We start from the raw sequence: 71,679 nt of genomic DNA, 5'->3' as shown, positions 1-71,679 counted from the left end.
TCCAAGCAACCGAGATTAGCTTTTTAGAGTTGAATATCATCGGACCACAAGAAATTCCGCATCGCCTGATTAGTTTTCTTAAGAAGAGAACGAGGCCAACGATAAACAACAAAAGAGTGAAACAAGGAGCTGCTAATTATCGAATTAATAAGAACAAGCCTGCCACCCATGGAGAGAGATTTACCTTTCCAGTTCCCAAAACGAGAAATAACTTTGTCTGCAGTAGGTTGTAACCAACACTTTTTAGGTGCACCTAGAAAAAAAGGGACCCCCAAATAATTGAATGGAAAGCTTCCTTGAGACATCCCCATCAGATTCCGGAGCTCAAGAACCCGAGAGGAGGAGAGAGTGTTCCCCACAAAGAAAGTGGAGTTATTCACATTAATGTTCTGGCCGGAAAGCGTGGAATAGATTTGAAAAATATCCGTCATTGCTCTAACATTGCGTTTAGTGGCCCTCAGGAACAAAATGACATCATCTGCATATAAAAGGTGGCTAGGAAAAACTTACATTCCTAGAGTACAAACACAGCTGAATTGCCCCACTATTCACTCTCAGTGTGATAAGCCTACTTAGAAAGTCTTCTGCGATGCAGAAAAGCAGAGGAGAGAGAGGGTCCCCCTGTCGAACACCATGAGTGCACGAGAAATAACCCTTGGCAGCCCCATTAATTAGGATAGAGATTCTAGAGGAATTAAAAATGTTCCGCACCCAATTTCTGAATTTATCACTGAAGCCATAAGAACCCAGAACCTCCATCAAGAAATCCCAATCAATCGTATCAAACGATTTTCTGATGTGTGGGTTTATTTAAAAGGTTTACCCCTTCAGAGGCTCCAGAGATACAATCAGTAATAGAGTGGCCTCTAATAAACCCGAATTGTTGTGGAGACACAATAGATTCAGCGATGATAGTAAGTCTAGCAGCAAGGATTTTAGTCACAATTTTAAAATAGAAATTGCTCAGGACAATGGGACGGAACTGGTCAATTGAAATTGCATATGACACTTTAGGTAAGAGCACCATGAGATTAGAATTCCAGCCTGTAGACATCCAACCATTACAGAAAAAACTATGAACTGCAGCAGAAACATCAGCACCGACAATATCCCAATAAGACTTAAAGAAAGCCCCAGTGAAGCCATCAGGACCAGGTGCACTCTGATCATCCATTTGAAAAACAATAGCTTTAACTTCATCGGGATTAGGAACAGCTGTCAACATATCGTTATCAGCGGCAGACACCAAATTAGGTATAATGTCCCTAACAATAGTAAAATCATGATTCCCCATATCAGGGGCAGCAAACAGATCCGAGTAGTACCCCAGGATATGTTGTTCGATTATACTACTATTAGAACAAAGCACATCATTGATCCTCAGATGCCGAATCCCCATCTTGGATTTGCACCGAGCCACTTTCTGATGAAAAAAATTTGTGTTACGGTCTCCTTCCTTAAGCCATTTGGTTCGGCTTTGTTCCTTATAGAAAATTTCCTGTTGTAAAAGGGACGCTTCATAGTTAGCATGAGCGTGCAGCTCCTGCTGATGGAGTAGATCAGAAAAACCTTCTTTAGTAATTCGCTCCTGAACCTCAGAGAGAGCCCTAGCAGCAGAGTCAATTTTTATGTGCAAATTTTCCAAAGTTGTTTTTGTTCCAATCCTGAATAATCGGTCTAAGTCGTCGAAGGTTGTAGCTCAAACGCTGCATGGGATGCAAAGGAGGGGTGGGTTCGACCCAACTGGGAACAAGAATATCTTGTAAAGATGAGTCGGTGATCCACATTTGAAGAAACCGAAACCGAGGAATGATATTAGTGTTGACCGCACAATCTAGGAGCAAAGGTGTGTGATCAGAACAGTGTCGGGGGAGTGCAACACAATGCACATAAGTCCAGATATTGAAAAAATTAAATTCCCAACCACCCTATCAAGCTTACATTCAACACGTTGGTCCCTTCTTCTACCATTAGACCAAGTATAAAAAGCACCTCTAGTAACAATATCAAACATATACACTGAGCAATGCAATTATTATAATCATCGCAAGCAGACCGGTTAGGGGGCAGCCCTAATTTCTCATGGGAACCACGCACCACATTAAAGTCACCAATCATTACCTAAGGGCCAGAACGAACTTGAGCAACAGAAGTCAAACTATCCCAAAGATCACATCGACCAATAGGGCAATTAGCAGCATAAACAACGGATAGAGAAACTTCCATATCATCGACCGTAACTTTAAAAGTAATATATTGTCCATGTCTAACAATTAAAGAAACATGAGTATCACATGTGACAAAGATCCACAAAGAGTTCTGTGGATTTGTAAAAACTAAATCCATATTCAAATTCATCCATAAGGTAGGGGGGAGAGAACTGAAACTAACCATTGGCTCCGTAAGACGCAGAACATCCGGCTTGTGAGCAAAACAAATATTTCACAGTCGTCGCTGAGTGGAGGAATTAGCAATGCCCCTGCAGTTCCAGAATAGAGAAATCATCGGAGACGGAGAGGTAACTGGGTAGTTCTACCTGAAGTCCGCAGAGGAACCAGCTGCTGCTGCTGCTGCTGTTTCTTATTCTTGTTGCGTTTCTTCTTTTTCGAAGTAACCGGGGTCCATTCGCTATCTTCTTTCTCAGATTTGGTTGACTCCTCTTCAGAATCACATTCATTTGCCCAGTTGGATTTTGCAGTCGCGTTCACCTCCTGAAGTGGAAGTTCATCAGTGGTATGAATTGATTGTAAAGGCATTGGATGCTCAGTGGCTTTCGGAGGCTTGAAAATAACCAACTGCCCCTCATTACCGATGGCCGTATCCGTTACTCCGTCATACGCTGCTTCCGTCTCATGGCAATCCAATGAGTCATTTTCAATTGACTGCTGCTGAATATGGTCAACTCCAAGAGGCTTGTGTGGGTCAACTAGAGGAGAGGATAGTTCACCCTCCTTTGAGAGAGAAAGCGGCGGTATCGGATGCTCCTGCAAGGTTTGCGGTTCCGCATTATCCAAGGTATGATTTTTGGAACCCTCGACCCTTTATATACGTTGCCAAATATGGCGTCTAGGTGGCTCCTTCCTTGGTTCATATCTTGCTATTGCTTTGCCTTTCTCAATAGGTGCTTTGCTATCCGGCTTCCCTTTGTCCTTCACTCTTCTGCAATTGGTCATCACATGTCCCACATAATTGCATTCCGAGCAAAAACCCAGCAAGTTTTCATAAAATACTTGTGCCCAAACCATTAGATTATCAGTGTCAACTCTAATCTCCTTCTGCAAAGGCTTGGAAAGATCAATATCAATCAGGATCCTTGCAAAGTGGTCGAACTCCCCATCAATTATGTTCCTGTCAAAACGAAGCGGCACTCCAATTACTCTTGCAATGTCAGCGATAATTTGTTTATCCTAGAATTCCCATGGGAGATTGTAAAGCCGAATCCAAATTTGCACGCTCGTTGTTCTGTGATTTACAGGATCGAATCCTGGTTGCCACGAAGATAGACGTAGAATTCCCGGCTTCAAAGCCAAAGCACCTTTGCTCCAAACAATATTTAAGTCATCTGCGTTATTGAGAATTATATGGAAAAATCCTTTTCCCGGAGAGATCAATTTCCACTTCATATTCAACCCCCATATAACATTAAGTTTCAGTTTAAGGTCAGGATGTTTCCAAGGTAAATCGCCTTTAGCCAAGGTAATTCTGCCGATAACCGAATGTTTATAGGCTTCCACACGATTATCATAAAGCTACTGTGAGATTTTGATTACTTTAAACCCTCCAAGGTCTTGAATAACAGGTGCGGAAGGGTGAACCGTTTCTGTAGTATTCGAGCCGGATTTCAAAACATTAACAAAAGAGGTTGTGCTGTCAGGTTTTGGTGTCGTTTTGCGAGGGACAGCAAAGGAAAAAAGAGCCGCGCGACCGACGGGCTCATCCATGGCTCTAAGTTTTCCTCCGTAAAACTTTCCCAATTGGAACTTTTTCATAAACATTGTTTAGCATAGAAAATTAATTCGATACCCATTAGGAAACCCTAGGACTACAAGATCATCGAAATCAGCTTTCCGGTGAGCAAGATTCAACTAAACAAACAAACCCACCAAGCTTCCATTAGCACAAACACTATCTACATTCTTTGCTCCCTCATTGTCCAGCCAAAATAAACTCAGAAGACGCACATGGACATCGAACTAAAAAGAAAGCTCTTGATGCCTTATTCCACGCTAGCACTACGAACTGGATGGTGACACAGCAGCGAGCTACTACGACGGTGCGGAAGAGCAGACGGCGGCAGAAGTAGACAGCACGGAGGCAGCAGGCGCACACACGGCGGCTGTAACTGGGGAGAATGGTGGACGGTGCAGCGGCCGGTGATGGACGAACGGGCAGTCTAGAAGAGCGAAGCGAAGGGATAGCCGGAATTCCTTCGAATCTTCCCTTCAGTCAACCACCTGTTCACAGGTATAACGGGGTCAGCAACACTTTTGATTGCCGGATGGAGCAGCGGCAGGCGGTGGAAGAATAGTCGAGAAGATGGTGGTGTCGAGAGGAGTGGCGGTGAACTTCTCGAAGCTTATCTTCTGCCGCCTCCTAAATACTGAATTTTAAGTACTTAATATTATAAATATTAAATAATATAACTATTTGGTAAATACTAAAATATGTACTTAAAAAATATTAATTCAATTTAAAATTTAGATTAAATATTTTGACTTGTTAGAATAAGGGTCCATTTAGTTTACTTGTTTTTTACTGTTGCAGTTACGGTTTACTGTTTGTAACCAAACAACTCTTAAGTGATTTGTTTGACTTATCTAAAAATTTTAAATGGAATAAGGTACTAAAATAGGTCTATAATTTTTTTTGGAAGTATCAATTTTAAATGGATAAGGTACTAATATAGGCTTACCGTTTAAAAAATGGTACCAATTTAGGCATTAATAACGGATTGGACATACCATTCCTATTATTCTGTTAATTTTTTATTTCTCCCTCCACGTACAATTGACATACTTAACGGAGTAATATCAATTATGTGTCTATCGAGGCATAAATTGGTACCTTTTTTAAAATGTTAAGCCTATATTGGTTTTTTTTATTCACGTGGAGTCTAAATTGACACTTCCCTAAAAATCATAGACACCTTATCCCTTTTTAAATACTATTGGAGTAATAGACCCGTCTATCAAAAGCAAGTCTCATACCCTTAACAAAAGATGATTGATGTTAAAAAATAAAAGTATATAACATCAATTAATTAATTGGGTGTATTGTTCCAGAAGTATTATCTAATTTCTCCACAAATAGAGAAAAATAATACATCTTAGTAGATAAAGGGAGCTTAGGTGATGAAAATATTTTTCAAAAACAATGTTATCTTTAGCTAGAAATACAATTGCAAAAGTATGAAGCTGTTATGACAGGTAAAATTCTAATGTCAACGAAGGTTGGTCCGAGTGGTAAGGTGGTATTATTCAGATTCATGGGTAAATCACATTTTCATGTCATAAAAGCCCTACAATCCATCCACCTTTTTAATCCTAAACTAAATGCAGACATGAAAATTAGGAATGGCAATGGATAGAGTAACCGCGGGTAATGTCAATCCCAAACCTTTATTTTTTTATTTTTTTATTACCCATGTCCATTCCATTGGATATATTTTTTATATCGCATACCCGTCCTATTTAATTCGCAGATACCCACATGTACCCTTAGCCGTTAAGAATCAATAAATAAAATAAAAAACATTACAAATTTAACAAAGTATAAATTTAATAAATCACCTATTGAACAGAACCTTAATTAATAAGAATAAATTAGCTTGGTGGTATCATTCAATGGTTAAAAAAAATAAAAGGTTGGAGTTCAAATCTCACGTCTTACGGCTAAAAGAGAATGATATTTATTAATATATAAAACATTTATGACAGGTAAGAGGTATCCTAGGATATTCTCATACCCGTCTTATACCTTTTATACAGGGTACAAATAGTCTCCTTAGAGTCGGATAGTGGCGGGTAATTAAAAAATAAAAAGTAGTCTATTTCCTGGTTTAATCAAATATTCTTTGCCAAGAACAATAAAGATCCTCAGGACGCATGTCCAAACAGACTCCAACAATACAGTCAAACTAGAATGGTGAAAGAAAGAAATGTAGTGTTCATGGATTTCACACTAGCAAATTCAGCATCAATTAACAAGATTGAGAGAACAAAAAAACTAGGATGGTCACTTTATGACACGACAGTACGATTTATAAAGACGACCCATTCGACACGATTATCATTTTCATTGCATTATCATATATAATCGTGTCTAATCGTGTCGAATATATAGATCACACAATATGATTTACGAAGACAACTCGCTTGACACAACCCATTCGATACAATAATCACGTTTATTGCATTTACATCATATACAATCATGCACAATGGCGAATACAGGATTACTCAGTTGGGGGGCCAATTTTACACGTATGTTCGCAAAAAAAAAAAAAAAAAAAAAAATTTGTTAAATCGAACTTGCTCAAATTTTTTGTATAGATGTGTGTCATAATTTGAGTGGTTAAGGACCAATTATTAAGTATTAATGTACAATTTCTCAAAATTAAGCTAGATTTTGTTTAAGATTCCTAACAACAACAACAAAGTCCCGAAATGATTCGGGGTCGGCTAACATGAACCATCATATAAAACCGTGAAAATCAAGTCGTGTCAGCGACACAGATTCGCTCCCTCCACTCCGTCCTATCCACTACCATATTTTCCTCAATTCCCAGTAAACTCATATCACTCTCGATCATCCTCCTCCAAGTTTGCTTAGGTCTTCCCCTACCCCTCACCACTACATCCCTTTGCCACTCTTCGGTTCTCCTAACCATCAAGCGCTCTACGTCTCACATGGCCAAACCACCTTAGTCGGTTTTCTCTCATTTTATTCTCAATAGATGTGACCCCTACTTTTGTCCTAATTATTTCATTACGCACCCGGTCCTTTCTCGTATGACCACACATCCATCTCAACATACGCATCTCCGCCACCGACATCTAAAAAAAATTGGATTTAGGGTAAAAAAAATTAAAAATTTTGATTTGAGATGGTCTATCAGACCACAATAATAATAATTTGGATTTAAGGAGGGTCTAACACGCAAAAAAAAAATTACAAATTTGAATTTAGGAAGGCCTAGCAAGCAAAAAAAAAATAGAAATTTGGATTTAGCGAATGCCTAATACGTCCAAAATATTAAAATTTTGAATTTTGGACAACCCTAACACCTAATGGGCCATCTTGGGAGACTAATTCAACACCCCAATAATTTTTTTTTTTTGAGACAAGGAACTGAAATTACCCGGGGTTAAGGTGGTTCTGATGGTCGGAGGGGGCCGCCCCCAAGCTCCCTGTCTACGCATCTAATCATGTATAATATATAGATCACATAACTCAATTATAACGAGACAACGACAACCCCTAACAAAAACACTACAATCAAGCATCACTCTCATGTCTGTGACTTTGATCACTGATGGTTTTCTGGTCTGCACTCAATTACAATATATCACTTATATAAACTAAAAGAAACTCTTCATGACATGCGTTTTCCGTTTCCTGCAGATGTGAGAAACGGAAACTCTCGGAAACTGATACAAAACGTTTCCGGACATGTTTCTGTAATTACCGAAAATATGAAATGCGTCTCTCAATTTTTAAACCGTTTTCCACACCTATTTCGACTAAAATTCTAGAAATTCAAACTGTTTATCTTGTAATTCCTAATATTAGGAAAATTGAAACTTCTGATAATTCCTTATATCCTTCAATTTCAATTTAAAGAACTTATACATATTTCTTTCTTATAATCTCTGTCTCTTGAGCTTGAACTTTCTTCCTTTTATTCTTGAATCTCGTGCTTTTTAATGTATTATTATATTTTTAATATTTATAAATATACCCTTATATTTTTAATACTTACACGTTTCCCCCACGTTTCCATTTCCTATGTTTTTCAGAGATTACGTTCCCCAGTATCTATTTCCGTGCAACATAAATACTAACTTGTGCACCTTCTTTTAGGCACAAGACACAGCTAGCTAGTCTCGAACTCAAGTTGGTAGCACACCACAACACGAACGGGATGAGAAGGCATTCCCCATATTTGCCCCCGACCTCCTGCTTCACTAACAGGACAAATTATTAGAAGCACTTGATTTTCCATGTCAAAGGAACGACTTTTTTTTCCATCCCATTCTACTCCTTTTCCCCGTGAACCTCTATCTTCAACTATAACAAGTTAGCATGACAATAAAGAAGCACTAGTTTCTCGTTTTGAAACTGCCAAGACTTTCCAGACGTGCAAAATTCTGGAGTTATTTTCATTATGGCTCCTAAAGTTTGAATTAAAAGACTCCTAAAGTTTGGGATTAGTTTATGTTCAACAATGAATGTTAAAACTTAAAAGCACTTATACTCCTTATTTAGGAAGACAGAAGACTGAAAATATTTTTGGGTAAAACAACCTATTAACGTTATTACTCTGGAGGGGTAATTACTAATCTAGTCCATGTGAAGGGGTCCATTAACATATTTGATCCTTTTTGTTTTCATCTCATTAAATTAAACACTTTCAGTCACTTTGGACGAGAATACCCTTATTTCAATTCACCTTCTTCCTCATACTCTCAACGTCTTCCTCGTCATCCCAAACCGACGAAAACGACATTACCGCCAAGTCTTGAGAGAGAAAAGTGATGCGCACGCGGGCCTAGTAGTATAAAATGTGGATGGTATATGGGTGAAATAAGTAAGATGTTGTGTGTGTGCTTTTGAACTCTACTAGACGCGGCTACTTAGGGGCAAGTGTACCCCGTCGTATCAAGTAATAATCCGGTTAAGACCGGGTATCAAATCCACGGGATTTATAACCACAAGTATTAAACTACTCGGTTCTATTTGTTATCTAGACGGTGAATACTTTAGGTTGGTTTAGGTGACAAGTACAAACTACTCATAAACTATGGTGAGACAAACTTGTATAACGGATTGTGATAAGTTATAATTATAATAAGCAAACACTCCAAACATATACGATTGATACTTTACTCTTGCAAAGACGACTACGTGTAGACAGACCGACCCGTGAAGTACTTAGACGACGTGGTTCCTAGTCAAGGCGTGTCTAATGCTGGGGATCAGAAATTAGGGCCCGTAAGTTCTGTGACTTGTCAATTCCTATGGTTTCTGATGTGTTACCTCCGGTAGGGCAGGACCTATTTGGTTCCCTAAAGATAACTCGTCCCTACGGGCGCCGGGTATCGTGTCACCCTACACAATAATCAATTACAAATATCAAAACAAGTAGTAAACATCAACACATATGGAGAAACGGGAATTGCAAATCATATATTATAAATATGGAATGAAAGGAATATGAATACAACCAAGCCTAGTACATAGGAAGAGTGCAAGCTAATTAGCAAGTAGAAAGGGAAGAATCGTCTCTTGGAATTAGCTAAACGGACTCAAGGCCGTCTTTTAGGTTTTGGAGGTGTAACTTCTCGAGCTTGGTGGAAGAGGACGGGGCGGAACTTCGACGGAGTGACGGAACAAGCGAACAAGCTCTCAAAGTGGTAGAGTTTAGTTATACAAAATCTGAATGAATGAAATGAGTGCTAGTCACTCTTATTTATACACATCAAGCTTGAGGGTAGAATTATAATTACACAAGTTTCAAGTAAGAATTCACACTATTTTTGCAGGTTTCACAAGGCACACCCTGCGTGGAGGGTATTACGCCCCGCGCCTGTGCCATTTTTAGCCTATTCCGTTGATAATTTCTTTCGCGTGGGCATTTTCAGACTTGTTGAATCAACCACACCCCGTGTAGACTGGGATACGCCCCGCGTGGTTGAGCTCCTGGAACTTTTCATACTTGATTGTGCCTTGGACGCTCCGCGTATGCCTTGGGACGCCTCGCGTGGTTGAGCTCCTGGAACTTTTGTCTTCAATTCATATTGTAGACGCCCCGCGTAATGTGTCGTACGCTCCATGTGGTAGGTGTTGACCATGTGGGAACGCGCAGTTGACTGCCGTGCGTTGAGGGGCATTGTGCTACGCCCCGCGTGCCAGCTTCCGCGCCCGCATGTCCTGTGAATTGCTGCTTGATTATTTTCTAACTTGTACCTGCAAAATACGATCCTCGAGAACCGTATTAGCTTGACGTTTATTTTCCTGAAATTAATCAAAAACTAAGGAAATTAACTGAAAACATAAAATTTATTTTTATTTTGTAATTTATTCGAAAACATACTTTTTTTTTTGTAATTAAACTCACTTATTAAGCTCGAAATTATACCGTAAATCACGCTAAAAGATAGGGACAAAATGTCCCTATCAAAAAGACTGTGGTTTATAGAGAAAGAAAGAAGAGATTATGTTTGTAGAGAGAAAAGATGATGGTTTACAGAAGAGAAAGAAGAGATTATGTTTGTAGAGATCTCAAAGAAAGAAAGAAGAGAGTATGTTAATAGAGAAGCATCTGCGACAGCTATCACATTTGTGACGAATTCGTCACAAATGCGGCAACAGTTGTCTCGTATTTGCGACAAGAGTTATCGCATTTACGATAAAACTATTCCTATTGCAGTTGCGATAGCGCAGATGCGACAAATGTTGTCGCATTTGTGACAAAATGCAACAAAATTCGTCACAAATGCAATACAAATGGAAAAGAATGAAATGATACTGTTACAGATGAAGAAAGGTGCAAGACCAGCGAGAAAAGCAGTCGTATAAACTAAAAAGATATCATTTTTAGTAGAAAGCTTCATTTGTTTTGTGTTTCGTTTCCAAAATTTAGAATGCTTCAATAATTTCAAAAATCGCTAACGATTGGTATCAAAAATTGAAAAAGATGAACAAAAGAAGTGGGAGCGGGAGCAGAAGTCGAATGGAGCTAGGGTATATTTGTCCAATAGGGATGAAAATGTCTAATTTGATGAGATGGAAGCAAAGTGAATCAAATATGTTAATGGACCTCTTCAATTGGATTAGATTTGTAATTTACTCTATATATCTATCTAATAATGATACTAAACAAAAAAAAAACAAAGTCACCGGGTTACACGCTAACACTTGCACTTATCTATACTATATATAATTACGGAAGCAGAGAGAAATAAGAAGAAGTGTTTTAGAGGTCTTTTTGATGAGTTGTCAACATAGAAAACAATCAGACTAAAAATATTTAATTAATTAAAAATAAATATTTAATTAATTAAAAGTAACAAATTTATATTTATAATATATTAAATAATTATTAGCCTATTAATTAAAATAATAAAAGAAAGCAAGTGTTACGGGAAGATGAAAAACACAAAGCAAAGGAAATCCAAAAGTCACAAATAAACTTCTATATAAAGCATGATAGATAGTATTCCACCATTATATTCATTGGTCACGATAGATAGTATTATATTTCTGAAGGTAAATATTCGATTTTTTTCATATGTTGTAGTTATTTTGTTCTCAATTATGTTATTGTTTTATTTTTATTAAATAATAGTTATTATAGTTGCATCATTCAAATTCATTTCTGTTGTTACCAAGGTTCTATACCTCTCGTTATCTTATCCATGTTTTATTTTTTATTTATCTTTTTTTTTTCAAACTGATAGCTTCAATTGAAGAAATCCGACAGAAATAGAAGATGCATGAACAACTAAAACCGGAAAACACAAAAGTGTCAAAAATTACAAGAAATTCTTATGTTTCTTAAGGTAATTATTCGATTTTTTTTTCATATGTTGTAGTTATTTTTGTTCTCAATTGTGTTGTTGTTTTCTTTTTATTAAACAATAGTTGTTATAGTTTCATTTTTCAGAGCTGAAATTTCATTTCTGTCGTTACCTAGGTTCCATACCTCTCGCTACCTTATCCATGTTTTCTTTTTTATTTATCTTTTTTTTTCAAAATGACTAAAATAAAGATTTTGTAAATTTGTATTATTTTTTAGTATACGTTGCTAGGTATTATCGTTTCGATTGCTAACTCTTGGCTAAAATTTAGATTTTCGGCTTTATATGAACTCAATTTTTGGTTTTCTCAATTGTGTTGTTGTTTTATTTTTATTAAACAATTGTTGTTATAATTTCATTTTTCAGAGATGAAATTCCATTTCTGTCGTTATCCAGATTCCACACATCTCGCTACCTTATCCATGTTTTTTTTTATTTATTTATTTTTCAAAATGACTAAAATAAAGATTTTGTACATTTGCATTCTTTTTTAGTATATGTTCCTAGGTGTTATCTTTTTTATTGTTAACTCTAACTAAAATTTAGATTTTCGGCTTTTTATGAACTCAATTTTTAGTTTTAATTGAAATTAGATTAATTTTTCTAATTCGAAACATGTTGAAATCCACTCATTTTTTTAGTTTGAGTTTAGCTAATTGATATGGATTGTGTTTTTTTATTTTTATGCATTTTGGTACAAATAGATATAAAGTTTCACACGAGAGAGTTTTTTTTTTACAACCAAAGAAGCATATATTAAAAATCAAGAAGAAGTATATTACAAATAAAATCAGGGGGTACAGAAAACCACTCACCCCGATGAAAAGGTAAAATACTACTTCTAGCTAACAAATGAGCAACCGAGTTTGCAGAACGGCAGACAAAACGAATAGAGCAATTAAAAAACTCGTTCAATGAAAAATGACAATCATTAGCTAAGGCGTTAAAAGGAGATGAACCCTCTAACGGGCGGACCATAGACTGAACCACGATCAAAGAATCTGATTCAATGATTACATCATTCCATCCGCGGTCTTTGATCCAACTAAGAGCTTCACGGACCGATAGCGCTTCAATGAACGATGCATCTTGATAATTCTGCAAGGTTCCATTTTTAGCTGCAACAAAACGGCCTAGCTCATCCCGGACAATACACCCAAACCCAGCCACATTCTCATCCGCAAATGACGCCCCATCCACATTCAATTTTAGGAAGCCTGTTGGAGGACGCTGCCACACCGTCGGGCTTGGCACAGCCGGACTGCCATAAGGAGAAACCGACGCATGCGCTTTCTTCCAGGCCTGTAGAAAGGAATCGGCTGAATGGTACAGGATCGAGGCTTGTGAATCCTTCCGATTCCATACAACGTCATTTCTATAACACCAAATAATCCACCATAAAACCGCTACAAGCTCAACAAGCTCCACCGATTTAGAAAAGATCCAACCCCAATAATAAAAAATGTTATGAAATTGGGTTCCCACATCCCCAATAGGCGAAATAGTCCAAATAGCTCGAGCCATAGTACATCTGAGAAAAATATGATAAGAATCTTCTACCGTCCCATGACAGAGCTCGCATAAATCTGAGATAGGAACCCTTCGGGCTTTCAGTGCGACTTTAGATAGGAAACAGTTAGAAAGAACTCGCCAAAGAAGGTTCTTAACTTTAGGGGGCACTTTAAGATTCCAAACTTTATTCCAAAGTGGAGACTCAATGAACCAATTTGTTCCAAATCCAGACATAAGCTTTCGGTACCCACTTTTAACTGTATAGTTGCCCCATCGGTCATCCTTCCAATACCACACATCATGATCAATCCGATTAGATAAGGGGATACGGAGAATAAGATTTGCATCCCGAGGAGCAAAAATGCCCGAAATTAACCCAACATCCCAAGACCGCCGACCTTCCTCCATAAGATCAGCCGCCACTTCCACCCCTAACCCATCTAATTTTTCACTTTCAATATATGGAAAATGATTGTCAGGGAGCCACGGGTCATCCCAAATTCGGACCTCACCTCCCGCCCCTACAAATCTACGAATACCTGACTTTAACAATTCTTGAGCACCCATAATACTACGCCAGATGAAGCTAGGCCCATCAGATAAAGATGCATCAAGAAAAGAGCAATTCAGATAATAAAGTGCCTTAAAAACTCGAGCCACAAGAGATTTAGGATTTGAGCTGAGACGCCAACCTTGTTTAGCCAATAAAGCTAAGTTGAAATTATGCAATTTTCTGAACCCCATTCCACCAGCTTTTTTAGGGCAACACAGCTTATCCCACGATTTCCAATGTAAACTACCTTTACCCGAACCATCTGATCCCCACCAAAAAGAGTTCATCAACTTCTCAAGGTCATCACAGATATTCATATGAAAGAGGAAGAGACTCATAGCATAAGTAGGAAGCGCCTGCACTACTGAATTGATCATAATCTCCTTTCCTCAGCAAAGCCAAAAACTTATGACCTATTCCTTCCCACCACCGAAGGTAGACCCAGGTACTTATCCGGGAGGGCTACAGTGGAAACCCCCAAGATATTACTAGTTTCAGCACACCCACCATCTGGGAAATTTTGACTAAAAGATATAGAGGATTTTGATAAATTTATTTTCTGTCCAGAAGCACACTCATAGTCATTTAGAGCTTGTTTAATTGCTGAAGCTTCTGATCGATTGGCTCCGAAAAAGAAGTAACTATCATCAGCGAAGAACAGATGAGAGATTAGTGGCGCTTGGTCCGCAACAACACAACCTCGAATCCGACCCTCTGACTCCAGCCGAGATAAATAGAGAGAAAGACCCTCCGCACAGATAATAAAGAGATATGGTGACAACGGATCCCCTTGACGGAGCCCCCTCTACGGAACAATAGGGTCCACAACATGCTTCCCATGGACAACCCTATATTTAACCTTTGTAACGCACTACATTAAAAGGTTAACAAAGCTCGAAGGGAAACCAAGTTTCACTAACATCTCCTGAAGAAAACTCCATTCCATCCTGTCATATGCTTTAGACATATCAAGCTTAACAGCAGCTATACCACTTGAAACCCTTCTAGTCCTCTGATGGAGATAGTGATTCACCTCAAATGCGAGCATAACATTATCAGTGATTAGTCTGTCAGGGATAAAGGCACTCTGGGACGGAGATATAAGAACATGAAGGACTTTCTTTAACCGATTAGCTAAGACTTTAGACACAATTTTGTAAATCACATTACAAAGAGCTATCGGTCTCAAGTCAGACACCATCTCAGGCTTCGATTTCTTAGGGATTAATACAATATTAGTTTCATGAATCTCATCAGGCAACATTCCAGAATTTAACCATAACAAACAGGCTTCAGTAACATGACCTCCTACTACATCCCAAAATTTCTGATAAAAACCGGGGTTAAACCATCAGGTCCAGGGTGCATTGAAAACAAGGCTTCTTTAATTTCCACAGTATTAAAATCTCCACAGAGCATATCACAATTTTCCACAGACAACTTCGGCACCACATTTTCAATAATAGGCCCCAAAACACAACCATTCGAGGTAAAAAGCTGAGTAAAGTAAGAGAGAATAACAGAATCCAAACCTGCACCCCAGCTGCGCCATTCGCCAATTTCATCACGAAGCCTCACAAAGCTATTCTTTTTCCTTCTATTATTAGTAGCTGCATGAAATTTTTTTGAATTCATATCACCGTCAGCCAGCCACAATTTTTTTGCTCTTTGCTTCCAATACAATTCCTGTTGATACATGATATTTTCCAGTTTTTCCCGAGCTTTTAAAAGTAACGATTGACCAGCCTCGTCGACTCGATTCTGCAACCTTTTAATCTCAGCTCGACAATCCACAAGTTTGGAAGAAAACCGACTGTGTAACTCAGCTCCCCACTGATCCAGCGCTTGCCCGCACTGCTCCTGCCGAACCAAAATGTCAGTCGAGGCATTTGCATTCCAGGAGCTTACAATCCGTTCACGACAATCAGGTTCTTGAGTCCAGGCAGCTTCGAATCGGAACCGATGAACAAACACCCCTTCGCTAGGGGATGGACACAGCACAAGAGCTGAATGATCAGAGGCCGAAGCTTCCTCATTAATAACTTTGGCCAACGAAAACAATTGAAGCCAGCTGGATGACGCTAATCCCCGATCTAACTTCTCTTTAACAAAATTATGATAGCCTCTGCTCTTTTCCCAAGTAAACGCATGTCCAATCATAGGGACCTCGAACAGATTACATTGCTCAATCACATCAGAAAAACCATTAATTAAATAAGGTGGATGTCTACGACCACCACTCTTCTCACTATGTAAAGCCATGTCATTAAAATCTCCAATGATTACCCAAGGCAAGGAATGATTATTACACAGATCCCGGATCATCTCCCAAGAATCTGACCTTCTAGAACGCTCAGGAAAACCATAAAAACCGGTTAATCGATACTCCGGCAAACCTAGTAAATAGACTTTGACATCAATAAAATTCCTAGAAGCCCGTAACAAACTGACTGAACCATTAATTTTCCAAAGTAAAGCCAAACCTCCACCTTGGTTAATGGGATCAATGAAAAAGAGACCAGAATAAGAAAGACTACGCTTTATTACCTCAACTTTCTCACGGTTACATTTCACCTCCATCAGAAAAATAAAGTCGGGCTTGAACCTAGCAACTAAGTTCTTCAACATACAAAATGTTCGAGGGTTGCCCATACCTCGACAGTTCCAGCTTAACGTACTCATTCTTCTCGGCGGGTCTGGTCTCCAGAGCCCGCCTGCTGAAAGTTTTTTGAACCAGTCACTAATGGTATTATATCCACTACCATATCAGAGGTTTTATTCTCAATTACCTCCTCCTTTCTTCTCCTCTTTGGCTCTACTACAACAAGGCTATCCTTCTTGTCTCCTTGCTTTGAGGTCATCCCCTTATTATTTTCAAACAAGGAAACAGTATTCATCACTGTCTTTGCTCCAACTCCTTGTTTCATAATACCTCCAATGGAACTTTCCGGGGCCGCAATTTTTTCCAACGGATGAGCCGTTTCAGGCGGCTTGGACAAGAGCCACTTCGACTGAGGTGGGGGCCGCAACCTGCGGGGCAGAGCACGTAATTCCACCGAGAATGGCCGTATGACAGTAGCCGGATCAGGCACATCAAGCAATTTCAGACAAAATCTCTCAGCATGGCCTAAACAACCACAGAAGAAACAAAATATAGGCAGGCGTTCATATTTGAACGTAATGGTTTGTGGAGTCTCACCCGCTCTGCTGATAGGCATAGAAGCACACAAGCTTTTCCGAACATTAAGAGAAACCCTAACCCTCATATATGTTTTGCCGACGCCATTGAAGTTGTTTGGATCCGATTCAACAAAAACCCCTAGAGTATTGCCAATCAATACAGCCACCCTCTCTGACATAAAACCACTTGGCAAATTATGAACTTGAACCCACATCTCCGTATACAACAGTTCTTCATCACCACGAACAACATCTCCTTCAAGTTTCTGCATGATTAAAAGATGTTGGTCATAAGTCCAAAGGCCTCCTTCTAAGATCCGTTCACGCTCCCATGGATGATATAGATCAAACCGAAACAGATTAGGACCTAACGGTTCTACCGTCAAACCTTTTGCCGGCTGCCAGATATCAGCCAAAACGCTCGGCATTTTTTGGGTTCTTATAATCCTCTCCGTCAAAAAACGCCCAAGAAAGCTCCAGCGTTGAATCGGCACTGTTTGATCCACATCATCTGCTTCAAGCACATGCCCCAATTGCAGACTTCTCTCCACCCCATCAATCATATTATGATTATTAGAAGATGCCATTGAATTGAATACAAAGCCTAGATCAGAAAACAGAAATAAATTATGATAAAAATTTTCGGAAGAAACTCAAATCCTAAACTCTAAAACTCCTCATACGGGAGAGATTCTTAATTCATATTGTTGAAACCACAATTGTTTAATAACCAATTAACCAATGAAAGAAATCTCTTTTTATCACTTTACTTTAAACCAATAGGCTTATTATTATTTTAATACTTTTACTTATTCAATCCTTAAACTCAAAATTGTTCAATGGAAAAGAACCGCCATTCTGCAATTACGAAATTGGACCGGCGCTGGAGCAGAACCACGAGCGGCGAAGATAACGATGGCAGGGAACATCCTCAGAAAACAAAGAGTACAACAACAGGAACAAAATGGTGATGAAAAACCCTTCGCAAATTCAAACCGGAAACAACTCCGGAACAGATCTACGAATCAAGAGAGGAATCGGCGGCGGCGAAAGGCACGACGGCGGACGGGAGATCAGAACCACAACTCTAACCAAGGAAACTACGACAAGGAGGGAGCGGCGGTGAAGAAAAACAAGGCGGCGGACAGGAGAAACAGAGGAGACAACGACGAGAAGGGAGCGGCGGTTGCGAATTCCAAAACCCTAACAGAGCCATATTAACCACCTTCAGCAACGACGGTGATGCGAGACGACGACAGTGCAAGATGGTGGTGCGAGATCTGATCGGCGGCTGTACGGTGGCATCAACTAGCGATTAGGTTTTAGCGAGAGTCATCTGATTCTCCTTTTTCCTATGCGCTGTAGTTTTTCCTATAGTTTCACACGAGAGTTGTTCATTGAAGTTTGAGACATATTAAATAAAATATTAAAGAGATATTAGAATATTATACTTACAATGAAGTTTATTTCAATATAAATTATGTTATATTATTATTATTGTTATTGTTATCAAGAAGTTATTTTTTCTCAATTTTCTAGACAATGAGATTGTAAGCGTCTAATACGCTTGATAAGAAGTTTATTCTTGAAGAATGTGGATTATGCTAGATACGAATTCAAAATCAAGGTAAATAAAAATAAATTTTGATACTCAAAATCCTAAAAATGTGCATTAATTATAGATATTGAGATAATTGCTTTTGCAACATTGGCTTATATAATTTTTAACTATTATATTATGGTTCGTACAAAATTTTTAGTATTTCAAAAGTTTTTAACAGATGAAAATGAAATATGATCATAGGACAAATTAGTGAAAAATATTAATTAAGAAAATATTATTATTTTGAATCTCTTCAAATTCTGAAATGTTGAGCATAATGATTCTAATTAATATAATTAATTTTTTCACATATTAATTATAAAACGTTTTTTTTTGTACTGAGTGGTAACAATTGCGATTTAATTCTATTTAACTAACATTAATTCATGGACTTAATACTTCATTAAGAAAAAATAAAATGTTCAATTAATGGGCAAAAAATATTTTCACTCTCCTCTTTATACGCTTATGTCTCGACATTCTCTCTTATTTTCAAAAAAAAAAAAAACCCCGAGATGAAGATGGTTCTCTCCTAATTATCTTTTTCGTCCCTTCATTTTTATTTTCAATTCTTTTGTTTGTTTTTCTTACTTACAAAATTCAAGAATATATAATTATTAGAAAATATTAATGAAGTCAAATAAGTGGTATCTGCGAGTATGGCTGATATTTTATATAGTTAAAGAATGAAGAACAAATTGATCGAATGTTTTGATGAGATATTACGAGATGAAAATAGGAGAAATCGTCATCTTAAACTGATTCAATTAGATATATTGAGTTATTGTAGCAGAATAAATAACTGAATTCGAATACTTGGTGATCATGAAACTCCATCAACCAAAATAATTATCATCAAGATGAATTTGTGATTAATTCTTACGAATTTTATTTTTTTATATGTAACATATTGAATTGATAAAGTTTCTTCTTATGCAACATTAGAAAAGTATTGATTGTAACAATTTATAGAATAATATATTGATGTTGCTTCCATTTTAACATAGATTGTAATTCTTTTGTATCGTAGATATAATATTTAATTTTAATTGTAGTTTAATTCAATTTTTGTTTAACCTATATTGTAATTCTTTTGTATCGTAAATATAATATTTAATTTTAATTATAGTTTAATTAATTTTTTGGTTTTTTTATTATATTCTAATATATTTCTTAATTAATCTGCTATTTTATTATTATTGTTTCACAGAATATTTAGAATATGAAAATGTATTAAAATTCTTAAAAAGTACAAATCATTGAATTTTGTAAAAATAAATAAATCATTCATCTTTAGTTAAAATTCTATAAAAAAAAAAGTAGTCAATTATTTTTAAAATTAATTTAATTTAAATTATCATTAAAACATATATATTAATTTCAAATATACATAATATAATTTTTTTTCATAGCATGATATAAAATTATTTAAAAGTAAATATATCAATTTATTTATTTATTTAAATTATATAAAAGTTTCATACCACGGGTTTTCGACTAGTATAAGTTAAAACAGAAAAAATTAGGACATTGGCTTGTTGCACCTACATTATTTTTGTTTTAAATTAAGATTATTTCGGACTTAATTTGTTTGATACCTTGGTTCCTTTCTTAGTTTGACCTTAGAGTTGTATTTCTATTTTCTAATAATACTTTAGCCTATTTGCGCTTTGTGTTGCTCTAAGACCCCCTTGCATCTTTGCTTGACATGATATCGAAACCTCTAAAAATCAAACAGTCCAAGGTTCAAATCCAAATCCTGACAATCCAGTTTATTAATGGAATTTCGGCCCACGATAGACTGGATTTGTATTTTACACGTTTCAAATACCACAAGCATTTGCACGACAAGCTATTTTTGAGTCTTGCCTATCAGCTTAAACTTTTAGGACAGTTGGTTCCTTGACATTATGAATCCGTCCCTACACCTCTTGTTTATTCTTCCTTTGCCTAGAATATTAGCTAGAAATTACTGCATGAGCATAAGTCATCTCTACTCTTAAAATGGAGCCAAAATATTCAGGGCATTTCAGGTTCATCAAAACTGAAGACCTGCAATTTTCTCTCTTAGCAATAACATTCCAATCGAAGCTAAAAAGACATTGAACCTTACTAAGATTTAAACATTTGACAATCCTTTAGAATATTTTATAAAGCATTCGACTCTCTACCGAGCTACCTTTAGTATCCAGGGATTAGAAAAGCAACTACCGACTGACAGGGAGAAATCCTTATACAATCGCAAAAGCTTATGGAAGAGAGAAAAAACTGTTGAAACACAATTTTTAAGAGTTTTTTATTATGACAAAAATAAATTAATTAAGAAAAATTAGATCCCAAAACATATTCAAATCAAAGAAATTAAATTAAATTTGATTTAAGCTAATTGTGTTTGTTCAATATGTTAATAAATAAGCTTTAGATCAATTAAAAACGAAAAAGATCCGACAATAAACAAAGGCCTATAGGCTGATTTTCTGGAGGAAGCCCAACAGAATGAGAAACCCATAAGCAATGGCAACAGACAGCTAGCGTTGACTCTGCCACAATCACGCTGATTCTCCAGAAATGGCAAAAAAGACAAGCTACAACAGCCTTGCTCCCTCAAAGTCTCTATGAACATGTCCAAGTTGGAAAGTTGGCAAACCATACGTCTATTGAGTTAGAAGCACGGTTCAAGACAAAAAAACTCATCCTTATGCAATGGAAAACTTTTCACCAAAAAGACAGAAGTCAGAAGCTGATGTTGACAGATACCATTTTCCTCCAAACGGCTAGTTTTGAAATTCAAACGGAAGCTATATCCAACCTCTACTATAAATACCAAAACACATGCTCCTTGAGAAGTTGACGACGGTAAGAGATCAAAACTTTCAAAGTGTTCTTTGAGCAACATTTCCAATACACAATTATTGTAATATTTGTGTTCGTCCAAAAGAGATTTAGATCTTCATTGTGTTCTTTGTTAGAACCACTTTCTGTTCATAGTTTTATCTCGGAAGCTATGTTATTTGTTTCAGCCATAAGCAAATAGCAAACAAATAGATAGCTGATAGATATTACAAAGGAAGGTACTTTCTAGCTATTGTATAAAGGTTTGTGCTCCACCGTAAAAGAGTACTTTAGTGGATTAAAACTCAGAAGAAGATATATTGAGGACTCGACGTAGACTAGAGGCCTAACTAGTTGTAACTATTTTTTAACTCTGACTTTACTGTTTCTGATTATTTATGCTCTAACACATTATCTACATATATATATTGCCTGACTATCACACAAACGCTAAAATCATAACTTCATCAGAAGCTCTGTCCAAACGATAGATGTTATGTCCCAGTCAAAGCTCTAAAGAAATTTTAAGAAAATAAGAAATAATGTTCTGCTCAAGGTGAGAACAATAACCACAGATTTTTTCTATTGATAATCACCCTCCTGATAACTAACAAAAGAAGAGTTTAAATAGAATTCTAAATAACAACTTCTCTAAATAACAACTTCTTCTAATCTGTAGAAAGATAATGCCTACAATTTAGCCAACTAAGGATAATGCCTACAATTTAGCTAACTATATTATTGAATTCAAAAAAGCCAATAACGTGTTCTAGTTAGACCACTTCTTTGCAAATTTCCACTTTAGTCCCCATACTTAGAATAATGGGGCACTTGGACTCAAATGGAGATAACAGGCTTATCAATAGACTTGTAGCGCATCATTTGAAAACAGAACCAAGTTTAATAGACATTATCCGTCGCTGATCTGAACTTGTTTCTGATATCACATCTTGCCTATGTGCTTTGCAAGCAGAGTACACGCCAAGTGAGAAAAATATTAAAAAGGTTAAAATTAACCAATAAGTAAAAACGTAATCACAAAATTTTTTATCTTCTTTTTCCTTGCCTTTGTGAAATGAAAAAAAATGTCAAGAAATAACTAGTAAAGATAAAACATGATCAACCTCCCCGATCTTCCTCTATTTGAGGAAATCATAAAAGGGAAAATAAAAGATAGCATCTCTAACACAATAGTCATTCTAAAAGTTTACAAAAATAACTTAAAGTAGAAGCAACTAGGGCAGTGAATGCCAAACTTAACTATATCCTTTTGACCAGTTTGACATACCTTCTTTAGCAGGCAAAAACGTTGTGTTAAGAGTCCCATCACTTTCTTGTTTCCATTTTGGGCTCTTGGTTGCAACATACTCCAGTTCGCTCAACAAAAGCACGAGTAAAATTTTCGACACCCACAGTTTCAATGTCTAAAATGGGACTGAAAAACTCATACCATCAAGAATCTGAAAAAAACAACAAATAATGACCAGATAACCTTGTACAATCTCAAAAAAAAAAAAAAAAAAAAAACCCAATTCGAAAAAATAAAACAAAGGGCAATTGCAGGGGCTTCTGTGATTGAACAGATAGTAAAGTAGGCAGTTGCGCTCACATGGACCCGGATGACCACGTAAATTTGGTCATTCACCGTTAGATGTAGGCTGATTAAATATAAGCCTTAGGATGTTTTGAATCCCCACCTAACGCTTATATTTAATCAGCCTATATTTAACGGTGGATGACCAAATTTACGTGGTCATCAGGGTCCATGTGAACGCATCTGGTAAAGTAGGATTAATTGTCTTCACCAATTCAAAAAGAGATACAAGAAATATAATTGTTTTGCTTTTGTGATCTATTAAATAGGCAATTCTTCCATACACTTCAACAAAGCTGAAGACTCTTAAATTTTTTATTTCCAAAGAAATTAGTTCAAAGGAAGTTGCCTTAGTTTGGATATTAAATTGGAGAATGGTGTGAAGTGATGTGCTGATATTATTATAGAAAGATTTGATTTGAAATACCTTATGATGAAAATTCTTGGTTCAAAATTTCATTTAACTTGCATTTGTGCCAGAGACTGGCCTTTTCTTTCTCTTGTTCTTCGGCTTTATAGCATCTTTCAAAGTCTTCTCTCCACTCATTTGAAGCTCACTTTCAGATGCCTCACTAGCTAAAGTGGCAGATTTTGTATCCTCGGGTGCCTTTACTTCGTCAACCTTGGTGCTCCTTTGCACAACTCCTTTTTGTTTATTGTTAGCTAATACCCCTGCATGTTTCACAAATAAATCAAGTCATGTTGTGCCTTCCAAAACATAGAAAGCCACTTAAGTGGGTTGCAAAATGCTGGATTGACGACACGGTTTGAGCATGGATGATCTCGTATCTCAATACCAGCAATTACAACTGTTACAGGGAATTTCTAGACACTTATAATTTATGTTGCATTGACACCGAAAAAACAGGGTAAAGCAACCTGGTTGCTCATCAATGGCGAGGTTAGCTATAACATTTTGTGAAAACGATTAAAATGAATTCAAAAACACATGCAATGCACAGGAAGAATTCAGAAAAATGCATCTAAGAAATTCTGATAAACAACAAATGGTTTCATGGTTATATTATTTTTACAGTTGATAGACAAGTAAAGCCATAACAAAAAAGGACAAAAAAAAAAAAAAAAATCCCAGTCCCGTTTTGGACAACGACAACAACAACAACAAAGCCTTAGTCCCGAAATGATTCGGGGTCAGCTAACATGAACCATCATATAAAACCGTGAAATCAAGTCGTGTCAGCGACACAAATACGCTCCCTCCACTCCGTCCTATCCACTACCATATTTTCCTCAATTCCTAGTAAACTCATATCACTCTCGATCACCCTCCTCCAAGTTTGCTTAGGTCTTCCCCTACCCCTCACCACTACATCCCTTTGCCACTCTTCGGTTCTCCAAACCGGCGCATCAAGCGCTCTACGTCTAAATGTGAAAGCACATGGGTTTTTTTTGGACTTTACCCTAATTTTAACTTTGTGAACACAATAACAAGTTGCCATTTGGCACTTTTAAGAGTTCAGTTTTGTACATGTAGCAACGTTTATACTAAAATGTGCCTTCAACAAAATAAATAAAGTAGATAATAACAACACAAAAAATACTTTTAGACTTGTGTCTAAACTGAACTTCATTAATAATACACAATAAGCAAAAACTCTCATCTTCACATTGAGTAATCAATATATGCTTAATTCAAATTTAGCATTTTACTTTATGGACCTTCTACAATGACAAGAACTTGAATAGATTTTCACTTATTTGACAAAATGTATCAATTGCTTTTGGCCATGAAGAACGGAAATTTTCGATCAATATAAACAAATGCACATGATACAAAATATTAGATTTCGTGTTGTTACACTACTTTTCAAAAGTTCATTGTTTCTCCTTTTTGTAGTTTTATCATATACATTTGCAATAGATTTTCCGTATTTCAATTGTAGTCATTTTGTAAGAAAATTTGTTTTGAGAAATTTTGTATTATCTAAAAAAACTATTTTTGGTCTATATTGTTCAAGAGAATTAGGAATGTATTTAAAAAAGTTCCATGCAACAAGCAGGAAATCAACTGCTTTTAATATACGTTAAAAAAAGGTCATTTGTTCTTCTAGAGTAAAATGCAAAGGTTGAATACCACGTGATGCTAGAGAAGCTTTCAGATATTCTGTATCAACGCCCTTCGAATAAGGATCCCTGAAAACAAAATAAATAGCATCAACTTATGATATGAAAAAGGTACATACAAAAATAAACGACATGCAATATTGATTACAGCATTTGAAGGCACGAGCCCTACACAATAAGCATTTCTTTTATTTATTAATTAATTAATTTTGGTATAAACTGCATTATTAAGCAAGCTTACGAGATCCTCTGGAAAAAATATCAGCGAATAGTCATGCAGTTTAGTTTCCTAAGCATTTAAGAGTAAATCAATCAAGTTTTCAAATATTGATGATTCAACGGCTTATGCAATATTTTCCACTTGCACCTTTATTTCTATATCCAATAGTTAAAACAACATCATCTGGCTTGATATAAACAAAATAGATACAGAAGCCATAAACTATAAAGACTTGAGTTAGCATTAGCAGACAAAACCAAGCATTCATCAGAAGTACGGGATAAGCTATGAAGCACCGACTCTTCCAGGGGGTAGGGGTGAAGGTTTCGGACTCGCCGGACACGGGGACACAGACGGATTCGCACCCGACGCGGCAAAAGCGTGTACCCAGTGTTTTTTTTTTTAGAAATCAGACACGGAGGGGGACACAGAAGGACTCGGCTGAATATCCACACCCGTGTCCACAACCGAATAGGAATTTTATTGATAGATAGATCTCTCCAACAAGAGAAAACAGAAGGTTAAAAAATCAACTAGAATAACAATAAAGAGAAATTAGAATAGAGTGAGCTGAAGCCCCATCAAGCCCCACAGGAATCTAAAATTCCCTCTACACAGAAAGTAGAGCCGACTGAATATGAGTCCAAAGCAACTGAACCCTGCTGCCTACCTCTCCACCCCCCTTCTCCTGCTTGATATACCCTCCAATATATATACCTCAATTTCCCCTATAAAAGAACCTCACGCTAGTCTTTCACACTCTTCACCCCCTTGCTTATACGTGAGTCGTGACCCCTTCAGAAATAGGTAGTTCTCTATCAATATATAACATCTAAATTTACAATTTCCTTTTGAGATACATAGTTCAAGCCAAATAAAAAAATACATTACATAATCAGTAATCACCAGCATAAACATCTTCCAACAATGTTTTGAACTTCTCAAATAGAAATAAACCAGCATTAACACTGTAATCTGTTAGCTACTTCTGTTCAATCCCTATATTGGAAAAGCATTTGTTTTTAACAGCATTACTGGTATGAAAAGTTGAGAGGCCATAACTCAAAATTTGCTTCAGACCATACCAATTACCAAATCCAGCCAGATCATGGACACATATAGCCCATAGGTATAGATGTTATGATGCTACTCACCATATTAGCAAAAGTGATCATATAAAATGGTATCCTTCTAAACATTTGGCTTAAGAAAAATATTTCATTGATAATAAAAAAAATAGAGGGACTTCTGAAACTATTAGAATTCTAGTGCAAGGAATAGGCAAAAGAAATACAAAATAAAAACTCTGCTTTTGTCTCAAAGAAAACATGCACAGCAGCACATGATCTCTTATATCGACCTCACATGAACAGTTGCATAGCTGTATATACCTAGCTTGCACCTCCACAAAACTCTCAGCCTTTATTCACTCACAAACCCTGGATGAGTGAGCTAACTTGACCAAACTGACACAGTAAGTTATAAGAAAAAACTTTTATTCATGGACGAAAATGATCACTCATGAACTGACCGTGTAATTTAACTTCCCATTCATAAGACCATTTTTTATTATGCAAACTGTAAATTTATGGAACTTTAGAAAGGGTTATGCCATACCAGCTTGAGGGTCCCCCTTGGAAATTTGAAATATTGCCCTCTCTGTGACTATTTCCATCTTGTCCAGATGACCTGAGAGCATCATTGCTTTGACTCGCACCACTTTCTTCAGATGCTATCTTCAATCTATCCATCTGGTAACTTGACAACTCACTCATTCCCTTCTGCATCATAAATTTGCTTTCCGGCTCTTTCACACTGTCACCAGCTGCACTAACATCGACAGCAACTGAAGTAGAGTGACGCTTGATCTTGCGTAATGCTCTCTCTGTGTTGTGGGCTTCAACCTGCATAAAGTTATATGAAAAAGGATCACATATAGATATGATAAAAGAAAAGGAGCATCATTATCCCAGCGTCATACAACTGGACAGTTAAAAATATTAAAGACCCCACACGAAACTAAAACACGAACACCCTTTGTTCATAAAAAAAAAAAAAGGGCGGCCCGGTCGCATTACGCGTCCCCGCTGAGCGAGGGTCCGGGGAGGGGTCCCACCACAAGGGTGTATTGGGGGCAAGCCTTCCCTTTGTTCATAATTGAAGTAAAATAGAAATGCATGATTGTGCAAATATGATTCTTGATTCTTTCATATTTTCCTAAATTAACTAGTTTGTATGGATAATTTTATGGCAATAAGAAGTGAAAAGTGTCAAGAATATGTCAATATGCAGCCAACTTGACCTTTGATATGTCCATTTTGAAAAAGTCAATTCAGATATATCTATGGCGATAATATAAAAGACTTCTCAAAAACCATGTTCCTATCTAGGTGAGGCCATAGTCTCTCATTCTAAGCACTAAATGCCACTGTTGATGCTTTTGTAAAACCAGAATTAAGCATTATATAATATTCTATATGCAGATAGCACTCAATTCAGTAAGGGAGAATTCAGCCAAGTGATTTAAGTTAAAATGAAAGGTCTCCCCCAACAATGTATGCCCGCATGTGAGCAGAAGCTACCCAAGCATAAAACTATGATCACCTTTCCGATGTTGACTTGATAACAAGGCAGCCAACCAGTAGATTTAAAATGACTGACTGATCACCTCTGAAGCCATAATTTATGTTGCTCATGCAAATGGTATACAGACCATGCTCTATTTTGGTATAACACAATTTTTGTATCAAGAAATAGGAGAGCCCTAACTAAAGTTGTGAGCCATACAATTCAAAGCCTGAGTCGCGAGGTTCCCAATCACGGTTAGTGAAACAAAGCAGTGACTCAAACTGTTATTGCATGTTAACTGAAGAAACGGTAGGAAACACTCTGGATTGTAAAGCTCGCATCAAATTCCAACCCTTCTTCAAAGCAATCTGTTTCTGAACGAAGTACATGCATGTGCATAAATGTGACAGATGCAATTGCAAACTTTACCAACAACAATCACAGTTAGCCGGTCAAACAATAAATACATTACAAAGAAGAAAGTTATTACAAACAGCTCGTGTTTGATTGTTTCAATTGCACCACTATGTATGGATAACAAAAAGCAAGTTCAGCAATCAAACAGTCACTCTATTTATGGTGAATAATAGAGTAATAACCAATGCATAGTTTGGTAGCAATAACAAGTTCTCATGGGTTACTAAATGACCAAGAAGCATCTGAAAGAGTCAATAGAATGCTCTTATAGCATTTACTCTTTTAATCAACGGAAATTCTTGAGAATGTGCTCTAAGATGCCTCAGAATCATGGTTTTGCTCATTCTGATTATAAGTAAGAAGGGACTATGGCATCAAAAATCTCTGACCTTTACTTAAAAGCATATCTATAACAGTTCTTGGCTAAAACAAAAAAGACCAAGGAAGTAGGTACCACAAAGTTTCAGCTCTCCACAACATTCCAGAACACGTGCACTTCTAAGGTGCTTCATCATTTCTTTTTCATATTTGGCTTAAGAGAAAGAACCATAGTTCAACTTATGATCTATCAGGTGAGAATATACAGTGATAGCTCTTGACAACAAATAAAAATAAAACTAGATGTCTAAACGTGGGCTTTGTTGTTGTTGTATCTAAACGTGACTACACATATTTTAAATGAAATCTACCACTCAAACAGATAACAATCATAAAACCGATCACAACCACACATTCTGCATGTTATAACAAGCTTCAAAGGCTGTTTAATTTATGTTTCTCATAAAAACGAGGCCATCAGAAAGATCATTTGGAAACAGTCCGATGCATAAGCAATTTGCACAACGTGAATGTCATTTGGATTCAAGTTCTAAGACATTCATATGAAAGAAACTCACTGCATCTTTTATCTTCTTTGTCAAAGACTCAGCATTCCTAGATGCAAGTCGCAAGCAACGCAGTATATCACTCTGCGACACCCCCTCCCCTCCAGCTTTTTGTATGGCACAAATATCACCATTTGCATTTGCTGTAATAGTCATTCTTCCCCCCATGACAGCCTCCTCATTATGGGTCGGATCTACAACCTACATGGCGTGCATTACATTAAATAAAATCTAAATGCATATATGCATTATGAATTGTGCCAAAAGATAATCTATAGTAGTAAGTTTACCCACCATGGTGTGTTCACTATTGAAGAATGCAAAAGTTACTGCTATAGGGAGATGATGTATTATCAAAGGAAGAGGTTCTTTCTCCTGAAAAAATGAGACAACAGCAATTATTTGCAACCATATAAAGAATTTTAGACCTGAACCCCCATAAAATAAAAAATAAAAAATAAAAAATTGATATATGGAAGCTGAAAAGAGGAAAGAACAGCCTTAAAATATTTACTGTAAGAAAGGAAAAAATCATGGGGAATTCTTATAAATTTTCCAGCTATACTCTACTTCTTTCTCAACTCTTTAATGATCTTATAGGCCCATTTCCCTACATAACTCTATGTGTATCAGAATCTTAAGTAGAAGGCAATAGTGCATTCCGACTATAATACTAAAATATGATATCAAGCAAACAATCAACTCTCAACACCCAAGAGAACTTTGAACTAATAATGAAAAAGTGTCAACCATCTGATGTAAACTACCAACTACATGTGCTAGAAATTAATCAAAGATAACAAGAATAAATCACAGCAGATAACGGAAGTCAATAGCCAATGGATGTCATTATGCCCCTATGGAATACAAAATAAATCAATGACGAAAAACATACAAACTGAAATAAAAGAAAAATACTGATTCTAGAATTCAAAATTATTATACAATTATGGTCCAGCAATTCATGGGTATTATGTCATAATAATTGAAGGATTCTCATTTTGTTATGTAGCCACCATTCCAATGGTGTTAAACAATGAGAATTTTGTTAAGTCAAATTAGGTAGCCCCCTCTTAAATGGCATTAAAGAGTGAGAAGAAACAACAGAGAATTTCAATGAAAGATTTCATTTGAAAGCTCAAAAGCTGATTGAAAACCCCAGAAAACAACCAACTACAAATTTCCTTAAGACATCCTACTAACTACTAGACCAAAGTTAATACAGGAAAAAGAACAGCCAGACCTTGGTTACAGTTAAGTCTGCAAAACACCCTTCTCAAGACCACACACCCTTGCTGAACCAGATATTGTAAATAAAGTGGAGAATTTCAAACAATCTAATTGCAAATATAAGTATAAATAATTCAACAACTACAATTAAAATTATGGAACATATGTTCACATGGTAGCATAAAATGCATATAATTTGTAAGTGAATACAATTGACAGAGTAAGATGGCAGACCAGCCAATGACTCAATGAGTTAACCTCCGTCCTCCACAAACAACTGTAAAAATATTTCTTTTTCCTTTCAGCAACAACATCTAAAATATATTATGAGCTAACCTCAGGTGGATGCACTATCACTTCCTGGCCATCTTCTCCACCTAAGGTGCATTCTGGTCTCCGAAATGTCATGAGAGCAGCTAGAGCAGCAATATTGGCAGTATCAACAAGATTTCTGTTTCCACAACAGACAATAAAATAAAATAAAATTGTCAGTTAGTATTATCAGAAGAACACTAACAAAAGGGGTAAATGAAAAAAGGAAATTAAGGATCAGAACACAAAGCATACCCCCCATTATCTAAGATGTGAAGGTCTATGCGAATGGCCCATACTAACTTTCCAGCAAGAATACAAAGTGACTCTGTATCCACAGCTCTGCTTTCCCTGTAAGTCAATTTAAATTATTGAAAGAGTTTATTTTTTTTGCAGGACACAATTTCTACATTTATGTCTTCTTCTGATAATATCAATTAGACAACAGATTACTATACCCAAGAAATATTTATTTGCAGTTCGCAATGAAGATGTATCATTAAACAACAAACGTTAATTGACATAATATATAACTATAAGCCTTACTACCTTAAACCGCGGTCAATGATTCTTCCCAATTCCACTGCAGATTCTCCTGGACGGCCTGGCTCAAATGAAGGATCAGCCATTGGAGAGAACTCCGTAAAAATTGAGAGTGATCCTTCATTTGGTCGGTCTCTATAAGGTTGGACTAGTTGACTTGTAACAAAACCCATTACATGTGTGTGACCTAACTGCACCTCTGATGACCCATCTTCTCTGCAAATAAAAAAAAAAAATCAAAAAAGGATATAAACAGTAACAGCAGAAACTTGCATCTTCTCTGCAATGGTAAATATCAACTATATCATAATTCATTGCTAAGGAAAATACACACAAGGTACATTTCATCAATTTATGAACTATGAGCAGCAAAAGTAACCAAAATCCTAGTTTGATGAACACGAAATTCCTTAAATTGGTCATTTCTAACATTTGTAATCACATTTTACTGCATTTAGCCCGCCAAAACCAATATATAAATCGAGGAAGCAACTCACTTGCCAAACTTGATAGTTACTTTACGATATTCCATGGGATTACGGCCATCAATTCTCAAATCAGAAACCAACGCAGTCTGGATGAAATTCTTCTCATTCAGAGTCATTCGCCACAAATTCCCCAACCTCCCTTCCATTTTAGAGCTTGATTGGATGAGTCGTTTAGGAGAGTTAGTAAGGGTTTATGAAAAACTTGTTTGGGTATGGGTATTGAGGGGTTTAGCAAGGGTTTAGGAAGGGTGGTTTCTCTTGCAATTCTTTCAATTTTTCAACCCACAGATTTGGGGAGTTTGGAAGGATTGAAATTTAAGTTACAATAACACCGTTACTAAGAAGGGCAAAGGACAGCAACGGCGGCAGCAAGAAGATGAGTGACCTCCGGCGAGGTTTTGGGCAATCTCCTGAACAAGGGAAAATGTTTGGTTTGCTACTTGCAGGATGGCTAAGAAAATTTAAGTTACAATATTACCCTTACAAAGAAAAGCAAAGGACACAAACGGCGGCGCTGCAAGAAGAAGAGTGAGCTCCGGCCTTGAACAAGGGAAATGTTTGCTGCTTGCAGAATGACTAGGTTTCTATTTTTCATACGCCTAATACACAAATAACCCCTTAACTTATCCAAATATTTCAACTGCTGCTTTCAACTTTCAATTGTAATAACTTACCCTTCTAACTTGTCCAATTGTAAAACATAACCCCAAATTGCTGACATGGACTGCAATTGAAGAAACACGTGAAATATAAAAGTTGCAACGCTCATGGAGTGCGATAATTAGATCTTTGGCGTGATACGAATTCGGGGAAAAGTTTTTACAGTTGCTTCGAGTACGGGATAAAAAAATTCCCAATTTGGGATTATGTTTTACAATTGGATAAGTTTAAAGGGTAAGTTGTTACAATTGAAAGTTGGAGGGAGCAGTTGCAATATTTGAACAAGTTGAGGGGTTATTTGTGTACTAGGCTTTTTTCTTATTAAAGTTTTTTTAAGGAATATTTCTCTTATTAATTAATTGTCAAGATGACTAGTAGTATTTGAAGTATATGTTAATTTGTCATTCTTATATATATATACACTCAGTATATGTAATGCGCCCAGCCGCTCATGAGCGGCTCGGTGGTCGGCTCCATAAAAGTTCAGTTCGATTTTAAACGAGCCATTCGTGAGCACGATTTATTGACTCGGTTCGTAAACGAGCCGAGCTTGAGCAGGCCAAAGCTCCGCTCAAAAGCTCGCGAGTAGGTTTGATAAGAACACTTATGAACAAATTTTAATTTTGTAGAAAACTATATAATTTTGTGTTAGTTTACAAATATCTATAACTTAATATTATTTCATTTGCTATAACATGAGTTCTTTCACAAACATAATAAATTAGTAATTGACGAACTATTTGTAAGCATTTTGTTTATTTATTCGCGAACTTTGCTTATGAGCTTGTTTATCTACATAATTAAAGAGCTATTTACGAGCAAATTTCATAAATATAATTAACGATTTACTCACAAACAATTCATGGTCATAATTTTCGGGTAAATTTCATCAATGGTGTACAACATTTGCCGCATTCACACTTTGGTGTACAACCTTAAATTTGTCTCACTAATATATATGACCTTATAGGTGACCTCCCACTTTGGTGTACAGCCGATAAAAATGACCGGTCAACGTCCGATAAACTCGCCACCTCATCATTTTCATTCAAATAATTAAATTAAAAAAAATAAATTTTATTATTTCCCTCTTTTACCCTTACTTTCCATATCTTCCTCTTCTTTTATTTGTTTCCTTCTCACTCTTCAACTTTATTTCTCTCTCTAACCCCTCTCTCTCTCTACCTCACCTCTCTCTCTATCTCTCATTTCTCTCATTGCTTGAACTGATATCAAGGAATCTGACTCAATAAGAACATCGTTCCAATTCTTCACTTCAATCCAATTTAAAGCTTCTTGGAGAGACGACGCTTCCGCCAACGTAGAATCCTCCGTGTACATCAGCTCATTGTTAATTGCAGCAATAAAAGCCCATAAACTACCCTTCATAACACAACCAAAACCTACTGATCGGAAAAAAGAAAATAGAGTGGCATCAAATTGCGAGCGAAGCTTGCTTCCATTCAGATATAAAAGCGGTGTTACTAAAGATAATATGAGTTATGGCGGTTTTGTTGTTTCAAATTTTGTCATTCCTATTCAACCAAAAAATCCAGTAGAGTAAAGCTACAAATTCCATTTTTTTCGAGAGGTAGAACACAGTATAGATGCCTAAAAATCCTTCAAGTTTGAGAACTGAGCACTCACATCCCAAATTGAAGAAAAATGATATATTTCCCAAGCTACACTGTAACTAACCATCTGCAGCTTGCTTAAGAAAAATGTGGCCATTATCCTCAATAATCATCTGAATTGGACAGGAGCCCAATCCATTGGCAATGGCCATCAAAATATTCTTAATTTCCCCCATTAAACTCATTAGCATCAATGGTGCCGCTCTTATCGCAATCAAATTTCTCAAATATGGAGTCGTACAATTGAGTGAGCTGGTATAGTACAATGGTGGAGTGGGGTTGGGTGATATGAGTGAGCACACAAATATGCGTGGGGTTGATCCATCCTAACACTAAAACTTAATTAGAGTCCAATCTTTTAAAATCAATTTCACTCTGAGATCATGAGATCATGTTAGAGAGAGAGGTGAGGTAGAGTGAGAAAGAAAGAAATTTAAAGAGATAGAGGTTAGAGAGAGAAATAAAGTTGAAGAGTGAAAAGGCAATAGAGAAAAGAAGAGAGAGATAGAGTGGAATAAGGGTAAAAGAGGGAAATGATGAAATTTATTTATTTATTTTAATTTGTGGGCCCCACATTATTAATTATTTGAATGAAAATGATGAGGTGGCACGTTGACCGAGCGTTAACCGGTCATTTTTATCGGTTGTACACCAAAGTGGGAGGTCAGCTATAAGGTCGTATATATTACTGAGACAAATTAAAGATTGTACACCAAAGTGTGAAATTAGGCAAAGGTTATACACCATTGATGAAATTTACCCCATAATTTTCTTAATGAAACTTGTTCAAAAAGGATTTTGGACTCGAAACAAGCTCGAAGTTCGGTTCGAGCTCGTTTATTTTCTAATGAGCTGAGCTGAGCTCGAACTCGGCTCGGACTCGTTAATTTTATAGCGAACCGAACTTGAGCAGGCCAAAGCTCGGCTGGATTACAACCTCATATATATATGTATATAAGTTCTTAAAAAAGTCTGTTACCTGAGCATAAATTCTAAAAATTATAGAATTTATTATAATGAAACGCATAAGAAAATGCTTTATCACCTCCAAAAAAAAAAATCATATATAATAATAAAATAATCTTAAAATCCATTGATTAAAAAAACTTAATATTCATCTTTTTTTTTTCATCATCCTCAAACAACAAGAAGCCGGATCGTGAGCTGGATCAACTATTCAATCAAATGATATTGTGCATGTTTCTCATCTCTTCTCAAGAAAAAAGTGGGCTATTTCTTTGCAAAATTTTGCTAACTGTCCCCTAAACTCGAAATATCATAAGAGAGAAAGCAAACACAAAGAGACTTTTTAGTCATTTTGTGAATCAAGAAAGCAGCGGCATTCTCTCCATCGTCGGTTACAAAAACCTTACAACCATTTGATTCTCTTATTCATCAGTTAAAAAAAATCTCTTCTAAAAAAAAAAGTGGGCTATTTCTTTGCAAAATTTTGCTAGCTGTCCCCTAAACTCGAAATATCATAAGAGAGAAAGCAAACACAAAGAGAATTTTTAGTCATTTTGTGAATCAAGAAAGCGCATTCTCTCCATCGTCGGTTACAAAAACCTTATAACCATTTGATTCTCTTACTCATAAGTTAAAAAAAAAAATCTTTTATAATGACCAATAGAAAGCACATGATTTCATATCTCTAAATGATTTAGTCAAAATTTAATGAATTTTTCACAAACATAGTCCGAGGGTTGGGATCGAATTTACAGATCAAGAATATGTAGAAAATACATGAACAAACTTAGAAGTTACTAATTGAATGAAGTTTTCAAAATATTCAGTCTTGTCTCCCTAATATACAATCTGGTACTGTGTTCCAAATTTCAGTTTAATTCCAAAATTTTTCTAGCTGGAGTGAGTTAAAGCTCTTGATATAATCTTTATACACCTCCCAAACTCTTTCCAAATCTTTAAACATTATTGACTTCCAATTATTCTTCGAGACTTTTTTCTTCGAAATAGTGCATACATAAAGTTCTGCAGTGATATGTCAATGGGAGTAATGACATATCAATGGATCCCAAGTACTTTTGTCAAAAGTTTCCAGAGCAAATTGTACATTAATTTATTCCACATATCAAAATAGGTTTATGGTTTTTGAAAAAGTATCAGCTCCACGTATAAAATAGTATCAAAATTGGTACCTTTTTAAAGGTTAAACCAATGTCAATCCAACAATATTATTCCGTGAAACAACTCAAGTTCAATACGGTACCGGGAAAAAAGACCGTCGGTACCTGTAAATGCAAAACTAGGCCTACCTTTAGATAAAAACAGGAAGAAAATACAAGTGAATACACCGCAATCATTTGAACCCGTCACCTGTTAGGGAACACCATGAACCCGAGTCCAATTTATGGTTTGTGTAACATCAATTCCACGCGTGTCACCCCAATATCCGACTTTATCCATGTCCTTAGGTATGAACGACAGTTGACTAAATGCGAATTCGCCTAGTTTTTCGTCACTCATATTTGTATACAAACTATCGTAGATGGAGAGATGCAGCTCCACAAGGTTAAGCGCCCCAAGTATCCAATGCTCCCCTTTGACGTTTATAGGCATGTAAACGGTATTGACTTCCTTCCACGGTCTCAAATACAGTTTGTCAACGACCTTGATCATTCAAATACAGTAATCCAAATCATTCCATCCACCACCATGACCAGTCATTCATCCAGTGAATTGGGTTTCAACGGCAGTCCATTCCGCACGTTCACCAGAATCAAAAGAACGAAAAATGCATCGATGTGCTGATTCAAGCAAAACAAAATCCTTTATAATATAAACACATAAGAATGTCTTTCATTAAATATGAAATATATATATGTGTAATTACCTCTCCATCTTGCTAGTGAGACCTTTGCTCAAGCTCAAGAAACCACTTTAGACCCGGCTCAATTAGGTCTCTTCCAAGCACCGACTTAGTAGCATCCTTATTTGCTTTAAGTTTCCAGTCCTCGTACTGATCAGCAAATTGCAAGACTATTAAGTATCAATCTCGCTCCACCTTTGCAGAATGTCCTTGATCTTACTGAAATCATCTGGACTACTCTTTGCTCCTCCTGACTTTTCTGATGATGAATTAACAACTGAAACTGCTCTAGGTCCACTGCGAATTTCAGAATTCGTGAGACTATTTAAGTCATGAAGCTTAGATCAATAACAAGACTATTAAGTATTAACAAAATAAATTAGCTTAAAATAGGGATGCCATGCCAACCCCCTAAAAATAGGTAATAAAATTAGCGAATTTAAATTGACAGTTTCGAAACAAAAACTTAATTTCAAGATTAGAAATGATTACTGGAATGTCTCTTTGATACAAGTCTTGACAAAGAGTCAGAGCAGTAACAACATATATTATCTCCCTGAATATGTGCCGAGAAGAGAAGTGCAACAACAATAAGGGATGTCAATTGAGTACACTCAGTTCTTTAAGTTCATAACAAAATTGAAAAATATAAAAAAGTAGAAGTAGAAAAATAGATATGCAGCTTCAACAGAATTGTCTTAAAACACAATTTCTTATAATTGTCTTAATCTGAGACCAAGACACCTCATATAAGGAAAGAACAAGGTACCACAAGTTTGACACTGTACTGTTGCAATTTTGCAAAGCATTCACCTTTCCCACATCTGACTATGATGAGGAGGACATTTTAGGGGGGACCGGGTCCTTGGAGGACCTCACTCATTTTGTGACCGGTCCCGTCTAAAATTTCCCCATAAAGTGACCCTTTAAAACACTTAAAAAGCAAACATATCCGCTTGTCAGAGATTATAACAAGTTCTATGATTGGGCCTTAACTATAAGCTTAAGCTTAAAAAAGGATGCATTTGTATCAACAGAATTCAAGCTCATCATGGATTACCAGTTTTAGGCTTCTAGCTAATCTATTTGTACCTCCAACTTTCATGTAGACATAAATTTTTGCTATAAAAAATTTCGATCTCTTTCTTCAAAAATAACTAAATAAAAACCTTAGAATTGCATAAAGCCTTTTATTGAGGGTTCCCAATCCTTAAAAAGAATTAGATTAGTTATTAAGTCTAAACCCTGTGAGGTTTTAGTAGGGGTGGCAATTTCTGATACGAAAACACGATTCACATAGACAACCTGACTGACACGAAAATCATTTTTCTAGTATTTATAACATATAAAACCATATGGAACATATATATGAGATAACACGATTTTGACACGAAACACGAAAGTGCCACCTCTAGGTTTTAGGATCACTATACAAATACATAAGTTTGTAATGCTTTAGTTCAGATTTCAGATAATAAATTCTTCCTGCAGATTCCGCTTTTAGATTGGAGTGATATGACGTAGACATGATTTTTACTTCTTATAAACTTCTATATTTATCTCAAGCTATTCATATATAAATTGGCCTGCAGTCCATCTTAACCATAACAGTGTTCTAAATAAATCTTCCAGTCTTTGATTTTATGTTCTTACATTAGAAGAAAAGAATAAACTTGATTTTAAAAAAAATAAAGAGTAGAAGAAAGGTACCAATAGTTAGGAGATGCAGAAACAGCTTCATCCTGGATTGCTAGAATTGCTCTCCATTGGAGGGAAAGGGAGAAAGACAAAGAGTGGCTTAAAAATCAGCCTCTCCAACATATAGATATACTTTGTTTACTAACAAAGTAAGGATAGCCTGCACCACTCACATTAAGGTACCTTCCTTTCAAATCACTCGTGTTTGAAAATTCAATCGATGCCAGCCCATTTCTTGAATGCCAGGACAAATTCAAGTCTCTTTCTTTGAGCCACAGTTCTCGTCTTTAACCGCTTGTACAAATGCCTATGAAGTTTCAGGAACTCACTTTTGTACATACACTTGTCGATATACATATTATGCTCTTTCATGTAACCAATGATCTCCATCACTCTCTCAAAGTAACCACCTTGGATGAATTTCACTAGCAACAATTCAAACAAGTCCCTGCTCACCACTAAATCCTGGCTCTTCATATTTCTCTTGATGTCTCCCCATAATATTGTTATATCTCGAAATCTTTCAACAGATGAATATCCGCGTATCAGATATGTGAAAGTATGCTCTGTTGGTTTGATTCCTCGGACTTGCATTCTTCGGTAGGTCTTTATAGCATCCTCTATCATTTTTGCCTGGCAAAAGAAGTATATAGAAGAATTTAACTCGTATAATATAGTAGGAAGCGCCTTCTCCTCCTCTCTGATTTCTTCAACTAATACATCAGCAAGATGTGATTTAGTAACAGAAAATGATTCGTCTTTTTCTATTTCTGAAAGAACATCAGCAGCAACCATGTTACTAGACAAATTTTCAAGTAAATCATTCTTCCTAATCTGTGTTAGCAGCGCATCTGCTTCTTTGAACATCTCTCTACTATAATAAGCCCTTAAAAGTCTCATATATGTAGATGAGTCCACAGGAAAACCACCTCTCTCCATGTCATCTAATATGTCATGAGCAGTATCCAGCCAACCCAAACAAATGCAAGCATTAATTACATCAGAACATAAACCGGATCCTGCAAGTGTCTGAAAGTTCTTTTGCAAGCTCAATAAGACATTTGTAAGTTCAGTAATTATCCCATGTCTCCTGTAACCATGGATGAGTTTTGCCACGGCTCTATTACTAAGGAGAAGCTTCCCATTCCTACTGATTACAAGTTCCTTTTCATAGTCCCCTTTGATAACCGAATCCTTCTGAAGCAACTCTGGTACGATTTGTAATTTCAACTCAGCCTTGAGATTCTTAGAACCAATGGGAACAAGGTAAGGCTTTTTTGTGCCCTCCCAAGGCTTTTTAGGATGAACGGAGAATCTATTCAAATCTATCACAAGCTCTGCTGCAGCATCAAGCTCATCAAACTTAAAGTGCAAGCTTAACAAGCAATCATAGAACTGCTGGTAGTGACAAACAAAAGGAGCAGACACTTGATTGATATAATCTTTAAATTTATTCATCTCATCCCTCAGTCCATTTATTTCATAGATATGGGCAATACTAATGATTGAATGTGCATCAGCAATGACACCAATTCGTGACATCCATTCCACAAGAATCTGGCCTTTCAGAGATGATTTCCACCTCACGCAAGCATTCAAAATAAGGTTGAACATCATCGTATCAGGTTTTATAACCTTGTCCAGATCAGCTTTCTTCACACTTAAATTCAGATAACGGTCACAAATTTGAATCAATAAATTAGATGCAAGGCATGCCCCAATCTCTGTCTTCACCATGTGAAAAAACATCAGGTGCAATACACTTAATTGGGGCATATTCTCTCGGTCCAACATCGCACTTAGGATCATAGAGGAAGGAATAGCCAACTGTGCTCTTGCTAAGGAGAGTGAAAGTTTTGTTAGGACTTCAATCTTGAGTAATTTTGATTTCTCTTTCAAGATTTGGGAGACTAAATCACTTGCTTTCTGTAACCAATGAGGATCAGACGAGTAGGACAATTCTGTGATCAACCTACTCACCAGAAAATCTGTAGGAAACCCATATAAGCTTTTGAAGTCATTAAAGGTCAACCACGCTTCATCTAATTCGCGGTCCTTCAATGAAACTTCAAGCTTTCTCAGAAGAACAGCATGAGATGAACATCCCCAACGTATGCTTTCAGGCTGAGAGCCAGTTGAAAAAGATTGAAACTTCATAAAATGATGTTGTTTACAGAATGCATCTAGCACTTGAAATCTCCTAAACTTATTGTTAACCAGAAACTTGTGATTGTTATGTGAACACAAAGCAATCTTCTGAACAGAAGAAACCATAATAAATCCATGTGAATATATCTTGTTGATGTGCTGCTGCAACACAATTTTTCTTGTTAAAACTAGTGCCATATATTTATTATGGCATGCAGCAATGGTCACCGAAAGAAATCCTGATACCACAATTGTACTATATCTCACTCGATGCTAGGCTGGTCACTGCGACAATGAAGGAGGTAAAATGAACAGTAAAGCACCAGGAGAGTGCACCAGACAACAGAAAGCCGCTAGACCTGTGTTGAAGAGACATTAGAATCAACAGTGAAGCTTCCTTTCGCAGAGCTTATAAAACAACACAGAAAAATCAAAATAGTTGGGGGGGACAGATATCAATATGCAAGCAATTGAATAGGCATCGCTCACGCTAAGAATCGACAATAGACAAAAAAAAATCTCACATGCCTCAGCAGGTTCATCCAACTATTTACTAAAAAGGGCCAATATCAGCATATAAATTGTTGGAGTTCAAAGAAAAGTAAAAGCATAATACAGCACAAAGATACCATGTTTAACATTATTTTGAATTACCACCTAATAAACCAGGAAATTACAAATTTTTCAGAGATAGATGAACTCCAGGAAGATGAGCTTGTACCTTTTTGGTCTCAGTGGCAAGTGACTGGAATAATTCAACTGAAAAGTAAAACAGCAGTCAGGCAATCTATAATATGAGAACAAAACCTTGAAGAGAATTGGCAGACAGTTTGTTTAGTTATGGCAATTTCTAGAAGCACAGGGTTAAAGCATAAAGCAAAACACCAGCAGCCAACACATCTACACATAAAATAGTAAAAACTAAAGAAACATAGTACGAACAGCAAGTGTTAAATACATAGCATAACTAACAAAAGCTAGAGCAAGCAAGCAAGCAGCAATCAATTATATTGACAAAACATAACATAAGCTAAAGCAACCAGACCACCTAAAGCTAGCAACTAACATTAAATACAAGCTAGCAACTAACAGCTAAGTTAACCATAATCATCTTTTTTATTAAAATGTAATTATTAACACAAAAATAATGATCCAGCATCTCATTTAGAACCATAATCATTATCTAACTGAAATGCAGAACTGCAAATAGACCCTGTCATGGAACCATTTGAAATAAAAGCTTAAGCTGGTAGTTAAAGGTCCACTTCATATTAATATCTGACACAATCTCACAAGCGAATGCCCGCAGGACTTGAAGCTTGCACAACAGACCCCAACTAGTTCAGAATCATGCTCTTCAAAGACTTCATAACTTTTTCATGCATACAGTAATTCATTTGCTATGGTTGATAAACACATCGTTAAGATCCACATAAGAATCTTCATAACCAGCTTCAAATTTTACTTCAGTTGTATCAACAAGACAATGGGAAAAAAAGGCAGATACTTGCTTCATAGAAGTCAAGATTTGAACAAAAGAAATATGGCAATAATTAGAGCACCATCTAAGCAGATTTCTCACATATAAAACACATGCCAAGGTCTCCAAATTCTGACCATCCTCATAAGCACACAAGGATAGCATGGTATTAAAAAATAAACATATATTATGTAAATGAGAGTGCAACCATATAAAAAGAAAGGTGTCAACCATCATAAGGGCATGTCCGTTTCATTCAGTATGAAATTGAAATAATTCCCAAATTATCGAACCGATGCCTGATTGCCAATCACCTCAAAGGACAGAATAATTCCCAAATGATTGAATCGATGCCTAATTACCAATCATTCCGTTAGCACTTAGCGGATATGACATTATCAACAGAGCAAGAAAAATTCTAAGAATTAAGAAATAAGAAAACGGAACAGAAGATTGAAGGTATTCAAATTCAAGATAGAAGACGTCCAAATTTTCTTAAACAACTAATTTTATAATCTAAGAACACGCGATAGAGCAGAACAAGAACAATTAAGCTCAGTGTGGACCTGAAAAACTAAAAGTTTTGCAACTTCAGTGGAGTTTCTAACTGGCCTGTGAGAAGTTGAACAGCTAACTGGTGCACTGGATAAGGGATGTTACAATGGCGACGACAAGTAAGGAGACGATTTGCGAAGGAGTTGGATCTGGGAAGTAATTGTACAGAAGAAATGAAGAACGAGGAGTCAGGAATTCGATTTGGGAATTGTTTGGAATTGGAAGAGGACTGTCTTTTTATTGGGGTAAATTACACCCATAGCCACTTAACATTGTATTTTTTTATGGATTGGCCACTGAACTTCAAAACTTAACATAAAAACTACTTAACTGTACATTTTTTAACACATATGTCTACTTAACTTTAATTAACTCATTAAAATAATAATTAACAACCTCAAAAATGATCATTAACAGCCTTAAAATAAAAAGGCTTTATATATTATTTGCCTCTTGAATTTGTTCAAAAAACTTGATTAGCTCCTTGAACTTTCAAAGTGTCCAAATAGCCCTCTGAACTTGCATAAAATGTTCAGTTAGCCCTTTGAATTTGCATAACTCGGTTGAATAAAAGTAAGTTAAATGCGAAAAATATATTACACGCGTATTAAAAAAGTAAAACAATTAAGATCGGAGCATGAGATTATAATATTAGAGAATACAATATTTATAGTTGAGCAAGTAATAACTTCATTTTTTAATTTATTCTTTGACATCGAAAGTATATTGCAGACGGAATGGGAAATGATCGCTGCTCCCACCCCATACCATTTCCACCACTACGCCTAGTCATTCAAAATCGAGAAAGTGCCTAGACCCTATTGCCATTTTTGAGCCCCTAGCCGTCTTTTCACCGCCTATGAGCTACTTGGTAGTGTTCGGAATAAAAAACATTTTATTGTCATTATTTTAATTTGTTTATTATAATTCACTTTTGACTATTAGTTGTGGTTATTGGTGAATTGTGTATATTATTTTCATAAATTTTGTCGACATTTACTTGCCGAAAAAATTTGTGTTTTCAAAAATTTAAGTAAAAAAAAGAATTTGTTGGAAAATAAAATATTTTCCGGTGCTTGCTATAACAGCAAAAACGAGAAGATGTAGTGAATGTCTGTTCAAAAGAGTAAAATATTTTTCTAACTTTCTTCTAACTAGGATACATGTTTTTCTATATTTCTATATGAAATCATTTTATATTATTATTTTAAAACAGTACAATACCTATTTTAATTCCATTTATATAATAAATTATTTATGAACAATTAAGAAAATATAAAAACACAAATTCCATTAGTCCCTGTTAATAAAAGAAATCAATGAACTTCATTAAAAGTTGGAGATGGATAAATGTCACACCCAACTAATCTCCGATTAATCTTTAAAACTATACACCCGATTAGCACATAGTGTTTTTTACACCATTGTTATCTATATTGATTAGAGATCGGAGAAAGCGTTTACGCTTAATGCGCAAAGAAACCAACATAAGAGAAGGGCAGATCTAATAGAAACATTGATCAATTTACAAAAAGGAGATTATATATATACACGAAAACCACACAAATCCCCAAGACTATCTCGGAAAACTACCCAAAAACCACACAGTCTAACCAGGCTGCGTCAACATTTACTTTCTCATCCGATAGGCCTGCCAGTTTGTCCCAAACTGTTGTTCGTCGCGCTTAAACTCTGTACGTTCCTGCTGCGCCAATTAACCATCCAGTCCGAAGCTTTGTCACAGATAAAAGAAACATCAAAGCAATTTGACTAGTGAACCACATCATTCCTATAAAACCTGACCAACAGTAGCTGAAGTAGAGTGACGCTTGATCTTGCGCAATGCTCTCTCTATGCTGTAGGCTTCAACCTGCATAAAATTATATTACGAAGGAACATCATTATCCCAATGCGTATAAAACAAGCAAACTCTTTGTTCACAATTGAAGTAAAATAGAAATGCACGCTTGTGCAAATATGATTCTTTCGTGTTTTCCTAAATTAACTAGTTCATTATGGATAATTTTATGGCAATAAGTAAAAAGCGTCAAGAATCGGTCAATATGCAGCCAACTTGACCTTTGATATCTCTGTCGATTTTGAAAAAGTAAATCAGATATCTCTATGGTGATAACAGAAAGACTTCTCAAAAATATGTTAGGATTTCAAAGTAGCAGGATCTAATTCAAAAATTTCGCCTAATTGAGCGCGTCTAGCAAGCAATTCTTGTGAAATATGAGAAACACCAAATCCCTATAGAGCCCAAACCTCCAGTTCTCTGACCTGTTGTCCCCCTCCCTATCTTGGTGAGGCCATAGGTCTCATTCTAAGAACTAAATGGAAGCTTGACATTGTTGGTGCTTTTTTAAAAGCATACATATAACAGTTCTTGGCTAAAACAAAAAAGACCAAGGAAGTAGGTACCACAAAGTTTCAGCTCTCCACAACATTGCAAAACACGTGCACTTGTGCTTCATTATTTCCTTTTTCATATTGGGCTTAAGAGAAAGAACCATAGTTCCACTTATGATCTCAGGTGAGAATATAAAGTGATACCTCTTGACAACAAATAAAAAATAAAACCAGATATCTAAACGTGAAACCTAAAGCATGCACTGCACATCTATGATGCACGGAAACGGAAACGGGAAACGAAACGGAAACGGAAACCGGGAAACGTTATTTCTAAGAAAAATTAGCTAGAAAACGGTAATGGAAACGGAAAAGAAACGGAAACGGATACGAAACGCGGATGAAAAAGAGTTTCCATGCAACATAGCTGCACATAAATTTGAAATCAAATCCACCATTCATATGGACAACAATCATAAAAACAACACGCTCTGCATGTTATAACAAGCTTCACAGGCTGGCTATTTATTTTATGTTTCTCAGAAAAATGAGGCCATCAGAAAGATCATTTGGAAACATTCCTAAGCATAAGCAATTTGCACGAAGTGAATGTCATTTGGATTCAAGTTCTAAAACTTTCATATGAAAGAAACTCACTGCATCTTTTATCTTCTTTGTCAAAGACTCGGCATTCCTAGATGCAAGTCGCAAGCAGCGCATAATATCACTCTGCATCACCCCCTCCCCTCCAGCTTTCTGAATGGCACAAATATCACCATTTGCATTCGCTGTAATAGTCATTCTTCCCCCCATAACAGCCTCCTCCTCATGGGTCGGATCTACAACCTACACGGCATGCATTACATTAAATAAAATATAAATGCATATATGCAAGCATTATGAATTGCAGAAAAGGTAATCTACAGTAGCAAGTTTACCCACCATGGTGTGTTCGCTGTTGAAGAATGCAAAGGTTACTGCTATAGGGAGATGATGTATTATCAAAGGAAGAGGTTCTTTCACCTGACAAAATGAGACAACAACAATTAATGCAACCATCTCAAGAATTTTAGATCTGAAACTTCATAATTTTTAAGAAAGAATGATATATGGCAGCAGAAAAAAGGATAGAACAGCCTAAAATAATTTACTGTTAGAAAGGGAAAAATCATGGCGAATTGTTATCTTTGCATTATCCAAAAGAAACCAGCAATGATAATAATTTATAACTGTTCCTGATATACTCTACTTTTTTTCTCAACTCTTTAATCATCTCATAGGCCCATTTCCCTACCAAACCATATGTGTATCAGAATCTTATGTAGAAGGTAATAGTTCATTCAGACTATAATACTGAAATATGACTTTAAAGCAAACAATCAACTCTCAATGCCCAAGAGAACTTTGAACTACAAGTCAAATATTTAAGTTCTGCAAAACTCAAGAGCAAACACCCTTGCTGCACCCACCCGATATTATAAATTGGGGTAAAAAGGAGGATTTCCAACAATCTAATTGCAAATATAAGTGTAAATAGAAAATCACACAACTACAATCAAGATTATGGAACATATTTTCACAGGTAGTATAAAATCAGTTGTAAGTGAATACAGTTGTTGACAAAGTAAGATAGCAGACCAGCCAATGAGTTAACCTCCACAAACAACTGTAAGAAAATTTATTTTTCCTTTGAGCAAAACAACCAAAATAAAATATATTATGAGCTAACCTCAGGGGAATGCACTATCACTTCCTGGCCATCTTCTCCACCTAATGTGCATTCTGGTCTACGAAATGTCAGGAGGGCAGCTAAAGCAGCAACATTGGCAGCATCAACAAGATTTCTGTTTCCACAACAGGCAAGAAAATAAAAGTTAAATTGTCGATTGGTATTATCAGAATAACACTAACAAAAGGGGTAAATCAAAAGGAAATTAAGGATAGCATACCCTCCATTGTCTATGATGTGAAGGTCTACACGAATGGCCCATACTAACTTCCCAGCAAGAATACAAAGTGACTCAATATCGACTGCCCTGCTTTCCCTGTAAGTCAATTTAGATTATTGAAAGAATTTATTTTGTTGCAGGACTCAATTTCTAGATTTATCTCTTCTTCTGATATATAGATTAGACAACAGATTGCTGTAATATATAACTATAAGACTTACTACCTTAAACCGCGGTCAATTATTCTTCCCAATTCCTTTGCAGATTCTCCTAGACGGCCTGGCTCAAATGAAGGATCAGCCATTGGAGAGAACTCCGTAAAAATTGAGAGTGATCCTTCATTTGGTCGGTCTCTATAAGGTTGGACTAGTTGACTTGTAACAAATCCCATCACATGTGTTTGACCTAGCTGCACCTCTGATGACCCATCTTCTCTGCAAAAAAAATCAGAGATAAAATGGACATAAACAGTAACAAGCAGAAACTTGCATCTTCTCTGCAATGGTAAATATCAACATTATTCCCTAACTTAATCAAACATAAATAATAACCTACATCACAATTCCATTGCCAACGAAAATACACTATAATCTACTTTTCATCAATTTCTCAACTAACAGCAGCAAAAGTAACCAATTCCTAGTTCGATTAACACGAAATTCCTTAAACGGATCGTTCCTAACATTTATAACCACACTTTTCAAGATTTAGCGCACCAAAATTCCTCAAACTGATCATTTCTAACATTTATAATCACACTTTACAAGATTTAGCCCGCCAAAAGCAATATATAAATGGAGGAAGCAACTCACTTGCCAAACTTGATAGTTACTTTACGATATTCGAAGGGATTACGGCCATCAATTCTCTGATCAGAAGCCAAGGCAGTGTGAATGAAATTATTCTGCTTCAGAGCCATTCGCAACGATTGAGTTAACAGAAACAGGCAAGTATTCGTCCAGTTTCACACCCTAGGTTTTAAGCAATGTTATATTCCTACTTATTTTGTGTTTTTTTCTTTTATATAAGCAAAGGTGCAGCACAAGGCTACAGAACACAAAACGATGGACAGACAGGAGCTATTGCTCCAAAATGTCCGGTAAATCCCGAGGCAGCTCTTTGAGATGTACACTCTAGAGGCATTTATTTCTATTTCTTTCTCTGCAGACATGATGTAGAGAATGTGAGTTTCTATTTAGTGGTTAAGACCGAGTTAGGAGGCATTCGGGAAGGTTTGAGACTTGCTCGGTAGTTGGAAAAAGTTATTTTAAAAGTGATAACAAAATCTCTGTAGCGGAGTCAGGACTCAAATATCGAAGGGCTCTACTGCATGTTAAAAAAATTCATACGACGATTTAAGGTTTTGATTCTGTAAAAGTATTTATATATAAAAGTTGTTTTCCATTTTTTTTTTCAGTATATTCACTATTCACGAGTAATTGATTGAGCTAAACCTAAACATCACTAATGCAATTCAATCTAATTCAATTTGTCAATTGAATCTAATTCAATTCGATTCACCAATTCAATTCAATCAAAATACCTAAAATCCCTAAATATCACTGATTCAACTCAATTTAATCAAAATCCCAAAACTAAAATCCCTAAATATCACCAATTCAATTCAATTTCATTAAAACCCTAAACTATCACATTATCAATTCAATTAAATCAAAACTCATAATTATCAACAATTCAATTAGGGAATTAAACCCTAAATAAGAAATTCCTAAATTAAATAGAATTACTAAAGAATATCTAAGCAAACAACATAATAAATAAATCATAATTTAAATTAAAGTAAATAGCAATATCTAAATTATACCCTAAATTAGTAATTTTTAGATTAGAAATCATAAAACGAAATCTATAAATAAAATAATCAATAAAAAAAAATAATAAAAACTTATTTTCCAACATTGTTCCATTTGAGTGTTTTTCGAAAAGTTGAAAATTGAATAAGAATAAAAAATAGTTGGATAATTGAAATTTTTAAAAACATGTGGAGCAATTTGGAAAATTTTCCCAAATCCCCACCTTTTATATAGCCTCTCTCTCTCTCTTTTTCTGCTCCGTAAAAAGAAAGATGCAGAAGCTATGTATGTATGGTGGGTTAAGCTAACAGATGGAATGGGGACAAAATTACCTTTTCCATCCTTAATTTTTTTAAAATTTAACTTACACAACGATGTTGTTTTGTGTAGGTTAAGTTTAAAATAATTAAGGATGGAAAGGGCAATTTTGCCCTTTCCATCTCTAAGTGTATGAACGAAGAAGAAGAGGATCAGCCGTCATGACTGGAGGGGCTCCAGCCATGGCGGCGCCTGATGGAGCCAGGGTTGCAAACCCCCTTCCAGGGGGTTTTCGGCGGGGTCGGAGGGTCGGCTGACCCTCCCCGCCCCCTCTGGCTCCGCCCCTTCTTACCTTTTTATATAGAAGACAGTCTAACTTCTGTATAGACTTAAGATTAACGATCTATTGATGCCAAAACTTTATATGAGATAATAAATTCAGAGCGAGCAAATAACATAAGTAAATAAAGTGATTTATATTGAGCTACTGTCTATATCCAATCCTCAGAATATCTTTTTCTGATAGGACTAATGGAACACTTTAAAAGTTCAATGGACAAATCAATTTTTTTTGGACACGTTTTAAAAAAATAGTGAGAAATTAAGCAATCCTTATCACTTATTCTGATAATGGTACCAATTGTGTTTATATTTGTAACACCAATCGGTATCAGAGCCAACTCTCCACGTACGATGCGTGGTTCGGGGATAAACCAGGCGGAAGCTGGTGAGCCTGTAACGACCCAGTCCGGAGTGGGTGGCACCGGAGTAAGAATGTCTGATCAAGGAGCGGCCCTAAGGGATGGCGATGGGGGCAAGAATGAACTGAATCCCACATCGGAAATGAAGAGGGAGTGATTGAGGCTTATTAGTAAGATGTGAATCCAATACATGCAGACGCGTTTTAAAGCCATGAGGTCCAATGTGTTGGAATTGGGCCAGAGCGGACAATATCTACATGGTATTGGACCAGGGTGTTACAATATTTGTATTTAAGTAAAAAAATAATTATTTTACCTTTGAAAGATCTCGATAAGAAGGATCAAAAAGTGTTTGGTTTTTTTTGAAAAAAAAAACATATATAAGAGTGTTTGGTTAATCTCAATTAACGAGGGATTAATTATGTTATTTGTAAATATTCATTAAAAACATATATAGAGGTATGCCTCAACCAACAACAACATTGATTGTTGTTGTTGGTTGGTCACCTTTGCCAATTTAAAATGCCAAGGGTTACCTTTCAATCCACGATCCGGGGAATCTCAGTGAGGACGAACTCTGTTGTATAACAGGCGTTTACCGTTGCCAAGAAAGAAAGAGGAAAACGATGGAAATAATATAAGAGTGAGAGAAGGTTTATGAGTTTATTCTTAGAGAGTAGTCTAATTGTTTTGCTGGAAGACAAAAATAATAAGATATTTACTTTTGGTATTTTTGTGAAACACTCGAGTAATACTCATTATAATTGTCAAAATAAATTAATTAATCCAATTTAATATTTTCTATATATTTCAGCCATACATGTCTTCCCTCTCAAAATTACCATTTCGTCATTCGGTCTTTTTTTTTTTTGAAACAAACAACAACTTTTATTAAAGATAATTGACAGCTTTAACTAGGCTATGGACTGCTAAATTCGATGATCGTTTAATAAAAGAGATCGAACAAGAGTTTAAATCTCACAACAAATCGCAACACTCACGTATCACATCAAATAAATAAGATAATTGACTTTTTTGGAGCTGAATAGCCCGTACAACCATCAGGCAGTCGGACTGAACTTCAACATGGCTTAAGTTATAATTCTAAATCCATGATAGCGTTTCGCGGATTGCCATTGCCTCAGCCAAAGGCGGATCCGTTATCTCAGCAAGGTAACCCATGCTTGCCGCAAAGCATCGCCCCTGATAGTCGCGTAAAAGGAAACCAAAAGAGCAGAAATTATTTAACCCATTTACCTCTGCATCGACGTTATAGATGTAGTAGCCTGCAACCGGTTTCTTCCATTTACACAAAGCACTCGTGTATTAATTTTGTTGATCAGGGTGATGTCTTTGCGCTGCCTCCCAAGCCGTCAGTTCAGCAGTGGCGGTTTGAAATATTTCCTCAGGCGTTCGAATTTTATCATTCCAAACTTTTTCGTTTCGTGCCCTCCATAGTTGCCAATAGATTCTTGCAATAAGGTTACAATCCATCATCACATCGCCAAGGATATTTGTAAACCAATGGATAAAATACGTGATTAGCTCCAATCGATTGTCTTTAAACAATAATTTCCATACCTGAGCAGCTCGAGGACACCCTATGAACACGTGAAACTCGTTTTCCACGAAAGCTCCACACACCGGACATCAGTTAGGTAGGGAGCCATGATGAATTGCAAGATTATTCAAAGTTGACAGACAGTTGGTAAAAATTCGCCATAAACAGTTCTTGACTTTCGGGGCAACCTTCAAATTCCATTTCAGCTTCCAATTTATTCCGTTCGGATTTATTTGATTCGACGGTGTGAGTCCCCTTGTCCGAAAATATCTGCTCCTAACTGTATAAGCACCAGATTTATCAGATGGCCAAAACCAATCATCTTCAACACGCGTACGCCTGGACGGTATGGAATAAATAAGTTTGGCATCCCGTGGGCAAAACGAGCTGTTAATAACCTCATGCTTCCAATTTCCTTGATCATCCATAAGGTCTCTGACAAGTCATGAGGGCAAAGTCGTTACAGCCGAGCTTATTGGGAAAGGGTTCGGATCGTCCGACAGCCAAGGACTGTTCCAAATGGAACTGGATTCTCCATTGCCTATTTTCCTCCTTAATCTGTTGATCAAGATCCCTTGACCTGCAATGATGCTACGCCACATGAAGGAAAGGTTATGCCCCAGGGTAGCCTGTAAAAAATCAACATTAGGAAAATACCTTGCTTTTAGAGTTCTTGCAATCAGAGAATCCGGATTCGTAACAAGGCGCCAACTTTGTTTTGCTAGAAGAGCGAGATTAAATTTATGGATGTCCCGGAAGCCCAATCCTCCGTTAGCTTTTGGCCAACAAAGTTTATCCCATGCCTTCCAATGGATTCCATTTGATGTTGAGGAGGATGAATTCCACCAGAACCTATTTAGCATATTGTTAATATCATTACAGAACTCCATAGGCATGAGGAATATGCTCATGACATAAGTTGGAATAGATTGCAACACAGCTTTGATGAGGATTTCTTTCCCCGCACGGGATAAATATTTCTCATTCCAATTATTGATCTGCTTCCAAATTCTATCTTTTAAGAAAATGAATGCTTGCATCTTACTACTTCCAATTATTCGATCTTATAATTTGTTAACAAAATCAGGAGCGTAGACATGAGGCCTGGCCCCGGGCCCCTCCGGCTGCCGGAACCACCTTGATCCCAGGTAGTTTCGGCCCCCTATATTTTGGGTCTATTACGTACTTCCTAAATCTAAATTTCTATTTTTTTTCCTGTTAGGTCTCCATAAATCCAATTTTTTTGTGTGTGGCCTGTTAGGTCTCCCTAAAGCCAAATTCCTAATTTTTTTTGAATTAATTATTAGTTTTTTTTTGCTTGGTAGGCCCTCTAAAATCAAAATTTTTAATTTTTTTTTATCTATTCAGCTCTTCCTAAATCCAATTTTTTTTAAATGTTAGGACTAGGGATGTAAACGGGACGGGGTGGGACGGGGATTGGAGTTCCCATCCCCGTTCCTCGACTAAACGGGGAATCCCCATACCCGCCCCGTGAAACAAACGGGGACAAAATCCATCTCCATCCCTGCTCCGCAAGGAATCCTCGATCCTGCGGATATCTCCGTTTACCCATTTAAAGTTTTTTTTATCATTTAGCTTCAAGAAATTATGCATTTAATATTTTATGTCTTTTTTCTTTAACATTTTAGGTATAAAAAACAAATAATTTCCTGACTGTTGGAGTTAGATGTAAGTGAGCGGTAGGTGTAATAAGTCTAATAAACAAAATTTGGTGTAGTAAACCTGGATTTGTTGGTCCAACTCAAGAAAATGGGATTCAAGATTAATTATAGGTTGAAGTTTTTCTATGCGTATTTTTATTTTCTATGATTAATAATATATTAGTGGAGATTAAATGGGTGATCCATCGGAAATCCCCACGGGGCACAATATGGGGCATCCCCGCCCTATCCTTGCTAACGGGGAACATATAAGTCCCCGGCCCCACCCCATTTACATCCATAGTTAGGACTATTAAATGAAATCTAGTTTAATTTTGAGAAATGGTACATTAATACTTAAAAATTAGTTCTGACCATTTAAATTATAATACGCATATATATAAAAAAAAAAAAAAATTGAACAAGTCCGATTTAGCAAAAAAAAAGTTTTTTTTTTTTTTTTACAAACGCAGGTGTAAAATCAGTCTCTCTAACCGAGTAATCCTGTATTCGCCACTGAATACAATTATTATGGCTGGAAAAAGTGCTATACACATATAACTTAGCCCTTGTTTGGGAGGAGGTTAATGTGAGTAAATGAGAGTAATGGAAGATTAAATACTAAGTTAATCTTGTTTGGGAGTTATTTTTTGAGAGTAAATGGAGGTTAATGAGGTTAAATGTTTACTTCCTCTAACATCCAAACTCTAACCTCCAAATTGGGGGTTAATGAGAGTACCGTAAAGTTTTTTAAAATTTCTTGCAGAGTAAATTTAACATTCTTTCCCCTCCATATTTAAACTACCAAACGAAGTTAAGCATTTATATCCTATAAACTCTCAAATAAGGTTAATTTTTAACTTCCCTTCCATTTCCATTACCTCCTTTAACCCTAACCTCCATTATCCCCAAAACTCCCAAATAAAGGCTCAACTCAATCAGCAGATATAGAAAAACTTTGTGTGCGTTCTGAAAACCCAACAAACTTGATAAAGAATCTTTAAATAAAATGGAATGGCCTAGTACACAAATAACCCCTGAACTTGTCCAAATGTTGCAACTGCTCCCTCAAACTTTCGATTGTAACAACTTACCCCTTAAACTTGTCTAATTGTAAAACATAACCCCAAATTAGAAAATTTTTTACCCCGTACTTCAATCAACCATAAAAACGTTTCCTCAGGTTCGTATCACACCAAAGATCTGATTATCACACTCCACGAGAATTGTAGCTTTTGTATTTCACGTGTTTCTTCAATTGCAGTCGATGTCAGCAATTTGAGATTATGTTTTACAATTGGATAAGTTTGAGTGGTTATGTTTTTCAATTGGACAAGTTTGAGGGGTAAGTTGTTATAATTGAAAGTTCGGAAGGGTAGTTGCAATATTTGAACAAGTTCAGAGGATTATTTGTTTATTACGCCAAATGGAATTGTTGGCTATAGATTAGAGCGAATTAGATTGGTAATCATCACATCGATCAATGCCTCTTTAATAACTCAAACCAATTTCACAAAGCCTAATACACAAATACCCCCTAAACTTGTCTAAATGTTGCAACTGCCGCCTCCAACTTTCAATTGTAACAACTTACCCCTTAAACTTATCCAATTGTAAAACATAACCCTCAAACTTGTCCAATTGTAAAACATAACCTCAAATTGCTGATATGGACTGCAATTGAAGAAACATATGAAATACAAAAGTTGCAATGCTCGTGGAGTGTGATAATCAAATCTTTGGCGTGATACGAATTCAGAGAAACGTTTTTACGGTTGCTTCAAGTACGGGGTAAAAAAATTCCCAATTTGGGATTATATTTTACAATTGGACAAGTTTAAGAGGTAAGTTGTTACAATTGAAAGTTAGAGAGGGCAGTTGCAACATTTGGACAAGTTCAGGAGTTATTTGTGTATTAGGCCTTTCACAAATTCTGAGTAAATTTTATATGAATAACTAGCAGAATCAGAATAGCAGCATTTTTCATATAGACCTTGATGACCACGTGAATTTGGTCATTCACCGTTAGATTTAGGCTGATAAAATCTAAACCTTAGGATGTTTTGAATCTCCGCCTTAGAATTTTAATCAGCCTAGATCTAATGGTGAATGACCAAATTCATTAGGATCCGTATAAACACTGCTGATCAGAATAGATTGATGTAAATTCTTTTATTTTTTGTATATGAATAATATTACATATATATATATATATAGAAGATAATTAATCCAAAAATGTATATAGGATAAAGTTGAGGAATTAATCAAAAGAAATATGAACCAGTTGAAGCAATGAAAAGGATAAAAAAGGTGGATTGAAGTTGCATTTTGTTGATGCTTGCAGCTGCTGTTGGGATTGTCTTGGAAGTGCCTCCTGTATTATATAGTTTATATTAATTATCCAATCATCATCAAAAGTCAAATTGACACATTATATATTTGTGGGTAAATAATTTATTAGTTCAATCTTTTTACCTAAGCAACTTAGTCCCCTGATTTTGAAAAACACATTATAAGATCCCTATCTTTTGTCAGTATTAGCAATTTGGTCCTTTTGTCTAGTTTTTTTAGATTTTTAACCGAACGTATCTTAGCTTTCAGGATAGCAATAGAAGATACAAAATGACATGTTACTCTGTTATTTTCTGGCTGTCTGTTTATGCCAAATATAACGGTTAAAAAACTAAAAAAAAAAGTAGACAGAAGGACCAAGGGGTTAATATTGACAAAAGATATGGATCTTACAATGTGTTTTTCAAAATAGGGAAACTAAATAGTGTTATGTAAAAGGGAAGGACTAAAAAATTATCATGTGGCGGAGATTAAAATCATCGTAAAGCTTACATTCACATCTCGCATATCTAATGGTGACCACCGTTTATTCACTTATTATCCTATATATATGATACCTGGTATAGATGGTATATCTGTAGCAGAATTAGGAGTATCAGCAGCAGCAGAATCAGAAGGAGGAGAAGTTGTTGGACCATTGTTGGCGGCTGATTCAAACATACAAGAAAGGTCAATTACATATATAAAAGGGTTAATAAGCAAAAATACCCCTGACATTTTGGGTTAGGAGCAATTTTACACCTAACGTTGATAAATTGGGTCAATTTTAGAAATAATTCATCAAACTGACTTCTCGGTCATGAATATTACAAACATTGTTGGCCTGTGAAAAACAAAAATAAAAAAAATACTGTCTTCTGTACGAATTAGACAAAAAAATTTCACTGAATTTATAAATATTAATCTCCAATTCTATTATTAAATTATAAAAAACATGAAATCTTTTTTTAAAACGAATTGATATGCAATTGGTGCAGAATAAGAAACAAAAATACCCAAATTATCAATGTTAGGGGGTAAAATTGCTATTGGCTACTAACGTTGGGGTAAAATTGTACCATTAGACATTAGGGGTAAAATTGCTCCTGACCCAAAACGTTAAGGGTATTTTTACACCTTAACGCTGTATAAAAACATGGTTATAAAACGAAGTATTGAAATACATACCATTGCACTGGCTAACAGGTGGAGTCTGGACATTACAAGCTCCAGGGAGTGAAAGTGCCAGCGTCTGGTTGATGGTGATTCCCAAGGAGCCGCCCCCGCCACCACCGTTAAGCAGTGTACAGAGACACTTCGGCTGTGATTGAACAACAGAAGTAAGCTGCGAGCAGCAAGATGAAGATGGGGTCGTTGAATTTCCTGTTACAAAGTTAAGACACGGGGCTAACCCGACTAACGCACCAGTGCACCCTGACTGACCATTTCCTCTATCACTCAAAATCATCATCATAACAACCAATACCACTGCAATAATTCCTTTTGAACCCATTGCAGTTTATATATATTTTGATGATGATTTACTTTTTGTTTTCTTTGGTTCTTTGTTTTTGTGTTTTGGAATTGAGGGTGTATGTAGATATTTATAGAGTAGAAGAGATGTATTGGTTATATTTTGGATGGCCAACTTTTTCTAATTTGGGTATCAAGTATCTAACAACCTCAACTGTCCGTTCTACTTTGGAAACTTTTAAGTTTCTTATTATATGGTTTTCTAAAAGTTTTATATTGTCTTAATTAGCTTCTTACTATTTTATAATATAAGGTTTAGACAACTTAACCTCTAATTATATTGTCTTTTTCTATGTAATTTGTTAAGAATCTCAAATGAAATAGTGTATACAACTCTGCCAAATGAAAAGATATTATACCATCAAGATAAGTGTTCTGGGAACAGAAAAAGGTTACCTGAATGACAATGGCAATGATTACTGGCATTCCATTTTGATTGGAAGATAGCAGCAACCAGAAAACTGGAACGTCAAAAAGAGCGGCCCCGTGCACTATGCGTCCCCACTAAGCAAGGGTCCGGGGAGGGGTCCCACCACAAGGGTACTGAGGGCAAGCCTTCCCCTGCCAATATTTTTGATTGGAAGAAATGCTGTCCTATTGAAAATGTGTAAAAAATCTAAACAAAAATATCCATGGTAAAGACTTCGAAAATTAGCAAAGAAACATAGTTGATAATTATTTTTCCAATGATGAGAAACGAATTGTAAATAAAGTTTATTCTATTCCTGGCAAAGCCTGCTTAAATAGGCAGTAGATACAATAACAACAACAATGCCTTAGTCCCGAAATGATTCGGGATCGGCTAACATGAACCGTCTCAAATCGTAGCAGCGACATAAATTCTCTCCCTCCACTCCGTCCTATCCACTGCCATATTTTCCTCAATCCCCAATAAATTCTCTCCCTACCCCTCAAGATTGCATCCCTTTGCCACTCTTCAGTCCTCCTAACCGGCGCATCAAGCTCTTTTCGTCTTACATGGTCAAACCACCTTAGTCGGTTTTCCCTCATTTTATTCTCAATAGATATAACCCCTACTTTTGTCCTAATATATCATTACTCACCCTATCATTTCTCGTATGACCACACATCTATCGCAACATACGCATCTCCACTACCGACATCTTATAAATGTGACAGCGTTTCACTGCCCAACATTCCGTACCATATAACAATGCAGGTTTAGTTGTCGTGTGGTAAAATTTTCCGTTCGATCTATTAGGCATGTCGGGGTCGCAAAAGAAACCCGTAGCACTCTTCCGCTTTAACCAACCAGATTTAATCCTATGAGCAACATCTCCATCCACTTCTCCATCCGTTTGAATAATAGATTCTAAATAACAGAAGCAATCCGAGCCCTGGACAACCCTCCCATCCAGGGTGATTGTCCCTGTCTCTCTACTTCTATCGCCGCTAAATTTACACTTCAAATATTCCGTCTTACTTCGGCTCAACTTAAAGCATCTAGATTCCAAAGTTTGTCTCCATAGTTCCAACTTCTTCTCCACGCCTTCTTTCATCTCATCAACCAACACAATATCATCTGCAAGCAACAGGCAATGATGGTTTTTTTTTTTCCTTTTTGCATAAATGACAGAATGATGCTATATAAGTTTGATGTATTAAAGTAGAAAACAGAAACATAGTTCGCGGCAGAAAATCTTGAATCTTGCAAACTTACCTCTGCCATACCTCGAGAAACATTACGTTTATAATGTATTCAAGAACAGAAGGAAAAGTTATTACCAGAAACACCAACAAAGACATCAAGTTTGTGGCTCCGCAGTTGATGGTATCGGTATGCAAGCCAAGTAGCAGAAGTATGGATACAGCATAGCTTGTAACAATAACAATGATCTTAAGCCTTGATTTGCTGTTTGAAACTGTAAATCGCATTAAAGTAAAATCAACTAAATTTAGGACTGCCATGACATATAAGCACAAAAGTTGACTGTATTTGCACTATTTTTGCAGTACAGGGACCAAATTTAAAGTTTTCTTGAAAAGAAAATTATTAGCAATCAAAGTATCGTTGTAAGGACAGTATGACAAACAACCATCAAAATGATTAGCAAAAGTGTGCTAGTGGTGAATATATCAGAAGTTTACAACTAATGGCTTATATAATTTTGTCATATCAGCAGTATAAAAGGGCGGTCAGGTGCACTATGCGTCCCCGCTAAGCGAGGGTCTGGGAAGGGGTCCCACCACAAGGGTGTATTGGGGGCAAGCCTTCTCCTGCCAATCTTTTTGGCAAGAGGCCGCTCTAAGACTCGAACCTGTGACCTCTCGGTCACACTAGAAAAGCAGATTTTATATTTGAACATCTCAAGTTGAGCCACAAACATGCAATTTGGCTAAACATGCAGATTTTATATACATACCTCAAATTTCTCAAAGAGCTAAGAACAAAAATATGATACTTCTTAAACAACTCTTCCTAGACCATATCACTATATCCTCCTCAAAACTAAGACCTAGCTTCTGTAGAGATGGAGCAAAAGAGAGTACCGTTTGAGAGTTGTGCCAAGAGATGCCTCTATGGAAGGATGAATGCTGAAGAATCAGATCATATAGCAAACGGGTGATGAGATCAAACAGCTGTATGCAACTACAACAAATTACCAATGATCCTGGCAAGAGCAAGTGCCTTCTTTAAAATGATGGAAACGCTTGATGTCACGAATAACAATAGTACGATTGGTGATTTCTGAGATGAGTTTCATAACATCATGACAATCCTCACAAATACGGAGATTTTTAAAAATCCGAATTGGTTTAACTGAGCTGGTGCTTATAAGGGCAAAAGCAAGAGCCAATCTTTCACTGTGGTAGTAGAGATGTTCCTTCTTTTCTTTGTAACTCATATTATGAAGCACGGTTTCTGTTTTCGGCACGTAAGCCATTGATTTCAATTTCTGCCCCAACTCGTCCAATTTGGCATAGATTTCTCTTGTTTTGGGATGTGAACCATCATGAGATGTAAAGACATGGACATGACCATCAACCTCTGTCCAGCTACAACCGGGTTCTTTTTTAACACCTTGAGTAAACATCATAGTCCTAATGTTCCTAACATCATCCCACTTACCTTTGGCTGCAAAAATATTTGAAAGCAATATATAACTGGAATCCGTCTCGGGTTCAAGTTCAAAGAGTTTCTTAGCTGCTTGTTTGCCAAGGTCAACATTGCCATGTAATTTGCACGCTCCAAGAACAGTCTCCCAAATCAAGGAATATCGTGTCAGTTTCATTTCCTCGATAAAGACTTCAACCTCATCGAATCTCCCAGCTCTACCAAGAATATCTACCATACAAGCATGATGCTCAATTGAAGGAGTAATTCCATACTCTTTGCTCATTGAGTCAAAAAACTTTTTCCCTTCTTCAACCAAACCAATGTAACTACACGCAGCCAGAATACCTATGAAAGTAAGCTCGTCAGGAACAATCCCTTCGTTTAACATCATCTTAAAAGCCTCGAGAGCCTTCTTCCCTTGCCCATGTTGGGAGTATGCAGATATAATAATGTTCCACGATACTGTATCTCGTAAAACTAAGCCGTTAAAGAGGGCCTCGGCATCTTCTAGGCACCCACATTTCCCATACATATCAACAAGTGCACTAGCAACGAACACATCACTATGATGCCCAGACTTGACTGTCAAACAATGAAGTTGCTGCCCGTTTCCAAGAGTTGCCATTCGAGAGCATCCACTTAAGCCACTAGCGAGAGTAAACTCGTTGGGCTTTATACCCTCCCTGAGCATTTGACCTAAATATTTAACAGCCTTTTCTGCTTGCTCAGTTTGTGCATGACCAGAAATTATAACTGTCCAAGTGAAGACATCCCTGTCTGTTAACCTATGGAAAGCTACATCAGCATCTTCCACACATTTGGTTTTCGCATACATGTCAATAAGAGCTGTCCCGACAAAATCATTAGCATCAAGGCTGTACTTTATGATATGAGCATGCACTTGCTTCCCAAAGTACACATTCAAAAGGGTTGTACAAGACCTTAGAACACTAACAAAAGTGTACATGTTGGGTATGAGACCTTCAGTAAGCATCTTGCAAAAAATTCTGAACCCTTCATCACATTTTTCAAAGTCATGAAACCCGGACAAAAGGGCATTCCAAGAAACTAAATCTCGAATTTTCATTGACTCAAACACTCGAATGCCATCTTGCACCAATCCACCTTTCATGTACATCGTGATCAATGCATTGCCAACCGAATTATCAAATTGGAGCCCATATTTATATACACAAGAATGAATGCTTCGGCCAAAATGTAAGTCACCCATATTCGTACTAGCACTAACAACACTAGCAAGGGTATACTGATTAGGCCTAACTCCCGCGTGTCTCATCCGATGAAACAGATCAATAGCCACTTCACTACAGCCCTGCTGATCAAGACCAGCTATCATTGTACTCCATGCCACGACATCGGGATCTTTAACAATGTTGAACACTTTTAATGCATCAGATATCACCCCACATTTAGAATACATATCAATAAGACAACAACCCAAAAATTCATCAATATTGCAGCCACTCCTGATGGCCAAAGAATGCAAAACCCTACCTTCTCTCAAATACCCCAAATTCGCAATACACTTTACAACTGTAGATAGAGTAAATTTATTGAAGTTAATTTCAGAGTTTGTCATTCCACAAAACAACTTCAAAACTTCTTTCCCAGCTCCACTTTGAGCATAACCATTAAGCAAGACATTCCATGACACATCATTTTTCTCTGGCATCTCAAAGAATACCCTCTCAGCAAGTTCAACCTCGCCACACTTTGCATAAAGGTCAACAAGAGCAGAACCAACGAACAAATCTGTTAGTAACCCAGCTTTTATTGCTTCCACATGAACCTGCTTCCCTAATTCTACATCCAAGCATATAGAGCATGCTTTCAACACAGTAGAAAAGGCAAACTCATTGGGCAATATATTCTCCTTTCTCATTTCCGAATACAGCCCGACTGCATCATTTCCACATCCTTCATTCACATACCCAGCAATTAGCGCAGTCCATGACACAACATCTCGTTCACACATTTCATCGAGCACCTTCCGGGCCAATATTAAGCTCCTGCATTTTGCATAAAAATTGATCAACGAAACCCACAAGTGCAAATCTGGCTCTATCACTTTTTTAATCACCATCCCATGAACCCCCTTTCCTTGATTTAGAGACCCTCTTGAAGCACATTCACGCAACATACCAGAATAGCGTTTTAATACCTCCTTTCCCCCAAAGCTCGCCAGTCTCATAACTTCATTTGTTTTAGTTCTATCCCCCGACCAATCATGCCAATTAGGAGAAGACAACTTTCTGGGTATTTTTATATAACTTTCATGAAGTTGAGACGGTGAGGCACGAACTGAAAATTTTACCCGAAAAGAAAGAAACACTGAAGCTGAACGCGTTTGGGGCTTTTCCAATAACTTCACTGAATTAATAAATTTTGAGCAATTAGGCGGGAAAAAGCGTCGAAAATTTGACGATGGGATACGCGAAAGCAACGCATTGAAGTCACATTCCATTGATTCAAACTTATCAGTTATACACCCACTGAAAAGAATAAGAAAAACTTTATCCAAATGAAGAAGAACGCGAGAACGAGAACCAAAGCATAATCGAACACCAAAAAATAGATAATGGAATAATAAACATACCTAGGTTAGTCCTTATTCGGTTCAGTTGTCTGAAAATTTGAAGAGAAGAAGCAAATTGGTACTTTTTAATTACTCAATCTAATCAATACCCAAACTGACGGGAAATTGAAGAAGACAAGAAGAAACAAATTGGGAAGAAGTTGAAGAATTAACAAGAAGCAAACTGAAAATCAGTGAGTCGCAGTCGGAGAAGGCAAGACAGCAGATAATTAGAGAAAGAACGGAGGTCTGAGGCCGAAGGGATTGTTTGTGTGTGGGGAGGGAAAAGAAACAACGGTCATATCAGATATTTTGTTTGGGAAAATTACACGAAACTATTAGAATTAAGAACTATTTACAATAATACTTCCTCACACTTGGTTAGGTTTCTTTATATTTTTTATTTTTTTAGTTTGGATTTACATATTGAGCAAAAATGGTTTATCTTGTCCGTAAATCAATAAATCTATGTGGTTGTAATAAAAAAATACTCAGATCCGAAAAAGGATGAAGTTTGGAGGGTAAGTTTCATCAATGGTGTACAAAGTTTGCCTCATTTCACATTTTTATGTACAACCTTCATTTTATCATACTAAAATGTACAACCTTATGGGTGATCTTCCACTATGGTGTACAAAATATAAAAATAACCGGTCAATCCAAAGTCAACGCGCTACATAAACTTTTCATCATACTAATTAGTAAATGTGGCACAAATTATGAAAAAAATAAAATTTTATCAATTCTCCATTTTACCTTTATCCCTCCATCTATTCGTCTTATTCCCTCTATCTCTTTCTCTCTCTAACCTCTCTTTCCCCAAAAAAATCCAAATCTGTAACTTCTCTCTCTAAGCCACTGGTTCTTTCTCTCTCTAACCCCTCTCTCCCCCAAAGAATTCAGATTTATAACCTCTAAGTCGCGGGTTGGATTGGACACTCACAATAATAATACGTTTGGAATAAATGAGCTCATCCCTAATTTGATTTAGGGTCGTTTTATTTTCTTTTATGTTTTATGTGCTTGTACTTCATAATTTCCTGACTTTTTGATTCTGATTCTTTCGGTGTTTCGTTTTCTGCAACTGCATTTCGTTTGTTTACATGAGTTTTCAGTTCACTACTCATTGTTTTCTATGCTTTTAGTACCTAAAGTTTTATTGCGATGATATTTGTGTTTCTAATATATATGATTCCGGTTACATGGACAGAGAGAATTTAAGAAAAGAAGCTAATGTTTAGAAAGATGATCGTGATTCCTTTTATCTTTTTGTAGGTTTTTTGATTTACTCTTAATTGCTCATTTTCTAATTTTAATATCGATACTGACGACAGATCATACTTTATGTTCTCATTTTGTAGATTTAAGAATTATAAATTTATATCGAGTGATGTTGTTTATAATTGAATTATTTTCATTTTTGTGTGTTGTTCCACAGAAAATTATGAAAGAAAGCCTTGCTTGCTCATATAACAAGATTAATAAGACTATATGCATCTTTTATGTTGTGTTTCAGTCTAAACAGTAATTGCACAGATAAAATTAGTTTTCATTTTTTTATGCACAATCTTTATTCACCTAAATATTGCAGAGTACCTGACATTTTGAATTCTTTGGAGAGAGAGAAGGGTTAGAGAGAGAAAAGAAGTAATTTAAAGAGAGAGATAAAGAAATAAATTTGAATCCATATAGAAGAGAAGAAGATGGAGAGAAAGAAGAAGGGTAAAAAAGACATACTTTTTTAGGAGTTGAAAAATAATGAGGTGGCGCATTAACTAGGCGTTGACTGGTCATTTTCATCTGTTATATACTAAAGTTGGAGGTCACCTATAAGGTCGTATATATTAATGAGACAAAATGAAGGTCGTACACTAAAGTGTGAAATAGGGGTAAATTTCATCAATGGTGTACAACCTTTGCCTAATTTCACATTTTGGTGTACAACTTTCAATTTGTCTCACTAATATGTACGACATTATAGGTGACATCCCACTTTAGTGTACAGCCGGTAAAAATGACCGGTCAACGTCTGATCAACGCATCACCTCATCATTTTCATTCAAATTATTAGTAATGTGGGACCCACAAATTATAAAAAAAAATCATTTTTTTTTCATTTCTCTCTTTTACCCTTATCCCTCCATCTCTTCATCTTCTTCTTCTCTATTTCTTTCTCACTCTTCAAATTTCTTTTTCTCTTTAACCTCTCTCTTTAAATTTCTTTCTCTCTCTAACTCACCTCTCTTTCAAACCTCTCTAGAAAGCATAGCTAGTGAGTTATTTACCGTATAACTGCAATATTTATGTTGTATTTTTTATGAAAAAATTGGTGTTGCTGTCCAGCATAAGGAAAGGAACGAAAATGATTATACAAATAGCAAATGACAACCTTTAAATATAAAATTAGGCTGATAATGGAAAAACATCAAATTGGACAAATTCGTTTGCTTTGGAGTCTTGGTCTTTGCATTTCCTCATTCAAAAATGATAAACTAAAACTTTATCAATACAAGAACAACTGGTTTAATATTTAATTATTTAAAATTTTTAATTAATATATATTGAGAAAATTAAGATTGAATTTCTATCTTCTGCCACTTCTAGCTTCTTCTATCTGATAATGTTGGAGAGTTTATCTTGTAATCACTTATATTTCTTCTATTATTGATTTTTGTGGTTTTTAAATATCTTGTAAACTTCAAAATTTAATAGTCATTAATATTTGTCTAGCTAATGAGTGTGCTTAAGAACACAACAAACATCTGGACTACTTTTATTTCCATGGAAGTCTTTTATTTCAATTGATAGAAGCACAACTTACGAATTAAACCATAAGTTTAAAGTGAGTTTAATGTAAAGTGAGTTTAATGTGCAATTAGAGTTGTTTGAAGATCACATTAATTCTGCACATTAATGATGCTTAACAAGTGTTCAATTTGAAGAGAGAGGTGTTAGAGAGAGAAAGAAATTTAAAGAGAGGGTTTATAGAGAGAGAACGAAATTTGAAGAGTGAGAAAGAAATAAAGAGATAGAGGGATAAGGGTAAAAGAGAGAAATGATTTTTTTTATAATTTGTGGGTCCCACATTACTAATAATTTGAATGAAAATGATGAGGTGGCGCGTTGACCAGACGTTGACCGGTCATTTTTACCGGCTGTAAAGTAAAGTGGGAGGTCACCTATAAATTGAAAGTTGTACACCAAAGTGTGAAATTAGGCAAAGGTTGTACACCACTGATGAAATTTACCCGTAAAATAGGATAAAGGTTGTACACCATTGATGAAATTTGTCCGAAGTTTAGATTGCAGATATCTTTCTACAGATTTGAATTTACGAGAAATATATTATTGTTTTGTGTTTTTATGCCTTTTATGGCTTCTTTTTTGCTCTTTGTAGTCAGTTTCATCATTTTCGTGGATATTGTATTTACTTTAGCCTATAACTAGGGGCGGAGACAAGGGGTGGCTGGCCCCTCCGGTCGCCGGAACCACCATGGTTACGACTAGTTCCCCTTCCTCCCCCCCCCAATATTAGTCTTTATAGACTTTATGTAATAATGTTTCATTATTTAAAGATAGATGAGATGGTTAGAAACACTTGTTTTTTTTAAAAGTCCTAGATTCAATTCCCCCAACCTTAATTTATTTTAGAAAGTGTTTATTTATTTAAATTTTATTTTTAAATAATTATAAAACTATGTTATCATTATTTATTTATTTATTTATTTTCATAACACTTTTGAACTTATTTTTATTATATCTTTTCCATTAAAAAAATAATTTTTATTTTTTGAGACTCAAACAACTTAATTTCTAAATTAAATTTTAAAACTAAAAATATAAAAATGTTATAATTTTTTTTGAAAACTAGTATTCAACTAATAAAAATATATATATATCATATTATGTGTTAGGCTTGTCCAAAATTTTGGACCTATTAGGTACTATCTAAATCCAAATTTCTATTTTTTTTAGGCATGTTAGGCTTCTCGAATCTAAATTTCTAATTTTTTTAGCCTGTTATACCTTTATCAGTCCAAATTGCTATTTTTTTTTTGTCTGTTACCTTTCTAAATCCAAATTTCTTTTTTTTTGTCTGTTAGGCTTCCATAAATCCAAATTTCTAATTTTTTGACCTCTTAGACCTCCTCAAATCCAAATTATTAATTTTTTCTGAAATCAAATTTTTTAATTTTTTTACATGTTCAGCCATCCCTAAATCCATTTTTTTTACATGTTAGGACTATTAAACGAAATCTAGCTTAATTTTGAGAAATTGTACATTAGTCTTAAAATTGGTTCTTGACCATTCAAATTATAACACGTATATACATAAAAATAAAAATTAAGCAAGTTCGATTTAGCAAAAAAAAATTCCCGAACGCACATATAAAAGCTCACCCCCCAGCCGAGTAATCCTGTATTCGCCACTGCCTATAATCATGTGATATTTTATTCTTTAAATTTTGCTTATTGTACTTTTTTTTTCATCTAATGAAATGAAATTACAAGTATTTTTTTCAAACAAAAAAAACTATTTACAATAAAATCACTCTATTAGTATGAAACTTATTAAAAATGAGAGTTTTAGCCTTTGTTTGGGAGTTTGGAGGTGAATGGAGGTGAGAGTTAAAGGAGGCAATGGAAAGGGAAGGGAAGTGATGGAATGGAAAGTTAAAAGTTAACCTTGTTTGGGAGTTTATAGGATGTAAATGAGGTTAAATGTTTAACCTTGTTTGGGAGTTTAAATATGGAGGGGAAAGAATGTTAAATTTACACTGCAAAGACAAGAAATTTTAAAAAAATTTACGTTACTCCCATTAACCCCCAATTTGGAGGTTAGAGTTTGGAGGTTAGAGGAAGTAAAGATTTAACCCCATTAACCTCCATTTACTCTAAAAAAATAACTCCCAAATAATGTTAACTTAATACTTAACCTTCCATTACTCCCATTTACTTCCATTAACCTCCCCCCAAACAAGGGCTTAGGTGTTTAGTTATGAAATTACTATTTATCTTTTATATATAAAAATTAGTTTTTTCCAACTGCAACGAATCATAATTTTTCGAAAAACCAAACGAGCACTTAATCATTGCTGTCGTTTTTATCCTACATTGTAAATTAGGATAATGTGTAAAAATGTCTCTATGTTCAGGGAGGAGACAGCCCAGGGTCTGGAACCCTTCAGCTCCCGGTACAATTTGCCCGCACGCACCGATTGTCTCACAACTTCTTTTCGCTGATGATAGTATTCTATTCTTTCGCGCTTCTCTAGAAGAGGCGGGTATAATACAAAAGATCTTACAGCAATTCGAGATTGATTCGGGTCAAAGCGTCAACTTCCAAAAGTCTGGGATGATGTTTAGTGCAAATGTGAGAATGGACCTTCAAGAACAGCTCAGAACACTGCTAGGTGTTCAGGGTCCTCTGAATGGAGGGAAATATCTAGGATTGCCTTCTCTGATTGGAAGAAAGAAGAGGGAAGTTTTTGCCTATCTGAAAGAGAGAGTTTGGAAGCGGATAAATTCATGGCAGAACACTATGCTTTCACAAGCTGGGAAAGAAATACTTATCAAATCAGTGTTACAAGCCATCCCGGCGTACACTATGAGTGCCTTCCTCTTGCCCATTGCTTTATGTGAGGAAATTCAGAAACAACTTAATTCTTTTTGGTGGGGAAAGAAAGAGAATGGGCAGTGACGACTGCATTGGGCATCTTGGGATCGGTTATGTAAAAGGAAGGAGGAAGGTGGGATGGGATTTCATCATTTACGGTCTTTCAATCTGGCTTTCCTTGGTAAACATGTTTGGAATATTGTGCAAAATCCGAATGCTCTTCTAAGTAGGCTTCTCAAAGCTAAATATTTCCCTAGAGGGAGCATCTTCTCGGCATCCTTAGGTACTAATCCGAGTCAGACATGAAGAAGCATTCATAGCGCTATTGATTATGTTTGGGAGGGTTATAGATGGAGGATTGGAGATGGTTCGAGGGTGGGAGTGTGGAGTGATCCCTGGCTTCCTAGAGATGATTTCTATGTTAATCAACAAGCTGCAGTGCCTGAAGGTATAAGAATGGTAAGGGAGTTATGGTTGCCTGGAACTACAGATTGGAACTTGAATATTCTTAATTCGATTATGTTGCCAGAGGAGGTGGGAGCTGTTCTTAGTCTGCCAAGAGGTGACTTAAGCAGGCCGGATGTGCTAAAATGGCATTTTGACTTGAAGGGGCGTTACTCAGTCAAATCGGGTTACCGTGTTATTTTTAACCAATCTTCTCTGGTTGCAGGTACAACTACTGAAGGTAGAGCGGAGATCTGGAATAAGATATGGAGGCTAACACTTCCGCCGAGGGTGAAAATGTTCCTTTGGAAGCTTGGAGCGGACTTTTTACCAACCCGTGATCGGTTATGCAGAAAAGGATTGGACATCATGAATAATTGTGGATCGTGTGGAGAGTTAGGGGAACACGGCCTTCACGTCTTCGCAGATTGTCACTACGTGGTAAGCTGCTGGTCAGCGGCGTCAATCACATTGGATATTCCGCCAGTCGACTCCTTCAGGGACTGGTTCGAGCTTCTGATTTCCCAGTATACTGAACAGGAACTGGGAAGGATTGGTGTTATTCTCTGGTGTATTTGGCGACACAGGAATGATAAAATCTGGGATCGGCCGATCCTTCCTCCATCAGTGGCTGTGCGTTCAGCGTTGGATTTCCTATTTCAGTATGTTGCGGCTCAGACTAGGGAGGAACAGGGGGTGGTGAGAGCATAAACAGATATTGGAAGAAAGGAATGGGAAAGGCCAGCTGCTGGTCTACACAAAGTGAACATTGATGCGGCTATCTTTCGGGAGACTCAACAAATTGGAATTGGTGCAGTGGCGAGAGATTCACAAGGGCATTTTCTATGGTGCTATACAAACACAAAGGCTAATTTGGTTGATCCTACAATGGCTGAAGCAATCGGATTAAAAGAGGTTCTATCATGGCTGGTTCTACAGCAAGCACAAGCAGTTCAAATTGAAATGGATTCAAGGCTCGTTGTGGACAGCATGAAGAAGGAAACCGTAAATCTCAGTGAGTTTGATTTGGTAATTTTGCAATGTAAACATCTTGCTCAACAGCTACCTGCTGTCAGCTTTTCTTTTGCTTTTAGGCAAGCGAATTGTGTCGCCCATGCTCTTGCTAGGGGGTCACGTTCATATGCTAGCCCGTCCTCATTTTTTAGGATCCCCGATTTTATTCGATCCTTATTACTTGTTGATACTCTTGGTCTGAATATTGAATAAAAGAGCATTCTTATTTTTTTCAAAAAAATAAAATAAATTAAACGAATAACATAACACAGACAGTTGGGTATTCAAAAAGTGATTGTTATTCCATTTTTTCCCTCAAATTTTTCCTTTAAATTTTTTCTCCAATTTTACTTTTCCTAAATTAAAAAAAAATCGTTATTCAGTTTTAATTTTTTCCCTCTCAAATTTTCCTTTAAATAAAAGTCTTTCTCCAAATTTACTTGTCCCCTGAATCATTTCCATATTTCTTCTGTTTTTCCCCTCTAATATTTCCTTTAAACTTTTTCTCCAATTTTACTTTCCCCCGAATGAACGAGTCATTATTCAATTTTAATTTTTTCCCCCTCAATTTTCCTTTAAATTAAAGTCTTAATATTATTATCTACTTTTAGAGATTTTGATTTAAGATTTTAATTTAGAAAATTAACATTGAACTTATAGAAAATTAAATGGCTATACTTTTCACGTTGGACATTTCTAATTTTATAGCCAACACACTAAAACGAATAAGTTTTATCATAGAAGAGACTATTGGGGTTTTAATTTAGGAAATTAACGTTGAACTTATAGAAAATTAATACTTTTCAGATTGGACACTTATTATTTACCTTGCCCTCACGGGCTGGACTTTAAAAAATTACCTCCAATCACATTGCTAAAATTAGTCCCAAGATATGAAATCATGGCTCCCCCACTGTCTATATTGATATTTAGGAGTAATTTACATCTCGCGTCTAAAATGGTGCAAACCAATAACAATTTTACTCCAATATTAGCAAGTTGGATCCGTTTTAAACATCATCGTTATAAAATACATATATTTTATTTCTTATTCTACACTAATTACATTTTGTTCTAAAAAAATCACATTTTTTGTGATTTAATAATAAAATTGAAAATTAATATTTCAAAATTCGACGAAATATTTAAATTTTTAACAATAGATATATCAATACATGTTATTTAAGAAATGACATATGGTATACGAGATGTATTTTTATAAATTGTCCATGATATTTTAGGATTTTATTAGGATTATAACATTATAAGGAACCCATACATTTTTGCGATCGAGTAATTTTTATCATAAAGTTGGACTTTTTTGACCCATGAGGAGTCCAATTAGAGTTAGGCCCATGCTTTAACCCTAAGAGTATATAAGAGTAAGTTTAAGATAGTTTTTGTAACCAAATTTTCGGCCACCACAAAAGAAGAGAAAGTGAAAATCCATTCTTCTTCTATTCCGCTCAGCCATACGAAATTTCTCATAGCCGGAGATTGAACCGTTGGATCGTCGTGAATTTTGGACAAGAGCTTCCAAACACCTGTTCCCTTGTTTTCACCGGAGCGATCGTTGTTCGGAGGCTTGGAAGACCAGTTCATACCAGGGGAAGATTGCAGACAGATTTGTGACTTCTTTGAGGTTCTTCTTTTCTTTTGTGTTGTGATTGATTCCATACTTCTTGAGGGAAAATTCCAAGATTGTATGTTTATTGTGTATGCCTCTATTGATATCTAGGGATGAACTTGTGTATTGTCCATTATTACTTGATATAGTGGAAGGTTTAAGTGGACTACGGTCCCCGTGGTTTTTACTCCTTGCATTGAGGGGGTTTTCTACGTAAAAATCGTGCTTGTTCATTTCTTCGTTGTGTTTGGTTGATACTCTACTAATTAGTTTCCTCATAGATTCATTCAAGTCGGGAAACAATTAATAACGAATGTT

The 71,679-nt window shown here is 36.1% G+C and overlaps 5 protein-coding genes across 10 annotated transcripts; all 5 read right to left on the bottom strand.

Annotated features, from left to right (window-relative positions):
- Positions 1-22,574: 22,574 nt before the first annotated feature.
- On the bottom strand, positions 22,575-32,401 carry LOC136233320 (exosome complex component RRP45A-like). Of its 2 annotated transcripts, XM_066022948.1 has the most exons (10): positions 31,832-32,399; positions 31,341-31,550; positions 31,047-31,142; positions 30,816-30,930; positions 29,544-29,624; positions 29,262-29,450; positions 26,998-27,284; positions 25,171-25,229; positions 23,503-23,747; positions 22,575-22,941 (listed from the first exon to the last, which is right to left on the bottom strand). In XM_066022948.1, the coding sequence occupies exons 1-9, from the start codon at positions 31,966-31,968 to the stop codon at positions 23,536-23,538; spliced, it is 1,386 nt and encodes a 461-aa protein (XP_065879020.1). In that variant the 5' UTR covers positions 31,969-32,399; the 3' UTR covers positions 22,575-22,941; positions 23,503-23,535. The 2 variants fall into 2 exon arrangements, 1 of the variants encoding a protein (XP_065879020.1); XR_010690781.1 differs by lacking the exons at positions 22,575-22,941; positions 23,503-23,747; positions 25,171-25,229 and adding an exon at positions 28,168-28,322 and having other exon boundaries at positions 27,147-27,284; positions 31,832-32,401.
- A 4,362-nt stretch (positions 32,402-36,763) lies between these two features.
- LOC136232697 (pentatricopeptide repeat-containing protein At4g17616) lies at positions 36,764-43,017 on the bottom strand. 3 transcript variants are annotated; one of them, XM_066022065.1, is made up of 6 exons: positions 42,836-43,017; positions 42,501-42,623; positions 41,511-41,548; positions 38,654-41,148; positions 36,968-37,240; positions 36,764-36,881 (listed from the first exon to the last, which is right to left on the bottom strand). In XM_066022065.1, exon 4 carries the CDS (start codon positions 40,985-40,987, stop codon positions 38,855-38,857), a length of 2,133 nt encoding a protein of 710 aa, XP_065878137.1. In that variant the 5' UTR covers positions 40,988-41,148; positions 41,511-41,548; positions 42,501-42,623; positions 42,836-43,017; the 3' UTR covers positions 36,764-36,881; positions 36,968-37,240; positions 38,654-38,854. The 3 variants fall into 3 exon arrangements, with proteins under 3 accessions (XP_065878137.1, XP_065878135.1, XP_065878134.1); XM_066022063.1 differs by having other exon boundaries at positions 41,511-42,623; XM_066022062.1 differs by lacking the exon at positions 42,501-42,623.
- Positions 43,018-44,177: 1,160 nt separating this feature from the next.
- Positions 44,178-48,346, bottom strand: LOC136231931 (exosome complex component RRP45B-like). The gene is made up of 7 exons (XM_066020957.1): positions 47,938-48,346; positions 47,350-47,559; positions 47,126-47,221; positions 46,906-47,020; positions 46,119-46,199; positions 45,834-46,022; positions 44,178-44,694 (listed from the first exon to the last, which is right to left on the bottom strand). Exons 1-7 carry the CDS (start codon positions 48,042-48,044, stop codon positions 44,614-44,616), a joined length of 879 nt encoding a protein of 292 aa, XP_065877029.1. The 5' UTR covers positions 48,045-48,346; the 3' UTR covers positions 44,178-44,613.
- Positions 48,347-55,315: 6,969 nt separating this feature from the next.
- LOC136232570 (non-specific lipid transfer protein GPI-anchored 5-like) lies at positions 55,316-57,520 on the bottom strand. 3 transcript variants are annotated; one of them, XM_066021796.1, is made up of 4 exons: positions 57,381-57,520; positions 56,640-56,796; positions 56,030-56,119; positions 55,327-55,494 (listed from the first exon to the last, which is right to left on the bottom strand). In XM_066021796.1, exons 1-4 carry the CDS (start codon positions 57,408-57,410, stop codon positions 55,385-55,387), a joined length of 387 nt encoding a protein of 128 aa, XP_065877868.1. In that variant the 5' UTR covers positions 57,411-57,520; the 3' UTR covers positions 55,327-55,384. The 3 variants fall into 3 exon arrangements, with proteins under 3 accessions (XP_065877867.1, XP_065877868.1, XP_065877869.1); XM_066021797.1 differs by having other exon boundaries at positions 56,640-56,772; positions 57,381-57,516; XM_066021795.1 differs by lacking the exon at positions 57,381-57,520 and having other exon boundaries at positions 55,316-55,494; positions 56,640-57,369.
- Positions 57,521-59,500: 1,980 nt separating this feature from the next.
- On the bottom strand, positions 59,501-62,937 carry LOC136232569 (pentatricopeptide repeat-containing protein At3g24000, mitochondrial-like). The gene is made up of 2 exons (XM_066021794.1): positions 62,681-62,937; positions 59,501-62,576 (listed from the first exon to the last, which is right to left on the bottom strand). Exon 2 carries the CDS (start codon positions 62,546-62,548, stop codon positions 59,606-59,608), a length of 2,943 nt encoding a protein of 980 aa, XP_065877866.1. The 5' UTR covers positions 62,549-62,576; positions 62,681-62,937; the 3' UTR covers positions 59,501-59,605.
- Between the last annotated feature and the right edge of the window lie 8,742 nt (positions 62,938-71,679).

This window comes from Euphorbia lathyris, chromosome 6, assembly GCF_963576675.1.
Source record: "Euphorbia lathyris chromosome 6, ddEupLath1.1, whole genome shotgun sequence".
Classification (NCBI taxonomy): Eukaryota; Viridiplantae; Streptophyta; class Magnoliopsida; order Malpighiales; family Euphorbiaceae; genus Euphorbia; species Euphorbia lathyris.
The sequence above is the reverse complement of the archived record's forward strand: the minus strand, read 5'-3'. Positions and strand labels throughout refer to the sequence as shown.

What these genes read in the sequence shown, in the direction of transcription:
- LOC136233320 (XM_066022948.1), bottom strand. Translation starts at nt 31,968, where the DNA reads ATGGAAGGGAGGTTGGGGAATTTGTGGCGAATGACTCTGAATGAGAAG. An exon ending in TCAATAGTGAACACACCATG is followed by an intron (nt 29,451 to 29,543) that starts GTGGGTAAACTT and finishes CACGCCATGTAG; the next exon opens with GTTGTAGATCCGACCCATAA. An exon ending in CAAAGAAGATAAAAGATGCA is followed by an intron (nt 27,285 to 29,261) that starts GTGAGTTTCTTT and finishes AACTTTATGCAG; the next exon opens with GTTGAAGCCCACAACACAGA.
- LOC136232697 (XM_066022063.1), bottom strand. Translation starts at nt 40,987, where the DNA reads ATGGCACTAGTTTTAACAAGAAAAATTGTGTTGCAGCAGCACATCAAC.
- LOC136231931 (XM_066020957.1), bottom strand. Translation starts at nt 48,044, where the DNA reads ATGGCTCTGAAGCAGAATAATTTCATTCACACTGCCTTGGCTTCTGAT. An exon ending in GTAACTATCAAGTTTGGCAA is followed by an intron (nt 47,560 to 47,937) that starts GTGAGTTGCTTC and finishes TTTTTTTTGCAG; the next exon opens with AGAAGATGGGTCATCAGAGG. An exon ending in TCAACAGCGAACACACCATG is followed by an intron (nt 46,023 to 46,118) that starts GTGGGTAAACTT and finishes CATGCCGTGTAG; the next exon opens with GTTGTAGATCCGACCCATGA.
- LOC136232570 (XM_066021795.1), bottom strand. Translation starts at nt 56,964, where the DNA reads ATGGGTTCAAAAGGAATTATTGCAGTGGTATTGGTTGTTATGATGATG. An exon ending in ACCTGTTAGCCAGTGCAATG is followed by an intron (nt 56,120 to 56,639) that starts GTATGTATTTCA and finishes TGTTTGAATCAG; the next exon opens with CCGCCAACAATGGTCCAACA. An exon ending in AGATATACCATCTATACCAG is followed by an intron (nt 55,495 to 56,029) that starts GTATCATATATA and finishes TATATAATACAG; the next exon opens with GAGGCACTTCCAAGACAATC.
- LOC136232569 (XM_066021794.1), bottom strand. Translation starts at nt 62,548, where the DNA reads ATGGAATGTGACTTCAATGCGTTGCTTTCGCGTATCCCATCGTCAAAT.